Here is a 72,089-nt window from a genome sequence, read left to right as displayed (position 1 = left end):
ACCAGCATCTTCACATGCTGCTTGCCCTGGTGGCGGCTGGCAGTGACTCCTTCTGCCTTCCTGTTTTTTCTTTTCTCCTCTCTGTTAGTCCCGCCTATACTTCCTGCCTAGCCACTGGCCAATCATTGTTTTATTTATTGACCAATCAGAGCAACACATTTGCCATACAGAACATCCCACAGCAATCTGTGTGCAAGCCCTATGCTAGAAAACATAAATGTACTCCACTCTAAACTGTTGCTGTGTCCTTCCATTGTTTTCATGGTTGCACTCAGTCTTTAGATGAAAACATGCTTTATTTACAAGTGTGTACACTGTATACACATAAAAACATACAAAACCCAAAGAGGGAATATCCAAGTGTTAAAATGTGTACAAGCTTTTAGAATAATTTTATTGAAAAGACCTCAAGCCTTTAATTAGTTTGAAGGGAGGACATTTCATTGTAGTTTGAAGTTTTTCTATGTCCTGCTGGGTCCCACAGCCATTCAGACCCAAATAAACATACAGAGGCTTGTATTATTTTCAAATTATGGCCATGGCAGGCTTCTTGCTAGCTAGCTCTTATATCTTAAATTAATCCATTTCTATAAATCTGTACCTTGCCACGTGGTCATGGCTTACTGGTCTGCTGGCATGTTGTTCCTTGGGTGGCAGCTTGCATCTCTCTCCACCTTCTTCCTGTCTCTCCCTTTGAGTTTCCCGCCTGCTTCTAAGCTGCCTTGCCATAGGCCAAACAGCTTTATTTATCAACCAATCAGAGCAACACATATTCACAGAGTACAGAAAGACATCCCTCATCATTTCCCCTTTTCTGTCTAAACAAAAGGAAAGTTTTAATGTTAACCTAGTAAAATTACATACAACAAAACAATTATCAAGCAAGAATTACAGTTATAATATCTAGTCTATTTGTATTTGGTAAAATTAAAGAAAATATTCTATCTATCATATATTTTGTGTCTAAAGTTTCCTATCTAATTTATCTTTTATCATAACCAAGGAAAATTGTAAGTATCTAGTCTTCAACTACATCAAAGAACCCAGAAGGATATAATATTACCAAAGTAAGCAGGAAGAACATTGTAATTAACTTCCAAAAATCTAGAATAACAGAGACAGTGGGCTGCCTGGACAATCTCCCAAAGTTCTGCAAAATCTAGAATAACAGAGACAGTGGGCTGCCTGGATAATCTCCCAAAGTTCTGCAACGTTGGGGCATCCATCTTCAGCCTATAGGTCTAGAATCTCTCAGTCATTTTGCCTGTGTCCTGTAGAATGTCTGGCAGTCTCCTCTGCAAAGCAGGGACCTGAAGGACCGTCTTGCCTTGCAAAGTTCAGTGTTTACCTTCCAAAGGGTCCTACATGTCCAGTTTATACAACATACTGTCAATCAGTTGATGCAAGGGCACTTTTTTGCCCAGTGGCTAACTTTTGTGACAAAGAAAGCAAACTTCATAATGAGTTTACTCAATGCCCATCATTCTTCTTGAAGTAAATTGGTGCTTCCAGGAGCAGACATTCCTCATTATCCAGAAAAGTCTAAGTTTTAAAAACATTTTAAATGCCATATTCTGAAGGTCTTTGAAGTGTTTGAAGATTACCTACCTAATTGAATTTTATCTATGTATACATAGAAAATTTAACTAACATGACTGTAAGTTTGACTATCATAGAATAATTATTAATCTGTATTTCTTAATCATCCATTACAATTTCAAATGAGCTGAACAAACATAATACCTTAAACAAGAGTAGAAATACACATACAGTATAACAAAATTAAATTTAAATTTGTATCAATAAACTAAAATCTATAGCAATTTAAAACAAGTTGCTCTTTAAAAGTAGATTCAATCTACCCTTTCATCCTGTCATATCTACATCATATCCCCCTTTTACTTTTAGAAAGATATTGACTATGACCAATAACAATTTGTAACCAATCTCTAATAAAAACAAATATCCATAATCCATTTTTTTGGGAATGTGAGCGTAGCATTCTAGGCTACTTCCTGCTAATTGAGGGCACTGTATTCTTATGGGGATCCTGAGAAAATTAAGAATTATGGTCAAGTCCTGACTGGAATAGTCTGTGAGGCTGTGTTCTCTGAGCTGTTTTTGGATGTTAGATCATCTGGGCCATGGTGTCATCAGAGACCTTTCAGGGGGTCTTGGCTGATCAAACCATATTAGCTTGGAAGCAATCCATAGGTTCTCATCTTCTGTGGAAACAAAAGCAGAACCTCCTTTCCAAATCGACATAATCTTATATCCAAGTTTTGAAATCAAGATACCTTTAAAATGTACATATTGGTTTAACTGAGTAGCCTTTTCAATCAAATGTCTTTCTGTAGTTAAAAATACCAAAAACAACATAATCCAGACTCTCTGTGTAATCTTCATTTTTATGTGGCTTATTTTTTATATTACTTTTACTTTCTCTTTAAAGACTTCATTTTTTAAAAAAACTTTCTATTTTTTTTTAATATAACTGTCTATATTCCTTTTCCTCTCTCTTCCAAGCCTATGTACATTTTTACACACACTGTATATTGTTTAGGGCTTATCCCATCTGAATCTGCCTTATTGTGAATCTATTGCTTTAAACTGCAGTGGCTAGTACTGAAGCAGCCTTGGCTGCTGACTCTGCCCATCTCAACTTTTCAACACAGCAGAGATAATTCACCTCCAGCTCTGGGAGCCATGCTCTCTGCTGACTCTGGGAGGCAGTGGGTCCATTATGCTTCTATCCAGCAGCATGTAAGCCAGAAACCTTTTGTTTCCTTTTTTTTTTTTTTTTTTTTTTTTTTGTGCTAGCAAAAGCTATATCCACCACTATGCACCATGCTGCACAAGTTTGGAGATGCCTCTGCAGCTGGAATCCACCATGCTGTAGCTCAAACCCACATGGTTCGAACCTGCCACAGCCAGAGGACATGTCATTGTACCTTGGCTGGCCATGAACAACATGAACTAGGAAGGTGCTCTTGGCTACATTTATAATCTCTCCTTAAGCTCTCTCAGATTTTAGGTGGAAACTCTTGACACCACATCTGGACACTATTTGTAGCTGGAAGTTTTGATTAGACAGAAAGGGGGAAGTGCTATGGGATGTCTTTCTGTATGCTGTGAATATGTGTTGCTCTGATTGGTTGATAAATAAAATGCTAATTGGCCAGTAGCCAGGCAGAAAGTATAGGCAGGGTGAGCGGACAAGGAGAATTCTGGGACAGAATTTGCCAGCCAGCCACAGAGGAAGCAAGATGACATGGCAGAACTGAGAAAATGTACAAAGCCACGTGGCTAAACATAGATAAGAATTTTGGTGTAAGAGCTAGTCAGTAATAAGCCTGAGCTAATGGCCAAGCAGTTATAATTAATATAAGCTTCTGAGTGATTATTTTATAAGTGCACCCCAGGACTACAGGGGCCTCGTGGGACCAGAGAAACCATCCGACTATATTTCATTTTAAAACTTATCATACAAAAAAATTCCCAAAGCTCTTTAAAAGGTTCACTGGTTTCCAGAGAACAGATTAAGTATTTTATCTAGAGCAAAGCAATCTTGAAAAGTTCACATTGCAATTACAAGAAAAACACTAACCTTTTCTTCAATGTGATTACTGCTTAACAATTTTCTGAATTATTGTATCTGATCATACAGATGTATATTTTATACATGTATGTATGTAGCTAATACTCTTAATTGGTTTAACCTTTTTTAGGATCTAGCTCAAATCAAATATATATATATATATATATATATATATATATATATATTCATTATATATATTCTAAACCTTCTAAATTGATAATGAGACAAATTGTATTCATGTTAGGCATATTTCACGAAGAAATAACTAATTCTCTCTTCCAACCATAAACATGGAAGGAGTTGAAATGTAAGTAAAGGTGGTGACTGTGGTGAGTCATACTCAGGTGCGTAGGAGCTGAACTCAGCCCTTGGTCACTGTGATGTCTTGATCTGGTCATCTGTTGGGTTACAGACCATTACTCCATCTGGTCTGCAAGCCCCATTCTCTGTTACCTTTGCAGCTGATGCTAAAGCTTTTGTTTGTGTTCTTTTACTTCTGCAGTGCCCCTCTGGAAGGCTTTGGAAACACTTAGCCATATTCCCTAACACTGCTGGCACAAGAATTTCCTCAGCTAGCTCAGGCCCATTTTGTCTAGAACCTCCTAAGGCAATTCCTCCCATGCCCATATTGTGTCATTCAAAATGCAGGGGCTCTTGGGATTTTCTTGCTTCCCTGGGTTGTTCCTGGCCTCACCTCTCTGCTGTAATTAAGTTTTCTATTAATTGTCTCTTCCCAGGGATTAAGCAGGAGACACCAGCTAGAGCACAGGGCACCTCTGGCAATGCAGCAACATCTAGATCTCTTGTGTCTCTGCTTCCAGTCTGGCAAACTTATACACATTCTCCAAAGACAAGGGGCAGTGGCTTTGACTGAGTTTGCTGAACGAGACCCTGAGGCTCCCAGACCAAGTGTGAGCCTTTTCCTTTTTCCAGGTTGTGCTGTGTGCCTTCTTGGAGCTGATTGATGTGGTTTTCCTCTTTGGTTGGTGGGGTGATGAGGAGATGGGGAGAAGAGAAAAGAGCTCATTCTTGGTTTAGCTTTGACAGGAATCCAAGTGAGCGCGATACGCTACTAAAATAATTTCTATAAGGGACACAGTTGTGCTCACCATTCCCACTGCCATAAATTCATTAGTGAGTGGCTACTAATCTGAATACCTTTTTTTTTTTTCATAATTAACATTTATTTATTCAAGAAATGACTCTGCGTGGCATTTTCCTGAGTTTTGGGAAGTGGGTACTTTGTTAGAAGTTTGTCACTCTGATAAAGTGCCTGGAAGGATCAACTTAAAAGAGGAAGCATTTATTTGGGTTCACAGTTTCAGGAGCAACAATCCATGGTTGGTTGGCTATATTGTTTCTAGACCGATGGTGAGGCACAGCATCATAGTAGAAAGACAGGCTGAAGCCAGCATCATAGTAGAAAGACAGGCTGAAGCGAAGCTTCTCACTTCATGAGAGCCAGAAAAAGGTACCAGGAAGGGGTCAAACCAGACACACACTTCCCAGGACGCACTCAGAACCGAAATGACTTTCTTCCTTCAACCAGGTCCCGCCTTCCTCAGTTCTACTACCTGTCGATAGAGCACTCAATTTTTGAATCAATCAATGGATTAGCCATTGATCAGCTCAGAGCCATCAGGGTCTAAACATGTCTGGAAATGCCCTCATGGACATAGCCAGAGGTGTGCTTTAATGATCTGCTAGATTTCTCAAACTTAACCAAGTTGACAATCAAAATTAACTGTCACAAGCATTTCTGCTTTTTGTAAAATAGGAGCTATATACATTTTTATATCATTTATAGGCAGATACAATAACTTTTGAGTGTTCAAAACTTTCATATTTGCCAATTGTTTCAGCCTTTAAAACATGTTTTCAAAGTAAGTTTATAATGAACCTTTATTTTGCAAATGAAGACATAGGGTTTAGAGTCCAGTTTCTCAAGTAACTGATTAAATAGCAAAATTGTAATAAAACACAGAAATTCAAACTCCAGTTGCTGTTCACTTATGAAATTTGAATTGAAATAATAGTTGAGACAGTAAGTCATAATATTAGATGCCAGATAAAATCAAATAAAAATTTCAGAAACTATTCATTAAAATAAAACTCTTTGTCATATTTTAGGTACACGCAGTGAGGAAAATGTAGTGTTTATCAGTGAATACATGTGTAGTGGGTGGCTGTTGCAGCTTTGACCTGGAAGTACTACCCCCATTGAGGCTTCGGTAACTGTCACGCCTACAAGGCAAGACCAAGACAGGAGCCCTTAAGACCTGAAATTCGGATGTGCCGGCTCTCTTGGTTCCTGGATCCTGGACGCTGGAGGTAGATTGATCAGAGTTTTCCAAAGAAATTTTAAAGAAGAAAAATTGACTGCATGGGTTGGAGAGATGGCTAGGTAGCTAACAACACTTGTTGCTCTTGCAGAATCCTAATTTAGAGCCCAGCACCCACATGGTAGCTCACAATCATCCATTATTCCAGTTCCAGGGGATCTAATGCCTCTTCTGATCTCTTCAGGCACCAGGCATGCTCATGGTGCTCATATATACATGACAGAAAACATTCATACACATAAAATAAGTAGATCTTTTTAAATAATCTCCAGACTGATAGGTAATAATAATCTCCATTGTCTGTTCTATAGAATGTGTAGAATCATAAAATAATGTCTCTACTATAAAATAAAAATTCTGGAATTATTTAACATAGAAACAGCATAAAATTAAAATTACAATTATAGATACAAGCTAATACATAATGTGTATTTTTAAAAGTCATCTATAAATATAACAATTTTAATTGCTGTTTAATTAAGCATCCTAGCTTTCATTTGTTGCTGATAACTTTAAATCAAAACTACATAGTTTGAATAAATATTCAAGTATCATTATTCTAAATTTCTTTACAGGACCACTAAATATTTATTATACTTTGAAATAGTCATTCTGAGGGAAAGATAGCTAAGGAATCTTTTACTTAGCTGTAGAGAGAATGGATATACTTAAGCAAAGGGTATCTACTATGTTCTGAATGGTCATGATTTAGAAGTAGAGGTTAAAGGCATTGTTTTATACTTATCATCATATATAGATGGATATATATATATGTAAATATTTAAAACTATGTGCTTATACACAGGGTAATCCAAGCATGTGTATTTCTTTGCTCTGTCAGCTGTAAAGACCTAGAAACCCAACATGTCACTGGCAACCCAGACCTCTGATTTTTCCATTGTTCTGAAGGAGGAAACAGGAATGGATGATCGGGGTGATTATTACATAAAACGTGTAAAGTACAAATCATGATGAATCCTAACGATCTTGTGGAGGTATAAAAAGTTACTGAAACACCAAAGAATGGCTTTGATCTGAGTCACATAAATATTAAATGCACACTACCAAAATCATGTCCATATTCTATCTATCTATCTATCTATCTATCTATCTATCTATCTATCTATCTATCTATCTATTTCATGTGTTTGGTGGGAGGCATGGCACTTGCCATGGTGGGCATGTGGAGGGTAAAATACAATTTGCAGGAGCTGGTTCCTTCCTTTAACCGTGTGGTTCCAGGGAGTGATCTCAGGTCGTTTGGCTTGGTAACAAAATGGCAAATGCTGTTACCCACTGAGCCATATCACTGGATCCAGCAAGTTTTTTTCAAAATACAATCTTGCCTTTAGAATGCCTTTAGATTTATTGAAAAATCTGTTCCATCAGACAGCTTCCCTGTACACATATCCAGCTTCTACTATTATAACATCTTGAAATAATGTGCTGTATTTGTGATAATTAAGGAATCAATGCTGATATTATGCCTTACAGCTCCTTCCTTAGCAGATTTCCTTAACATTTACTTAATTTGTCTTTCTGTTGCAGAATCCTATCCAGGATACCACATTACTTTGATATGTTTTGTTTTATCACCTTGATGGTCTTCTACAGTGCCTTTTTTTTGTAGGATGATCTTGGTTAGGATTTGTCTGATGTTTTCCTCACAAGGCCTGGGGTAGCTCTGTGTTACTGTAGTCCAGTGTCAGCAGAACAGGCCACTTTGAAGCCTGTCTGCTCTTGTTGTTTCCCTGCTCCCCAGGAACAGTAAATGTTCACTCATTTTGCTGACAACTCCATTTGCTCCAGATGTCCCCAGGTTTTCAGTCATCATGTATGGCATATGTTATAATAACTCAGTCATAATATAAAACAATTGCTGCAAGTGTTTCCAGTATTTTCTCTTTGGATTTTAATAGACTGTGTAAAAGAAAGAAAATAACAAACTCAGCTGCACTTATGGTGATTAAAAACAACTGACCACTACAGACTTTCCTTTTAAGCTTAATGACTTGACTTGCTCATTAACCATCAAAATATTTGATATCCATCTCAGAGAGTTTGGTATTATCATTGTCTGTGCTGTGAACTAATGAGCATTGCAGGAATTTCTCTATTAGTATGGAAAAGGAATGCTTTTATTTTGGCTAATTTTGATCTTAGGAAATTTGTTCATTACATTGTTACTTTTTTTGGCAGAGCTTCTATGAGCCATTTTCAGTATTTTAACTTATATGCATCAGAATATAATACCGGTCTGAATGCTAAAGCTATTATTATTTGTAACTCTTGCTTTAATTTTTCCATTGTGTCACTGACAATTTAAAGAGCTAATATCTGTAGAAACTGGTACATCAGATATCTACTTATAAACACATTCAAGAAAACAAAAGAGTCTGGTGAAAAATGGTGAATTCCATTCCAAATTTAGTGGCACAAGTAAACATGACAATCTGACCCCTCTATTGATCTGAGCTTTCTGATCTCTCCTCAAGGTCATTGAGTTCATTGCAATCTGGAGGCTGATTTGCTGATTCAAGTCACAATTCACAAATGCACTGAAAGAGGAATATCCATCTTCCAGTTTGAGAGATCTGCCTTGTGCATCATATAAGAAGACCCTCAGAAATAGAGTCAATAAACAACCCCCTGAGCATCTGTCTACTGGAACCATTTCAGCAATGTTTTTGCACAATAGAATGAAAAGTTACCTTGAAGAGAATTTAAGGTTGAGTTTGGATCACAATTAGTTTAATTTCCATTTCAAAAGTTCATAACAGGGCTTGGTTTCAGACAATTATGTTTTTTTCTTCTCCTGGACATCAACTCTAAGTGCTTTAGAACACACTTTTGAAGAGAAGGAAGGGGTCAGATTTAATTCTGTGCAACTTTCTCCAAAATAGTCATTATTGTGTTCTGTTCTCAGAGGTTCATAGTTTCAACCACAGAAATGTCCCTCATTTGCAGTCACTAAGCCTCTAAAACTCAATAGCTTTCTCACTAACATTTCAGCCCCAACTAGAGTCATGGAGGTGCTCTGTTTCTGAAATAACCTTATCAATTTTTGTATTGTTGCTTTAATTCTAACAGCTCCCTAGCAGAGGGGGTGAGAAGGCGCGACATCAATGGCACAAACACCGGGAGTCCGTTGAAGGCAAATAGCAAACTCATTTATTCAATAATGGGGAAGGCCTTATATACCCTCCTCCCAGGACCCAGTCTGTGTGGTCCTCCCTCATTGGCTAGGCATGATCAGGAACTCTGTCAGTGACTAGAAACTCTGACAGCACCTGCTGTTAGGCCTTCAGGCAGACTCCACATGATCGAAACTCTGACAGTGACCAGGAACTCTGACAGCTCTTGTTGCTAGGCCCTCAGACAGACTCTAGGTCAGCTCATAAGAAGTACATTTGTTATGTGCATGCCTTGGCAACTGGTCTGAGCCAGTTTCCTTGACCCTATGGACCTGTCCTACTACATTATATGACATGCCCCACACCGCCAAAGGAACTGATGATGGAAGTCCATTCTTCTTAAAATTTTCCAGTCTACAATCTCTTAAGCATCAAAAATGTGTTTTACTTTTTGTTTGTTTGCCTTTTGCTGTTATTCTAATTAAGATGGGGAAGGCTTTTCTGTGTATTCTGTCTTGGTAAACTGGATCTTGAAAGAAATTTATTTATTTTATTTATTAATTTTTTTTGTGTGTAGACACAGCTGCATATGCATGCATTCATGTAGAAGCCAGAGGTCAATCTTGGGTGTCATTATTCAGGTTCCTTGGGAGCCCTCCAATTTGTGTTTTCAGACAGGGTCTCTCATTGTCCTGGTGCTCACTGGTTAAGGTAGATTGGCTGTCCATTGGACCTCATGGATCTACCTGTTATGTCTTCCCAGCATTGGGAAGTGTCACCACTCTAGGCTTTTGAAATCAAACGCTGTCTTCATGCTTAGATGAGAAACATTTTACCACTTTACCTCACCTAGAATCTTGTTAGTAATTTGCTTTCTCACAGTCTCTTCCCAACCTTTATGACATCTCCCTCTATTCATACTGCACTAGAGGTAGATTTTTCTATCCTTCCTGCCAGCTCCCAAATCACAATACAGAGACATATTATTAATTGTAAAAGCTGCGTCTATAGCTTAGTATTGTTTTTAACTAGCTCTCATAACTTAAATTAACCCATTTTTATCAATGTACATTTTTGTCTCATGGCTTTATTACCTTTACTCTGTCCATGCTGCTTTCCTCCTTCCTCTGTGTCTGGCTGGTGACCCTCTATGTCTCTGCCCTTCTTCTTCCCAGCATCCTCTCTACCCTGAAAATCTTGCCTAGCTATTGGCCATTCAGTGTTTTACTAAACCAATCCAACTGACAAATCTTCACAGTGTATAAGAAGATTATTCCACAACACTGCACAAAATGAATTTAAGGAGACCAGTCAGCATTCCATCCTCTTGTTTTTCCATTCTCCTGAAGAATATTTGTGATAGCCCCTTTTCTCTGGAAAGGAAGATGACTCCCAATGAGGAAGAATACTGTAATACTTGAACAATTATACACAGTAAGATCTCCCACTCTCATAGGGGACCTATGGCTACTTACTCAAATAATTTCACATTAAGGAAAATGAAATACCCAAATCTTCTTATAGATGTATAACAGAAAAATCATTTTAGTATGTCAAGAATTCATAATACAATAGATGATTGATTGACTAGAATAAAAATCAGGAATAAAGCAAATCCATGCCACTGTAGTTCATCTGGGCTTATAGACTAACCCTGTCCTTATCTCCCCAGTTCTAGACTACACAATAGGGAAAGCCATATGGAGAAAGTGGAACACATATTATTTTTTGTTGCTGTTTTATTAACCTATATAGTAAGATCAATAGCAGTGAAATAATCACAATTAGTAGCCTTAGAATTCTGCTAGCTCATGCTTAGGTGGACACCAATATTAAAAATAATGCCACATCCCAAATGACATGGCACAAATTTATGCCACCTGTAAAGTCTTGGGTATATGTTGCAGAGGTAATGATCTCCACCATATCTCTGGTTTTGTGTGATACATGAAAAGATCAGTGGGATCATGGTGGATGTTTGTTAGTGAGAAGTCAGGGTAATAAAAAGCTGGCAAGTGCATTGGAAGCTTTGCTCCCATGTTATATGCACGTTAGAAAGCAGAAGAAAAGTCCTAAAGATGCTCATCAGACTGCCTGTAGATGCTCATCAGACTGCCTGTAATTGTGTAATAATTTACTCCAGGATTAAAAATATTCCACCCTACAGTTCCTACAGCAAAGTCCCAGAAGGTAAACAACTCAAAACAGATACAGAAATTCCCTAAAACTGACTAGATTCACTAGGCCCCTCCCCATCAGAGTAGGCAATAAAAGTTGAGAGTCCCTCTCAGAGGAGCAAAGCAAAGCTATAAAAAAGATTATCAGACAAGCCAAACTGCAAGGGAGTCTCTAAGATCAGCTGAGCTGCCTGGAAGAGGTTTAGACCAATTAAGGCATCTGGTAAGGACACTCTCCAACTGGGCGAGCTGCGTGCAGGCTGTGCAGTGTGCTCCAGGTTTCCTAGCTCTTCTGAGCTGTTACCCATGCCAGAGTGAGCCTTGGTATTGTAGTTGTCTTTGAGTCTTTTTGTAAGGTTTTTTGTTGTTTCTGTTTTTGTTTTTTGTTTTGGTTTTTTGGGAGGATGCAAGGATATCTTGGCAGTTGGGAGCCAAGGAATATCACAAAGTCATACCATGAAACAAACTTCACACAAGATATTTATTGGAGAGAAGAGCAGAATGGCAGCCACCTCTGAACAGGAAGAGAGATAGTAGAGGGTTGGGAAGAAGGGCGGCTTTTGTAGGGTCTTTGGATCATGTTCAGTGAGCTATTGGAAAAAGCACAGTATGGTGGGAGGTATTGCTTGGTCATTGATGTTGAGTCATGGGGATGGGGTTTTCCAAGTCTGAGGGCTAGGGGTCAGGCCAGGGGCAAGGTGTTTTTCCATTGGCCTGTTACCCTACACATTTCTCCTGCAGTAAGTAACCACCCCTCACCCATATTACTGTAAGTAACCCCAATAAAACTCATTGGTTCACAAAGTTGGATTTGGATGGTATCTGTACTTTGGTCTGCTGTGGGCTCCTTATCTGGGGTGAGAAGACCTGTGTGTTGCTTCTCCCCAGGAAAAGTTTTGTCACACAACATCATTGGCACCCAAACAGGGACACGACAAAACCAAAGATGAGTTGGAGAGTAGTGAGTTCATAGTCCTTGCTTTGGGTAGCAAGGCATGCAACTGTGGCTGAAAAGTCTGAAGGGAAAGCATCTGTGGTGAACACTCTGGTTTTTTCCTGTATGGTATGTGTTTTATGTGCCTTTGTGCTATGACAGCAGTTGCATGTTTATTGCTAAAGATAGTGAGGCATGCAACTAAGGATGAGCCATCAAGATTAGGAGGGTCTGTGGGAGGAATCCCAGTGAGGCAGTCTTCGTCTATGTGGTAGGGAGTAGCATGTCTGCTTGATGGGTGGAATGCATGATGTGAATAAGGAGCTTAAAAAAAAAAAACAGTTAAAGGTTTAGAGGAAATTTTGCAGGATCAAACTTGTCAGCAAGCAGCAGCAGAGGTGGCCTGGCCTCTGTTGTGTGTACTTAGAAATGCATCTGAGGCTGAGATGACAGCCAGGCAGGAACTTGTTTGTGTAAAGGGGCAACTGGAACAAGAAAGGGAAATTTGCTGGCATCCTCCATGTTAGCCTCGGATTTGACACATTAGATAAATGAGAGGATTGAAGAGAGGCGGTAAAAGCAGTAGAGATAGCCCTAAGTCGGACCTGTATTAGAAAAAGAGGAAAATTCTGTGATCCCAAGTACAGATGAGGAACTTGACAATGGTCCAGTACAAAACACTAGGGTGATCAGGAAATACTCAGCACCAAAACTTCTGAAATCAGGGAAGACTTTTAAGCAATAAATGGAAGAGCCTGTCACAGGCAGGCTTGTGAGGCAGTGGAATATGGGAACAGATGGGATCAGTCTGCTATGGATACAGGAAAACTGGGTAATGCCTAATGCAAAATAAACAAACAAACAAACAAACATAAAAATAACAAACTACCTAAAGGCAAAGGCTGCATAACCTGAAATAATATGAGGGAAGTCAGTTCCTGATGGACTACCTTATTAGAGCCATTAGGGACACTCATTTATTTCCATCTGAAGTCCCTAAAAATGCCTGTGAATGGAAGATCACAGAAAATTAAAGACACTATTAAGGAAACTAGGAATAAAAGAAGCAGTGCTTGAACCACAGTCCACTGGGCCAAATAAAACTATGTTCACAGAGGATTTTTAAGCCCTCTACATATATGTGACAATTATATAGCTGGTCTACTTGTGGGACTCCCAGCAGTGGGAGTGGGGCCTGTCCCTGACACAAAAGGCAGGCTTTTTGGGAACCTAATCCTCATACTGGGTTGCTTTACCAAGCCTTAATATGAGGGGAGGAGCTTGGTTCTACCTCAACTGATATGCCATGCCTTGTGGACACCCACGGGAGGCCTGCCTCTTTCTGAACAGAAACAGAGGAGTGGACTGGGGAAGGGGCAGAGGAGAGGTAGTGGGAGGGAGTGGGAGGGAAGGAGGGAGGGAAAATTGTGGTCAGGATGTAAAATAAATGAATAAAATTAGTTGAAAAAACACGATTGAACAGGGATCTGGAGACGGCTATGGAAGGGACTTCACTGGCTTTGCTGAGCCCTTTGGTGGGTCAAGGCCTCTATAAAGCAGGGAAGGCTTTGATGGATCTCAGTAACTGAGACAGCTTGCAAATAGTATCCATAAATTGAGAGAACAACCTAGAGGGGATTTAAAAAATAAATAAATAAAACATAAAGAGATCCGTCTGGGTTACTTAAAGAAAAATGTGGTAAGACTTGAGTTGAGCTGAAAAAGATCAAAGTCAAACTATGTGCTAAGGAGCTCCGGGAAGGCTTAAAGCCTGAGGGGCAGTTTACTAAAGACATCCATGATAAAACAACACAGGTTAAGACAATCATGCCTGTCCCAGTTGAGGTAATTATCTCTCCAGACTAAGGAGGGTACATTTCCCTCCAGCAGAAGGTTATGCTAGGAAATGGTTTGCCTATCCAGGGAATGGTGAACGGAGAGGCAACAGCTATGGTTACAGCCATGGTCCCAACTCAGGGTCACTCTGACTCAGGGAGCCAGCAGGGACAGCAGGGAAGAGAGCAGGGCTAGGCTAACCTTTGGCCCTGAATAGCTCTGAGCAGATTAAGTCAGGCCCACTGAGTTTATCAGGGGTGGAGAAATGTAGGGAGGCTCCATGAAAGAGCTCCAAGATATAAAAATGTAATGGCTCAGAAAAAGCGACTGAGGGTTACAGGGAGTTAATTGAGTTAGCCTCTCCTATCCATGCTTTGTAGCCAACCTTGACCTGTGAGAGACCAATTAATACAAATAAATGGAACCTTTTTAAGCTGTTTTGGACTTTGCTTGTGTCCAACTTCAGTATCTTTTTAGTTGTGAATCACTGGAGTCACCTAACGCTTGCTGAGAATAGATAGATGTTCAGAGTACCTCACCAAGATTAGCTTTGTAACCCCACTGCTTGCTATGGGATCATGATTGGGATGGTGCTTTGTCCTGCTCATCCTCTAAGAAAGGCTTTTTATATAGATAAGATGATGCTAACCTCGGAGTGTTTTACAAATTTAAAAGGCTGGCCGGGCATTGGTGGCACACAACTTTAATCCCAGTACTTGAGAGGCAGAGCCAGGCAGATCTCTGTGAGTTCAAGGCCAGCCTGGTCTACAGAGCAAGATCCAGCACAGGCACCAAAAACAACACAGAGAAACTCTGTCTCAAAAAATAACAACAACAAAATTTAAAAAGCTATTGGGGGGAAAAACAGGTGCAATGGTACTTGCCCCTACCTTATAACCCTACTGGGGTGGGTTAATTAAAAAATATTCCCAAAGGTACCCTCCATGGGTGAAAAAGGATACTCCTAAAGGCAGTAAGGTTATTAAATAAAAACCTCATGCTAGTGGTGGGCTGCATCCCTGTGAGCTGTTGGTCAGGAAAGCCCCTGAGGACCTGCAAACCATAAAGGCTGCTGATACTGCTGTTGGTTGCATGCACAACCAGAAAATAAGGCTCTATCGCTAAAGACATTACATGCACATGCTGTAACTACATGGCATGCAGACATTAAGTTGCCACTGAACTGGAAACCCCCACCATGCTGGCTGGCTTTCAGAATGCCAGAAGGGGCTATGGAGACTACTGGTGGGCAACTGCCACCAACACTCTTGCTTGACTATGGACCCTATATGTTAAAGTATCAACATGCCAGGCAGGATGTGCCTGTTTGCACAATAGTCACTCAGTTATCTTATCATGGGCAAAACCAACAACCTTCTGCATGGACTTAAGGCCCACTCTATAAGAAGTAGTTCACATCTGGTACTGTGAGCCAGGGCAAAAACCGGTGGATGAAAAGCTCATAGGTCCCAATGGAAAAGCACCTTCTATCGTTTTACTAGATGGATGTGATGTGCCTGTCAAAGGCTTCCTAAACGTAATGTGTTTACCCTCATAGGTCACCCACCTTTTTTGTGAGCCTCAACTCATAACCATTGGTAATGCTCTGGAGAACAAGTGACTGATTGTAACTATACTGTGATGCTATACTCACCCCCTCCAAGGCTCGGGAATCATTACAAAAGAGGGGGCAACTATATATATATATGTATGCTGGAAAAAGAAGTGGAATGGTGTGTAACAGTTTCTCCCTCAAGAATGAAACATATCCAGCAGGGAAGTTCCTTAAACATGATGGTAAACAACTCAAATAGCTTTAGGAAGTCCCTAAAACAGATCCAATTCACCAGGCCCCTCCCTGCCAGAGTAAACAATCTAAGCTAGAAAAAAAAAAAAAAAAAAGAGAGAGAGAGAGTTCGTGGGGTGGAGGCCTAGGCAGTGTAGATCCTTGACAGGTTCCGCCTGGCGCCTCCCATCCAGCGCTGCCACTATGCCCAAGAGGAAGGTTAGCACGGATCAGGCGGCGGAGCCCAAGCGATGCTCTGGCCAAGCCCGCCCTGCCAAGGTGGTCACGAAGCTGAAGAAGGCCAAGGGAAAGGATAAACCGTCAGACAAAAAAAGTGCAAACTAAAGGGAAGAGGGGAGCAAAGGGCAAACAGGCGGAGGTGGCTGACCAGCAAAACACAGATGTCCCTGCAGAAAATGGAGAGGCTGAAAACCAGAGTCCAGCCTCTGAAGCAGAAGAGAAAGAAGCCAAGTCCGACTAACCATCCATCGTATCTGTGAGTGTCCCTGCCTCCCTTCTTGTACAATCCAGAGGAATATTTTTATCAACTATTTTGTAAATGCAAGTTTTTTAGTAGTTCTAGAAACATTTTTAAAAGGTGGGAGGAAGTCCCGCCTCATCCCATTTTTTAAGTGTAAATGATTTTTTTTTTAAGAGGTTAAATCACTTGCTGGTTGTTTATTCTTTGGTACAACCAGAAAACAGCAGGGTACTGAATCAGGAGAGGCTGTGACTGTCTCGGGGGTCACCATAACATTCCGTAGAGGGGGCTAGTTTTATATCCTGCAACACAAAGCATACTAAATGGTAATTTGGAGTCTTGGTCGTGCATTTGTGTCTGGAATGTTTTCATTTATTTCTGGTCTCCTGTTTCTAGTAGAACTGTATCCTAAAAAACCACTCCTCAGTCCTTGCCCTGTCAGAACTGTTTCTGGTCATGGCAGTCCATTTTCCTAACAATTGTGATAATGTGCTGTGAAAGATTTGAATTTGAATATGTACTGTATGTGGCATAAAATTGTGAGTCAGTGGAATTAAGGATTGTGAGCATTTGATTGTTATGTGAGGTCTTAGGGAAAACTTGCCAAGCTTAGGATGGAACATCACTGGAATAAGTTCAAAGAGAAACAGCACATGGCTCTTTTGGGTACATAAACACAATGTCTGACTCTTAGAGTTTGGGTCCATGTTTTAAGAATTGAAATGTCTGTGGACTCAACCAATAAAGTCTCAGCTGTGAAAGAGTAAAATAAATAAATAAAATAAATAAAAAAAAAGAGAGAGACTCAGACAAGTCGACATGTCAATAAGACTCTGAGACCAGACCAGCTGCCTGGAAGAAGCAGAAACCAGCTGCCAGGAAGGGGTTTAGATAAAAGTCACTTGGAAAAGACGCTCTCCAACCTGTTGAGTGGCCTTCAGGCTGTGCAGTGGGCTCCATATTCTCAGCTTTGTGAGCTGTCACCCATGCTGGGGGGCTTTGGTGATGCAGCTGCCTTTGAGTCATTTAGTCTATAAATCATCCCTCACCCATACTCCTGTAACCCCAGTAAAACTCATTGATTCACCAAGTTGGGTTTGGTGGTATCGGTACTTCGGTCTGTTATGGGTTCCCTGTCTGGGGTGAGCAGACATCTGTGTTGTGTGTGTGTGTGTGTGTGTGTGTGTGTGTGTGTGTTTTGGGTCTCCTCAGGAAAAGCTTTGTCACACAACACTGCTGGATCAGTAAAGCTTTCAGAGGTTCAGTAGATCAGTTTTAGGAATTCCCAGGGCATCTACTCCAAAATAAAGGGCAAGTTGCTATCTCTTGTGCTTCCCAAAAGTCATACGATGGCAAAATACACACTAGGCATCCTGGGAATGCTATTATAGTCGTGAATATTAACTATACATATCATATCAATAGATTTTACTGTGATGTTTCCATAGATGTGTGTATCATACTTTGATCATATCCACAGTGCCAAAGGCTTTCTCTAACCCTCTTCTCTCATCCCTTTTTGCTTTGTCCACAGACATTTTCTAGGAGTCCCTCTACTGTGTTTAGGTCATCCCCCTCCCCCTGCTAACACACATGGAAAACAATAGGCAGGCATTGTATTTCTTCATCTGATTTACTTGCTTGACATGGTGACCTCTAGTTCCATCCTATTACGTGAATATGACATGATTTCATTCCCCTAGGACTTTGAAAAGAAATGTATTCCATACCATGAGTATTGTTTTGGTTCATTTTTCAAGTAATGCCAAAGCTCTCTGGCTTTGCGGGGGATCTAGATCAAAAGTATGAGCTATCTAGAGTGTTTTTGTGGTCTCCACTACACCTTTGTACCCGAAGTTTTGTTTTCATAATATATGTGGGAGATATTTCCAAAATTAGTGCACAGAAAGCCACTAAACTTTTATAGCACTTTAAATGTATTTATTATAATTTATTGAAATAGCCCTCTTAGAATCTATCAATACTGTTGTATTATGTAAACTCCCAAATTAATGGCCTGTTAAATATTTCTGCCAATAGAAGTCTAGGTGAATTTGTTGCATAAAGTCCCAGAAATGAGATTGCTGGTTGAACGATATGTTTTCTTACAGTGTTGATTATGGTGGTGTCCTGGCTAGTTTTATGTCAACTTGGCACAAGCTACAGTCACCTGAGAGGAGGGAACCTCAATTGAGAAAAAAATGCCTCCATAAGATCTGGCTGTAGGGCACTTGATGGGGGAGTGCTCAGTCCATTGTGGGTGGTGGTGCCATCACTTAGCTGGTGGTCCTGGGTGGACTATAAGAAAGTATAGAACCTGGTGGTTCTATAAGAAAGTAGTCTGAGCAAGCCATGAGAACAAGCCAGTAAGCAGTAACCCTCCATGGCCTCTGCATCAGCTCCTGCCCTGTATGAGTTCCTGTCCTGACTTCCTTCAATGATAAACAGTGATGTGGAAGGCTAAGCCAAACCAACACTTTCCTCCCAGAGTTACTTCAGTCACAGTCTTCCATCACAGCAATAGAAACCCTGACTAGGGCAGGTGGTTTGAAAGAGAAATGTCCTGCACAGGCTCCATAACCTGTATATTTGTTTTCCAGATGGTGGAGATACCTGGGAGGTTTAGGCAATGAAGCCTTGCTGGGGGAATTACATCACTGGGTCTTTCTGCCACTTTGGTTTGCCCTCTGTTCTGTGCCTGCCTTTGAAGATGTGACCTCTCAGTCTCCTGATCCTCCCACCATGCCTGCCTCTTACTGTTGTGCCTTCCTGCCATGATAGACTCTCTTGGACTATAAGCCAAAGTGATTTTTTTTCTTCCTAAAGTTGGCTTGGTCATGGTGATTTATCACAGCAACACCTAAGTAACCAATACAATAGACATATCTAAACTGACTTCCATTTGATTATAAAGTTATGAACCATAGGCAATGCACAAAAAGACAATTTCTCCATTTCCTTGCCGACGGTTGAATTTTTTTCCAATCTGATAAGAGTTGAAGCAAAAAGTATTTCTTGAGTTTCTGTAACTATGAAAAGCACAATGTTTTTTATACATTTAAGGAATTCTTTTCTTTCAATTTTATGTGTTTACATCTTGTGCCCATTTTCTTTTATGTTTTTGACACTTTGTTTAATGGAATGCAAAAGGCCATTTTTTAAAAAGTTACCCAAGATGTGGAGAAATATGTCTGTAGTTCTAGCACCTTGGAGACTGAGACTAAGAAATTTCCAGGAGTTCAAGGTCAGCCTAGGTCACATACTGAGCACCAGTATGTGCTCATATCACCCAGGGCTGGATATTATATACTTTGCTATTCTTATGAAAAATACATATATATACTGTACTAGTAGCATCCTGCTTTAACAGCTTGCATTTGGACACTCTATACTTTTGTTTCTCTCCCACATGATATACTTTCAACGTTACAAGTATACCTACTTAAATTGTGTCCCTATTACTACAGCTTAATGACAGCCATTTTTTAATGCTTGTGTCTTTTAAAGTCTACACTCTAAGTGAAAGTAACTTGCCTATCACCATTTTATAATGTTATCTTATAGAGTTATGTTTCCCCCTGAATTTTGTGCTGTTGTGTCTTCTTGAGGCACTGTTCAGCATCCCATAACTGGAAGAACTTCTCCTAGAAGACAGGTCTAACAGGGATGAAATTCCTTAGATACTGTTTGACTAAGAAAGTATCCCACTTTCGCTGCTGCCTAGGGACACAGTTGCCCAGTAGGGTGCTCTTGTTGGGAACTTTTCTGTCAGCCTTTTCAATACACCATCCCCCTTCCTTTTGGCCTGCAGTTTCTGCTAAAAAGTAAGTCTGCTCACAGTCTTCAATAGTAGTGTCCTGACTTAACTTTACAAGACACACGTATTGAAAATAGCTGTCATTGAGCTGTATTTAAGTAGGTATACACTGGAATATTGAAAGCATATCACAGAGAGAGAAATGGAAGTGTAGGGTGTCTGAACGCAAACAGTTAAAGCAGGGTGCTATAACTTTAGACAGTTCCCTTGTAAGTCACTTTACCCCTGATGCCTCCAGAATTCTTTGTCTAACCTTTGACAATTTAATGAACACATGATCCAGCGCATCTCTTTTATGTCCTTGGGGCTTCCTGGCTCTGGCTGCTGATTTCTTTCTGTTTATGGCTGGCTTTCAGACATCATTTACTTAACTGAACTTTCTATCTCCTTTTCCTTCTTCTTTTTTTTTTTTTTTGGTTTTTCGAGACAGGGTTTCTCTGTGTAGCTTTGCGCCTTTCCTGGAACTCGCTTTGGAGACCAGGCTGGCCTCGAACTCACAGAGATCCGCCTGGCTCTGCCTCCCGAGTGCTGGGATTAAAGGCGTGCGCCACCACAGCCCGGCTCCTTTTCCTTCTTCTTACAGAGCTCCCATAGCACAGATGGTTGGCTTTGCGGGAGCTTCACTCATTGGTCTTTGGATGATGGTTCAATCACCCGACTTTGAGTTCCCAAAACCTTTCTTCTGGTTGATTTAGTTTGCTGCTGAAACTACTGAGTGTTAAACACATTTAACTGTTACTTTGTTCTCTGGCATTCCAATTGGACCTTCCCCCTCCAAAAACAAACAAACAAAAAACCAAAAAAACAACAACAAAAACCCCCAAAACAAAAAACAAACTATAGACCCTACTTGCTGTCAAAAACAGGTAAATTACAAGGTAGTACCCCAGACTGCAGCTAGCAAACATAAAAAGCTAAATGGGTGGCCCATGTCTACCCAAGAAGACGCTGTAGGCCTGCTTTCTCCTTGAGGTAAGCCAGAAAGTTTGAGAAGCAGGTAAAAATATGGTTCAGAGTAAAGAAGCAAGACACACTAGAAGACTAAACACAACTGAGAATTCTAGAACTCTTGTCACAAAGTAATATTTTCAAGACACTGAGCACTGGATTCCATAAATCCGGTAAAGCCCAGAAACACACATTTTAAAAATTGCAAAAAATGGCTTGTTCCACCCTCTAGTTTGGAGAAACATCTGATATTTGTTGAAGGCAGGGCCTGAAGATGATGAAGATTTCAGTCGTTCTTGAAATTACAAGAAGGAAGCGCTATTGCTCTTCACCAGGTCAGATGTGCTACCGAAGTCATTCAAGACTTCAGCCATTTCACCACATGGCTAAAGTGTGACATGGTGTCGTTAGCAGCTGCACAGTTGGGCCTGACCTCTAAAAGGGTTAGAGTCCCACAGTTTACAGAGGGAGGTGGCGGTTACTCTAAACCAAGAAGCCAGTGTTCTGAGTAAGGAAAGCTTTGCCAGTTCATAACATAAACTCCACAGACAGTTTTAAGACTACATTTTAATGCTGCTCTTTAATCTGCCAGTGATGATATTTGCCAGGGCTGCTTAGCGTGGAGGCTGGAGTCATGGCACTGAAACTCCTCACTGGTGAAATAGTCACACTTGTGACAGGCTTTCAAAGAAGCAGCGTGTGTGTGTGTATGTGTGTGTGTGTGTGTGTGTGTGTGTGTGTGTGTGCGCACACACGCGCATGCTGGCATGTGTCTGTGAACGTGTGGGTGGGTGTGCGCAGGCACGTATGTAGCACATGTCAATTTGTGGATATTCAAGGGTGTTTATGTATACACAAGTCAGTGGAGGCCTACAGACAACCTTGGGTGTTGCAGCTTAGGAGATGTTATGTGTTATAGCTCTGAGGGGAAAGGTTTCCCCACTGGAGGGTTACAGCTCTCAGGGGAAGCGGGTGGAGGTTTCCCCAGTGAAAGTGTTACAGCTCTGAAGGGAAAGGTACTTTGGTAAGGTATCTTTGGGAGTCAAGGAATACCACAAAGTCACAATGCACAATAAACCTCACAGAAGAGATTTATTGAGAAAGACACAAGAGGGTGGTTGCCTCTGGTCAGGTAAGAACCATCAGGGAACTGAGCAGGGGAGCAGAATACAGGCTTAGACAGGGTTGCTTGGGGGAGGAGTTTTCCAAGGTGGAGATTTCCAGGGTTGGGATTGGTAAGATTTCAAGCCGAGCTCAGAGATTGGTGGAATTTCGTGCTCAGAATTGGTGGGTTTTGGTAAGTTTCCAAAAGTGGAAGTGAGCTCAGACCTCTTGCCCTACATTCCGCTCTGGATTTTTTTTTTTTTTTTTTTTTTTTTTTTTTTGATACATTGTTTTCTCTGTGTAGCCCTAGGCTGTCCTGAACTCATTCTGTAGACCAGGCTGGCCTTGAACTCAAAGAAATCGGCCTGCTTCTTCCTCCTGAGTGCTGTTACTGAAGGTGTTCGATACCACCCCAGGCTCCACGCTTGGTGTTTGAAGTAGGGTCTCTCATTGTTCCTGAGGCTCTAGGCTGGCTACCCAGGTAACTATGGGAGTCTGACTGTGCTCCACCTCTCCAGCGCTGAGATTGCAAACACTGTCACCACCCCTGGCAGTCCTTGCCACTTCCCTAAGGATGATAACTTCACCTTACAGAGGGACGTTTTATGGTTCTAGGTTAAAGGCAACACTGGCTTGGAATGCCCCCAGCTTGCGGCCAGCACACTGTTCCCCACACTGTCCATGGCACCCCGTGTTTCAGGTAACTCCTTACATTCCTGTTCAGACTGCTGCTCTGTCTCTGATCTTGGTGGCAATTCCAGGGCTCTGCTCTAGCCCAGCTCTTCTGTGTATCACTTTCGTGGTTCCTATGGCTCTTTGAAAATGTATCGTTAATCTTCTTCCATTTCTACAGCTGCCCAACAATTATAAGGACGTGGGCTCACCTGTTTCCCTGTTCTGTCCTTTTACATTTCCACATTTGTTTGCCTCTTTAGTGTGTGTTTAGGAGAAAGGAGATATGAGTACATGTATTGTCAGGTTCCTTTTGTTGGAGTTTACACTTAAAATCAACACAACAAAGACCCAAATCAATGTGCTGGAGAGATGGCCCTGTGGATGAGAGCACAGCCTATTCTTCCAAAGGCTGGGATTCTAGCACCCACATGGCATCTCACAACTCTGGGAAATCTGATGTCCTCTTCTAGGCTCTGTGGGCAGCAGGCACAAACATGGTACACAGATATACATGCAGGCACAACACCCACACACAATAAAATAAAAAAAAATGAAACACCCAAATCACATATTATTAAAGGTGGTTTTATTGAGTAACAAGTTAGAGCACATAAAAAATAAACTGAGTAAAAGTTTTACTGTCCATTGAAAATTAGAATCTTCACATATTAGAAAGTATTTTAAGTGATTAACTGCTAACTACTTATTCATTATTTAAAATCTTCAGTATTAAGGCAAATATTTAGTTATGTATTGAGTCTTCTAATTAAAAAATCAGCTGAAGTTTATATGAGATGAAGCCAATTGAAGCCTTTTTAAACTCAAGGAACTTTTGCCTGTGAAGGGAATGTGGTACAAGCTGAACACTACTTTCCCGTCTCTGCTTCAGAGTAAATCACCATATTTCCTGCAGTCCAAGAGTCGTGTGGTAACACTATGTATGGCCTATTTGGTTTTACTTCCCAAATGTACCCAGAAACACTGTACTTTGAATTGTGACCACATGCTATCCTGTAGGCTGCATTCTGGGGATCCTGGGCAGCGGCTGTGAGCAGCATCCCCCCCATCAGTCACATGACCATGGGATGAACATCTCATATCTCCTGGCTCACTGTGCTGGGATGTATGGACCTTGAGAGTTTAGGTATATCAAATTCATTCTTTGTGTATAATATTTTCAACTCATGATCGATTTATGAAAGGAACTCTCCCTGGTGGTCAAGCAAGGAGCTCATGTGTCTTCCTCCATCTTTCCCAGGAAGGCATTGAAGTCCCATAACAATGGCCTTAAAGTTTAAGCTCCTCTAACATTATCTGATTATAAATTTCTTTGGTCAATGGAACATAAGATTTTTTCAAGGTATCCATGAAGTAAAGTGGGTCAGAAATCTTCAGTGGATGAAATCCTTCTTCCACCAGTTGTATCTTCTGCAGCTTGAAAGTCCCTGTTGTTTCCATTTTATCCTAGGAAACAGTTACAGATGTGAGTGGAACAAGTTAATAGGATTCATGGTAGCTACAATTATGAGTACAATGTTTAACAAGGTAAGCCATATCTCCTTATCATGTGTTATATCCAATTAACTTCTTTATAGTTAGTATTAATGTAACATTAGCAATAGAAAACTCTCATTCATCTGTAAACTTTATTGAAATATTAGCTTATTGAATACAAATTATTAATATAATCAATAAACTAAGCATGTTTGAAATATATATCCTACCTCATATCAAGACCAAAGCAATATTATGAATATACAATGTTGTAATAAGAATTATAGAGTTCTAAAAGACAAAATTTATGATACAAGTTTTCTCAGGAGGTTCTGGTAAATTGTGTCTCTGGAGTGGAAGGAAAGGAAAAAGTTAGTTTTAGTTTAGCCATATTGAGTCCTATCACATTTAAAAATGTTTATTATAAGCAAAACTACTCTGTTAGGAATGTGATTTAAATTTTTCACAAAGCACTTGTTTTATTCATATGGTCAGAAGTAAGTTTTAGTTCTGTATTTTCTCAGATTACTTATTGCTATAATTAATTAGCTACATATATTTTTTGAGACAGGGTCTCACGATGTAGTCATTCCTAGCCTTAAGCTCACTGTGGAGATCTGAGCATGACGCTTTAAATGATAGGCTTTTTGTTAGGTGTAGCAAATGAAATAATAGTCATAACTGTAATAGCCAATGTTCTATATGGAAAATGAATGATATTAAAAGATTTTTCTAAATGCTTGTGATACTGACCTAGTCTACTATAATAATGCAGTGCTAAAATATGGCTTCTGCTTCTGTGAGTAAATTATAAATTATACTAGAATTAAAAGCTTAAAATGTTACTTTCTAAATCTATGTTCTATTCTGTGAAAATATATTTCTCATGGGATAACAGAAGGGAGGATGGGGAGATTGGGAGTGGACATGAAAGAACAAGGTAGCTGGGTAGAACTAACTATTGGCTGCTTCCCTCCCTTGGAAGCTTTCACAGCACTCTCTAGTACCATAACAGCTAATCCTCAGAGAGGAGCCTTTCAGGTCAGATCCAGATCAGATCCTCTGGCTCCTTTGTCTGCTATATACAGTGCCTTAAGTCATAAGGACTTACCTACAATCTCTGAGAGGCAACAGCATTTTCCTACAATGTTTTAGAACTTTGGGTTCCCTGACCAACAAGTAGTAAGGGGGTCTATAAACTAAAACAAGGACCAGCATGGCACAATAACCCTAAGAGTGCCATAAGGGCACCCATATCTTAGTGGTAACCAAGGGCTCTCTAACTGGACTGAAGACATGCTCAATAAGAAGAAAACCATGCCTTCTACTAGAAATGTATCCAGCACCCTAGAGAGTCCAACTTGCTAGTGAGGTCATGAATCTTGGAGGACATCCTACATCTGCCACATTACTAATCCAGGATAATTCCTAACTGCATTCTAAATATTTAGTTATACCCACAGATAAGCACTCCTCTTACCCCTCAACAAAGAAATTACTTTTTGCAAGAGATGAAGACCATTACAGAAAACCACGACTTGATTGTGTGGTACTGAGCTTCAGCTGATTCATCTACAACACAACTCCTGCACCCGAGGCTTGGAACATTTTCAAAAGAGGGGACAGAAAGGTTGTAAAAGCCAGGGAAACAGAATGTCTGCTGTGAGATCACATCTCCTAGAAATGTCAGGGAAGTTACACTTACGGCTGCCTAAACAAGACCTGAACATGGATGATACCAACAGACATACTAACACAGGAGGGTCCTATCTCAAAGGGTCCTAAACCTAGACTAAGATCTATAGGCAACTAAGGAACTCTGAGAGAGGGAGAAATTGTCTTCCCCAAGTTAACTGGTTAACCAACACCAAGTGGTCAGCTCTGAAATAATGTATATATAAGTGACATTATATGGACTGAGCAGGTTGTGTTTATATGTCTAGGAATATATATAAACAAAAAAAGGAGGCTATACAGAAGCTATACAAAAGATGGTGTATAGGAAACATATGCACATGACATGTCAGTACACAAGTAACATGTGCAAATTGATAGTAAACTTGGATTGTGTTATCCTGGTTGCGTCAGATGTGCCTGTGTGAAGGTGGGTAAAAGATATGTAGGATGTCTGTATGGGTTAATACTTAAACCTAAATGCTAATCATCGATAAAAGTTTCAACTAACATATAAGTTACTTCTTTTTCATATTTATTTGCCTTTATAATTTCAGAGAATTTTTCTGAAAATTATCTGAAACAGTATACATAAAATATGCAAATGAAATAAAGAAATTTGGACGATGTGCACCTTGGAAAAGAAGTGGCTTGGCTATGAGCATTGATTTACAAATGTCTTAAAAATGAATGTGATATTATGTTTGTTCCACTCATTACTTAATAGTAATACAGCAAATATATTCTGAAAAAGTCTGTGTGTTATGATGTTAAAATGAAAAACTACTAAGTTTGGGAAACTGTATTTGAGCCACAGTATTAAATAACCAAGCAATTGAGTAACTGAGCTGGTAAAGTTACCCAGTAGTTGAGTGATTTATTTTCAAACCATTCTTTACTAGCAATCCAAAACAAAAAAGAGCCTTTATCCCAAAATAAATGTGCTCAGGTTTTCCTACAAAACAAGAGGGAGTGGACTGAACCTAAGGACTGTCCAAAGGGGTGGGGGAAACATGCTTAAAGACACATTGCTCCAGGCTCAGTGTACACCCTGCAAACACTCTGAGGTTGACCCGGTGAAACCTAATTTTAGGCAAATAACTCCAACTGTCTTCAGAAGATATGTGCAAGTAATGGGTTTGGCTTGCCACCCTCACTGAGCGCATCACTTTGTTCCGAGGTCCTAGCTGAAGAGGAAAAGAGCAACTCCACAGGCAGGACAGAGACAAACCCAGGACCTCATCATGCTTCCTTGACATGCAGCTTTAAGTATAGCATGAAATAGCCTCAACTCCACAACTTTCTGCTTTTTATTCTTAAAATTTACTAATATCAATAACATTCACACATGATCTAAAGGAGACAACAGTATTTTGCTGCTGATCCACCTCTTGGTTCTGGCTCTGACATTTGACAATAAATTTTGAAGCTGTAAAATTACCTGAATTCTTAAAAACCGTGGGCAGGCATAAGGTGGTAGAGATGTTACAACTTGGTCGTACATTTTGTCTAAGTCTAAAGACTTGCTTGGTTTTAGAATAATAGAAATCATCCCTGCTTTCCCTTCATAACCTGGGGAAAAGGTTGAAATAAAATCAATGTATTACTAGGTGAATTTTCAAAATCAGTTCTATCACATTCTCAATAATACAGAGACACTCAGTCTCCTGCAGAGATAACAATATAGCAGTAGCATTAAATTGAGTCTGTGTCTTTCCCTGACATATGATGTAATTACTAGAAGTAATTCAACAACAGGGAAGACCACACTTGATTGTCTGTACTAAAGAAATGAAACTGGTGGGATGGAAACACAATAAATTATGTATAATTTGCATCCCATCAACATAAATATTAAGAAAGACAGTATTTAGAGGTAACTAGAGCCCAGCAAAAAATGTACATTTTAATCACTAATGAAAAAAAGAAATAAGGGGAATATTTGAAGCTAAGAAAACTCAGAAAACTGAGTCTTTTGACTCAGGCCACACTGCTTGCTGCTGTCATGACATCTGCAGACCTCAGATGACTGAGGCATTATTTCTCCAGTCCTCAGGGACAAATTCTGAATCTGTCCCCTCCTTCCTCTGCTGCAAAGCAGACACTTCTCTCCCTGGTCTCCCTTCCACTCACAGCATTAACAGAAAACACTGCCATCTGTATAAAAGGACACACCTCAATCACAAGTGGTATTATTTAACATTTAAACTAGAACATGTTCCTGTTTAGTGAAATGCACCAACACATGTTGTAACAAGAAAACTGAGAGCTGGGCAGCAGTGGTGCACGCCTTTAATCCCAGCACTCAGGAGGTAGTGGCAGGTGGATCTCTGTGAGTTCGAGGCCAGCCTGGTATACAGAGCAAGATCCAGGACAGGCACCAAAACTACACAGAGAAACCCTGTCTCCTTGAAACAACAAACAAACAAACAAAAAAAAAAGATAAAGAAAAGTGAGATGATTGGAAAGGTCAGCTTCAACTATTTTCAAGCAGTGTCCATAAAATTTCTTATTCAAGGGCATTGCTTGCCAAGGCAAGATAAAAACATTTTAAAATGTTAATTTTAATATGCAGACTTTCACATATCAATTAAGAAAGTAATAAAACCTAAAGAGGACATGCACATTCTCTTCTACAATTCTCAAAATCATCAAATCATCAACATCCACATACCTGGCACAGGCACCCCATACACATTTGCTTCCTGTATGAAGTCCAACCTCCCGATCACATCGGCTACCTCTGTGGTTGCAACATTTTCTCCTTTCCACCTAAAAGACAGACAGATCTGAGGGAGAACACAAGCATCTGAAGAGCCAGCTCCTGCTTGCTGTTTTAGTGACTTGCATTTGGCTCTGTGAAGCACCTAGTGGCCAAAAATAACTAGTTTCCAAGCAAAAGCCATTTTGTTCAGAGTTCAGTAAAATCAGCAGCTGTGGTTAGGTTAAAATAACTTAGAGTTTTATTGGTATAAATTGTTCACTTTTCAGTATTTTTTAAATGAGCCATAAAAATAGATGATAAGGAGGATATATCAGTACAAAATCACTACTTTGTGCAATAATAATAACTAAGTTTAAAACTTTATCTTTGGTAGTGGGAATTGAAAGAAATACTATACTTACCTCAATATCTTAACCCACTTTAATCTGTAGCCATTGAATCCTTCACTTCTGTTATTTTAATGAAGACAATACTATAAGATGAGAATTTGACATTCTACTGACTTACTTCCCATTTATCCATTCATTCAAGCCTTTGCTAGATACTTACTCTATGCTCTTGACTAGTCTATAGTCATTGAATAACAAAGTAAAATACATTTTTAGGTAGGCTAAGACGAGCTTGAGAAATCAGAAAATAAAATGTAAAAATGGGGAGGGGGCAGTCTCAGTTTGAAAATCTTTTCCTTATGTCCAGAATCCTCTCAGGACCAGTGAGACAGACAGCTCAGGGAGTGGAGGCACTTGTGGGGATTCATTCCACCAATAACCCTGGGGTATCTGGCCTGACAGAGGTGTGTTTTTATTTCTGGGCACTTGACTGCTTAAAACTGAAGAGGAGGCACATGCTCTCTCTCTCTTGGGGTGGTAAGAAACTGGATGGCTGGTTCATTGACACCCCCCCACCACCACACACAGCAGAATGGAAGATGGCAACAGCTGGCATATTTCTCCCCATTTTATATCTTAATAAATCATTGATACCCTTTAACAGACTCTAGTGGATTTGCTTAACAGGCACTTGCCACCAAGCCAGAGTTCAATCCCTGGAACAGACATTGTGGGAGGAGAGAACCAACTCCCCCAAGTCACATGCATGTGTGGCATGTATTCTCCCCGCAACACTAAATAGAGAAATATGAGATAATAAATGAATGAATGAATGACCCGACTTTTCTGTTTAATCACAGCTTCACACAGTACTTTGTTTTTACCCTAACACTACCTTCACATGTCACTTCTGCTTTTATATCCTACTGATTTGGTATAGACTGATCAATTTTTAAAAATAATTATGGAGTTTGACATCAGGACTCAACTCAGTTCATTCTAGAAACAGATGTTGAGTGAATCATTGAGTGGGGAATCATTGTGGTGATGAAAGGACCCTGTGTGCTCTGAAATAACAGAAGCAGGGTCTCAGCACTTTTCACAGAAGAGGGATTCACAGGCACAGAACCAGTTGGGCATCCAGTGCCATGCCTACCTGAAAGTGTCTCCAATACGGTCCCAAAAATAAAGGAAGTTCTCATGATCCAGGACCATTAGGTCTCCTGTATTGAAGTAAACATCTCCCTTCTTAAAAACATCAAAAAGCAGCTTGCTTTTCGTGTGCCGGTAAGAGCCAGCATAGCCAAAGAAAGGATTCTTCGTATTCACATGAGAAATGAGAAGCCCTGGTTCTCCTGCAAGAGAAAGGACCATTTCTGCAGTCATCTGATCTAACAATTATCAACACAGACACTGTACATGTATCTAAGCTACATAAGACATGCCTAGCTATTGTAGGTTCTCATTTTTCTTTGTGTTTGTTCCCAACCTACTTAATGGCATTTATTCTTGGTGGCCACATCTAGAATATCCTTTCACAAACAACTTTGCAAAAATCAATGACAAAAGAACTGCATGCAAAGGAACTGTGAATTTAATTTCTTTTATACTCTGGGTTGACAGACTAAGGGTAATATCTCTTGGAATTGCACAGATTTTAACCCAGGAAATTGCACAGATATTTAACCCAGAGCAAATAACTCAATAATTTTAATAAGCTGATAATAGCAGTATGAACTAGTGACCATGCCTACTCCACAATTATGATTGTTTTAATTGGATTAACAATTGTTTGAAACTGGTATTACAATTCTTATTTCATTGAAAAAAGAACTAATGCTGACAAGGAGGAAGTCAGCTGTCAAAAAATCAGAAAAAGAAATAGATGTAGAACTCAAAATGAAGCCTTTGCAATTTTGGATCAAAGAGTCTGTGAAGTAGGCTGACCCAATTAACACAGTAGTAGAGTGGTTTAGGCCTCAAGGATGTTATTCTAGAAACACTTGACAGGGAAAGGGAGGGAGGGCATTAGAAAGATCTCTCATCTCATGACACTTATTAGTGCCACTCACACTTAGACACTCATCTGAAATCACTATTCAGATGTCAAACCTATTTAATCAAAGTTGTGCTTGACAATCCAAAGGACAAGATTACGTTTAAAATAAAGGAAAGCAGCTTTCACAGCAGCAGCCGTCCAGGACATTGTTTACCTCCTTCTGGATTAGCCGCAGAGATGAGATGACATATTCATAGGGATCTTAGCAAGGGCTGTCCTTTACGTCTCTGGATGAAGATGCATACTCTGCTTCCATGGAGCCCCACTGATTCTCTTTACCATTATTTCCATCCCCACTTGCACCACCCCTACTGGTATTGTTACCACAGTCATACTTCACACTTTATTGTAGTATCACTGGTCTTAGAGCATTGCCCATCTGTCCATCCCATTCTTATCAGAAACCTCTAAGAAAGGTCTTGGTTCCGTTTTCATTTTACCAGTGCAGAAAGGGAGGCAGATAAAGTAATTTGCCTAATGTCACACAGCCGTAGAAGTCATACACACATAGAAATTGGAGCATGCATTTTAGGACAAAGTCCACATTCCTCCAAAGCCTCACATAGATTGTGTAGTCTGTCAGGCTACATTTAATATTCCAGATATTTAAAAAAACTCTTATCTTCCTCACAATTTATACTTTTTCCCTTGCTGCTCAGGATGTAGATATTAGGTTTTTTTTCTCTGCAAATTATTGTAAATGCTTACATAGGTCATGGTGTATTCATGTCTTTCCTGATGAGGCACAATTTACATAATGATACAATGTTAGAGTATAAACTAAAATGCAATAGCTCATCATGAGGGTTCTAGAACGGAGTCCGTCAGTCAGCAGTTTTAGAAATGCTGAAATTACATAGGCACAATCCCAAGATTCAAGTTCCAGTTTCAGAACTTATGGTAATTGTAGACACACATGTTACAAAAGACCTCAATTCTCCAAATCTTCCCAAATTGAAAGTTTTTTTTCCTTGGACTGTGTCTGTGGAGTTGAATGAAAAAAACATTTGAAAGTGTTTATTTTATTCTTTTTATTAAGTGTGTGTGTGTGTGTGTGTGTGTGTGTGTGTGTGTGTGTGTGTGTGTGTGTGTACCAGCGCAATTGAGGGCAAGTGCCCTCACAGGCCTGAGGCTCAGATCTCCTGGGGTTGAAATTACAGGCAGGTAATTACTGAAATTACTGCCTGACACAGAAGCTGGGAATTGAACTCAGGTCCTTTGCAAGAACAATACCTCTGATTGTGTCATCCCTGCAGTCACCAAGACACTGATTTGATATGGAGAGGCTTGGGAGATTATTTTTTAAATGAATAATACTTTCTTTTGCAATCTCCCCAGTACCAGTAAGAGAAAAATAACAATAAGAACAACAGTAAAGCAAGTTTACAACTTGTATTATCACATGGAAGTAAAGATCTAGGAAGTCACTTCTGGTATTGCCTAATACTGGAATTTGGGTCCCAATGACACAGGTAGAATCTCTAAACATTTCTAAGGGCGTACCTATACATTCTATTTTCAGTGACGATATGGAGTTAATGGAGAACTTTCTTTTTTTTTGTTGTTTTGTTTTTCGAGACAGGGTTTCTCTGTGTAGCTTTGCACCTTTTCCTGGAACTCACTTGGTAGCCCAGGCTGGCCTTGAACTCACAGAGATCCGCCTGGCTCTGCCTCCCGAGTGCTGGGATTAATGGAGAACTTTCTTTCATCAAAATTTCTAAACTGAAACTTTTAGATAGTCTACCTTGAGAGAGGAATAATTAAGAGAAGAAAGCAAGAAGCCACAATGTACACATTGCACACACCATTTAATTGTCAACCTGAGCCTCATGAAATAAATAATCTCACCTCTGATTTATATAAGAAGGAGATGAGTCTCAGATTGGCTAATGTATCCACAGTTTCTAAGTGTCAAAACTCAAATTTCTCCTTGTAACTAGGTTGGCAAATTAATTTAATATTATTGGTAATATGTGATGTAGATATTTGCTGTGATTACCGTTGGGGGATATTGATCACACTGTGAAATCCAATGTTTGCATTTGTGTTGATTAAATAAAATTAACTTTGGATCAGGAGGCTGAGTTAGCAACTAGTTGACAGAAAGTAATCATAGAGCATCGGAGGGGATCCAGGAGAGATAGAGAGACACAGGAAGTGGTAGGTCAGGGTTTGGAGTGGTGTGGATTTTTTGGTTTGGCGAAGCAGAAGCACAGGTCTTTCAGAGACACCAGCAAGGAGACAGGGTTAGTTAGTTGCTACTCAGCCACGCCGAGCTTACAGGTTTTTACCCCAGCCTTTAAATCTCAAGTCTTATTTATAAATAGCATGATAGAGATTTAATTAAAGCTAACTTTTAGTGGCAGTAACAGGGCCAGTGCCTGTGAGAACAGAATTCCCACCAGGCTGTGGCCTGAGTGGCCCAGCTGCTGCTAGAGATACAGGCCCATAACTGCAGAGTTGCAACTGCTGGCTGAAATAGCATTCAGTTAAGGCACAGCTACTGTGCCATTTTAAAACCACGGATTACTAACTAGAGGTGTACACAAAGATAAATACAAGCCAAAGAGATACCGCTTAACCATATAACAATTTGGCACTTAACCGAATTAGGGCTCAACAGCCAGCAGTTAAGCTAGTCCACCTGATTACCATTCAAGGTAAATCACACTCCGAACAGTCCTCTCCTCCCTGAACTCAGCACCAGTGACATTGGATTCAGGTTCTTTGCGTAAGACGACGCCTTCATCATTCCTCTTACCTTTTCTCACACGGTGACACCAGCCTTGTTCGTTCCTCACGGGTTCGTCTTTCTGGAAGTCATACTTTATCAACTCAAAAGCAAAAATAAGCTGCAAACCCAAACAAAAGCAACAACACATGAACATTTAGCTGTTTGTGCAGCAAGAGGAAGTGCTAGTGGATTCCATGCTCAAGTTAAACAGTGAAATCTAACTGACCAAAAACGGAACAAAGATTTGAAAATCGAAATGGAAGGCACTGGTGAGCTGGTCTTCTTGCTTGTCATTCATTTTCGTTTCCTTTAGGCTCTGTTTTTGCCTCAGTGCTGTTCGGTTTTCCCCACAAGGGAATGGAATCAAGCTGCAGAAGCTACCCAGCACTGATTTCCTCTTTCTTCTAACCATGGGCAGAGGACCTGTCTCTAAGTCTTTGAAAACATCTTCTCCAAACACACGTTTTCAACAGAACTACGATCTGAGCTTTGAATTATCAGGAGTTTTGTTGGTGCTGGTGTTCTCCTCAAAGCCCGCAGAAAAGTGACCAACTGCCTGAAAGCTAGAATAACTTGGCAACTGTTCGGCTTTCCTCTGGGCCTTTCAAGTTAACTCCTCCAGACTAACATGTAGAAGTTTGCCTATCATTGTGGCATGAGAAGATGTGTTTGGTAGAATGTCCCGCTCACTCAAAAGCCAGGCTAACTGGATGTCCATCTCCCTCATCTTCAGTGGGTCCCAGCTGCCCTACCTATGACGGCCACATCACAGTGTCATACTGACACACCCATTCTATCAAGTCTGACCTGATAGTGAACTAAAAATTGTTCAGTCCAATTCCCTCATTTTATCTACAAAAAAGGGAGGTTTTACTGGCCGTTTAAACATGTAACCGTATTAGACAGAATTAGGAAACATATTTAACATGGAGGTGATGAAATGGAGTAAGATAGAACAACAAGAGCACGTAAATGAGGAGGGAGAGAGGGGAGTGAGGATAAAAATGCACAATAAGAACAAGTAAATTAAAAAATACATAGAGTCGCTAAAATAAATATGATATCTAAGTATAAGTAAAGCCATATCTAGTGTTCAGTCTTAGAAAAAACAGCATGTAATCAGATCTACAATTCACCATCCAATAGTTCTTTTTAAATTATATTTAGTTATTTACTGTGAGCGTGTGTGTGTATATGTGCATGGGCACATGTGTGCCATCGTGAGGTGTGTGTGTGTGTGGGGGGTGGGTATGGGTGTGGGTGTGGGTGTGTAGGTCAGAGGACAACTTTTGGGAGTCAGATTTTGCCCTCTGCTGTGTGGTGCCCAGGATAGACACTTGTATCCAATGATCTCGCCCACCACCCCACAATTCATCACTTTAATTCAGTTTAAGTGACAACATCGAAGATCAATTAAGCACTTAGTCTAAGGCGAACACAGTGCTAAGATCTGAGGGCTCTAAAGAGCTCTCTGTAAGTGTTGGAACACTGTGTGCGGGGTTGACTAATGTCATCCCATTTGAAGACTAGGGACAATCCAGGAGGCTGCAAGGAAAATACACTATTCTTCATTACATAAATAGTAACATACATTTATATCACACTGGTATTTGTCACTTTGATAACATGATATTGTTATACTTGCCTAATGGCTGGTGGCAAGATTCCAGACATTCAGTCTAGCCTCTATCACCTTTTTTTGCAACAGGAAAAGAGAGCGCCCTTCCCATCACTCATCCTTTTCTCTCTTATTTTGTATTTTGAACCACTTTCCCCCCAACTTCAGGTATCAGTTTTGGTGTTACTTCTTTTCACTTAACTTGGTAACAGTGTACACCAGTGAGAGTCGCTGCAGAATGAATTGCTATAAGTGAGTCTATTATGAGATGAATAGGAATTGGTGGCAGATCTTTGAAAAGCAGGCTGGATCAAAGTATAAATGTTCAGCTAGAAGCATCTCTCTTCTCCTTCCTGTGTTTAAGAGGCTCCCATGAGATTTCAGCAATGGCTTTGCTATAGTAATGCAAATGAGAATAGTCACCACACTTTAAAATCCCAAGTTAAATCATGTTATGTCTCTGTGTCCAGGGCGCAGCTGTATGAGGTGCTGTTCACAACAGTATTGCTAAGTGTTTTTCTCCAAATGGTTCTATCTACAGTTACATGATTGTACAATGGATCCAGGAGTCCCCACTATGCCTACATGCCTTTTTATATTCAGATGAATAAATGTCTATGTTGTTAAGGAACTAAAAAAAAATCATTTCCTCAATTAATACATGAGAAACCTTTAACCTGGAGAAAAGTGTCCAGGTTATGAAGTCCAATAGCAGCAGAACTGACCCTGGAACTGGGCTCTCTGTCGCTGTGTCTGCAATTTTTGCCTTGAAAATGATGCCTGGCCCCCACCCTCAACTTCTTATTCATTGTCTCTAAGAGCTTGCAATGATGTTCTTGTGAGGAATGTGTTCATTTGCTCATGTTTAGGCCAGCTAGATAATAACAAGGGGATTTTTAAATGGGGTCTCTAAGTCATGCCAACAATGGCGTAGCTGGGCTTTGGGTCACACAGCTGCTGCATCCCTAGAGCAGAAGGAAATGGAGATTAGCCGTCCCGGCTGCAGAACTGTTCTGATTCTAGAAGTGAAGACACATAGCCCTGTCCTTGATACTCTCCTGGGTTCTGCCCGTGAGCTGTTCCCTTGGCTGGATTTAGACTGTCCTTTAGCTGTGATAAGCTGTAACCTTGAGTGTAACAGCTTCCAGCTAGCTGATTCCTTGTTTGCTTCAATCCCAAGGGTGATCTTGGAGGCTCCTGGAATTGCAAGTGACGCCAGAAATGAAGGTAGTCTTATGGTGAATGTGCTCTGACTTTGCATTTGGTGAACTTTGCTCGTGGTGGAGAGATGATTATAGATTACATTGAAGATGCTTAAACAGCTTGTAAAAATGTTAGGAAATAGGCTTTTTAACAATCCCACATTTTATTTTCATAGTATATCCTTGGATTTACTGCTATGGAAGCAATACCACCTATAATTTTCTGTCATCTCCTGTATATATTGGTAAGACATACATTTTATATCTTCAGATTTTGTTTCCATTCCACTTAGAGGCATAATGTGGATCTGTTTAATCTTCTGTATTTAAATGGAATTAATGCTGGCCATCAAACTTTTTAAATTGAAAGTGACTTCTTCTAAGTTTTGTTTTATTTTCAGACTAACCTGATATTTTCATTCAATGTATTATTTTGTTTTCAGAGAAGTACAGCATTGTTATTACATATCTATCTTATTCTTTTTGTTTGTTTGTTTGTTTTTGAAGACAGGGTTTCTCTGTGTAGCTTTGGAACCTTTCCTGGAACTCACTCTGTAGCCCAGGCTGGCCTCGAACTCACAGAGATCCACCTGCCCTTGCCTCCTGAGTGCTGGGTTTAAAGGCATGTGCCACTACTGCTGGGCTATTCTCTATTTATGTGTAAAAGTTTTAGGAATTTCCTAGGTGAAGGATGAAGATATTTATTTAATTTACTTATTTATTTATTTATTTTTTGGTCTGGACTTTGCAAAAATGCAAAATTCTGTTTGCATTTTTGAGAGATTCCTGCACCATGTCCCATCATCAACCAAGCTATGCTTTGTACAACCCATACTTTTTTGGGGGCCTAGTTCTTTATATTCTGTTAATTCATTTCACTAATATATATGCACCTATTTGTTATTCTGCACCATACTTCATTTCCTGGAACATATTATGCTCTTTTCTTCTAGTATAGTTAAGAGAATTATTTTTCTCTGTGAACAGTTCTTTTCTGAAAGAACAATTAAGCACATGCCAAAAACTGTCTATATTTAAGAACTATCTTTTAATTGTGTGCATATTTTTTTTCAAGATTTATTTATTTATTATGTATATAAGGTTCCTCCTGCATGTATGCCTGAAGGCCAGAAGAAGGTACCAGATCTCATTATAGATGGTTGTGAGCCAACATGTGATTGCTGGGAATTGAACTCAAAACCTCAGGAAGAGCAGCCAGTACTCTTAACCTCTGAGCCACCTCACCAGCCCTGTGCACACAACTCTTTAATCTTATTCATCTTCTCACCAGCAATGTTTACAATCTGTTTTGTTTTTACGCTTTTTATGTGATATTCATTTCTATTATATGTTCATTTTTCTTCATTTATTTCTTTGAGACAGCATGTTCAGTTTCTAATTCCTTTGCTGATCTGCATTGTCCTTGAAACCTCCTCTTATCTGAGCTCTCGTTTTGTTTTTGTTTTTTTTTTAAGAGAATCCTGTTGTGATCTTTTCCTGAGTTTATGGGGAAAATGTTTTGTAAGCATTTCTTGGTCACTTTGAAGCAAGTGATGTGATTTGTATTCCATCAGCTGCCCTTTCTCTATACTTACAGATTCCTTTGTTTCAAGGCTTCTGCCCTACAGAGATTTCACAGTTAGCCTTTACAAATTATTTCCCCAGATTAGCATCGGAAAGGTGAGGGCTGCTCATAACTTTGAGTTTGTTTCACACATATATTGTTTCCAGACTTCTATTTTGCTTACATTAGGCACGTTTATCGGATGCCATCTCTTTAAAGAGCACGCCTCGCAGCTGTAAGCATATTGGGGTTACAGGAAGGAAACACTGCTGTGTACCTCTGCCTTCACTCATAACATTATCTCTCTCCTTGGAAGCTGATCCTCTCTAAATAGTAAACTTTCACAGTTTTGTTTGTTTGTTTTTGAGAGAGGGTCTCTCTACAGGAACCAGACTGTGATGGAACTCCCTATGTAGATCAGGCTGGCCTCAAGCTCACAGAGATCTGCCTGCCTCTGCCCCCAAATGCTCGGATTAAAGGTGTGCACCACCATGCCTGGCAAAGTTTCAAGTTTTAAGAGAGATACTTAAAAGTCTCCTTGCCTAATTATGTAATAATCATTGTATTTTTTTATTACTTGCACTATAAGCAGACAGCATGTAGCTGAAATGATAAAAAGGCAGACTAGAATCTAAATAGTATCAGGTACAACTTTTTTAAAAAAAATTCATACTATGAACAACTGAATTAAAATGAATTGAAAATCAGTATTTTTCCAAAAAAAAATGGGGTCAATGTGATGTTTTGTGTTACTGACATTACAGCGGTCTCTTAGGAGGAAACTATAATGCACTCAAGCCAGCAACATAAAACACAAGTCATCTTCAGTATACTCTTGAGGTCTTCATATGAATGCAAAATTTAATTTCCTAAGTGGTCCAGTAATTTCTTTTAATGTTTCCCAAGTGCTTGAAAAGGAAGGGTATTATACATTTAATAGATACAGGCCCCACATATATCACTTAGTTTATGTAGCTTGTTTATTGTATTATTCAAATATCCTACATTATTGCAGTTTTATTTATTTCTCCTTGGAGTGTTTTTTAAACAAATTTCTCTTCACAAGTTTTGAGGTTGTTTTAGCAAAAATTTCACCTTTCTTAAGAATGTTTTTATTTTTATTTATGGGTATGTGTACATGTGTTTGTGAGTGAATGTCCTGGGTGTGCAGAGCCTGAAGGGGCCAGAAGAGGGCATCTGATCCCACGGAGCTGGAGTTAGAGGTAGCTGTGAGCAGCTGTGTGACAGGGTGCTCAGGTTCTCTACCTCCCAACTGTTGTGGTAGCTTTCCAGACCTTGAATTTACTTTTATTTTTATTTTTGATTTTGTTTTTTTTTCGAGACAGGGTTTCTCCATGTAGTTTTGGTTCCTGTCCTGGATCTCGCTCTGTAGCAAGAATTATTATTGCTGTGGAGTAGGAGCTTTTAAAACTTATATGGTATAAACGCTAAGAGATAAGGAGTGGTGGGAGAAAAACACTAAAGGAGAATGAAAAAAGAATTGCTCAGGACTTGGGCGCGCTTTACTCTTACACATTAAACTTGAAAACTGAACAGAAGTAAATGGCTATCCTCATGCGGCCGAGGGAGCTCATGGCAGGGGACTGGAGTCTGCAGAACCCACAGCATCACAGTCCACTCACAGCCACTGTTACCTTTGCAGATGATCTCAGCTTCAAAAACGTGATAAAAATTTTCACAATGTGGAAGTTTAAGCTCCAAACAAGAGTTTGTAGACCTCAACGTATTTCCTCTAGAGAAAGTGCTATATTTACCTTGTAAAAGAAGTTTGTTCTCCCAACAGATCCAATCTTCCCCGTGTGGTTCATGAAACATATGTTTCCTTCAGTGGCACCATAAAATTCGCACATTTTAATATTTCCAAATCTGTCTAAAAACTGTCTCCACACATCACTTCGCATACCATTTCCAACTGCCAAACGCACCTGATGGTCCTTTTCCCCTTCTCTCTGTTAGAAGAAAAGATTTCACTTTTAAATAACTCTAGTTTGCGCCTCTCCCTTTTTTTACTGCTATTTATACGGCAACTGATCTAAAAGTAAATGGGGCATGCGCAATAGCAGAAGCGACGCAAACACAAGGAAACCACAGCGTTCTGCTGGAGAATCACCCTGCACTAATTGTAATACTGTGACACCGTAGCTATGGACACGAGCAGTTAACTCTTGAGTTATCTGATAAATTACTTATGAGTACATATCAACTTTTGGAAGTGCCTCAATAAAATGGCTTGACCTCTCCTTAGAATCTGAACCTTCGGGTGCCAAGTACCATACATCTGTAGTTAGATTTTAATGCCGTTCTGAAATATTATTAAAGCATCGATTTTTAAAGGATGAGGCCTGTGAAAGGACATCTAAGATTGTGTGGGCTGCCATAAAAACTGTTCCAGAGAAAAATGAATATACCTGCAGGACAGTAAAAAAAAAAAACCTGAAAAAATAATAAATTTACAGAAATTTCTAAAAGGGATGGGAGACTATGGAGTTATGTACTCAAGGTCACAAAATTTAAAAATAATAAATATTAGGATGGTGCTTGAACATTTTCTGGTAAAGTAAGTGGGAAGAAACAAAAAGAACGGGAGAGAGGGAAAGGGGAGAGAGAGACAGAGAGACACAGAGAGAACATTATTAAAGAGGCAGTGGAACTATTTTTGGCTATTTTATATTCTAAGAATGTATTGTTTAAAACGTTAAAAATGAAATGTATCTTCAGAAAACCAAAAACTACACATGCACTGGAGCTGGAGAGATGACTCAGTGGTTAAGAGCACATGCTGCTCTCGTAGGGCACCCGAGTTCAGCTGCAGAGGAACTGAGTTCAGGTCCCAGTGCCTATGCCAGGCTCACAACACCCCGTGACTTCAGCTTCAGGGGTTCTGAAGACACCTACACACATGAAGCATACTCACACAGAAACTTGCACATACACATCAATAAGACAATGTTTACAAAGCTATGTAAAACTAAACATGTATCTTTAGTAGAGTGGTACTAGGAACACAAAGGATGCTCCCAACATAAAAAAAAAAAAGTATCATAGAGCAATAAACAAACAGCAGAAAGGAATGAAAGGGTCTAGCAAACGGAGTATGTACATGTATGAGTGAGTGAGTACTTACTCTTGAATGTTGGTAATGCTTCTAGTGTATTCCATGAGCACAGTCAGAGCAGATAACTAGAGCATTCAAGGTATCGACTGAATTAAAGATTGATAAAATCAGTGCATTGTCAATTAAGTGGGAAAATACTATCTTATGACAGCATGTGACAAATTCAGGATGAATGTTGTACTGTCAAAAGTGCTTAAATTTCTCAAGGGACTAAAGGGAAAGTGTTATAAGTTTGTGTATGTGTGTGTGTGTGTGTGTGTGTGCGCGTGTGCACTTTTAAATGTTTCTCAATGATAATTGAGAATCTAAACATCCAAACATATCCACTTCTGAGAGCAACATATGGCAAAATTATTTTCCTGAGTAATATAATGTTATTATTGCACAGGTCCTTGAGATACTGGAAGTTACCAGGGTCGTTATTCACAATTTAGTTTCCTTGATTCAAATCGCTAACACAGAAATATGTGTTTGTAAATGAAAATAGTTTACTTACAATAATGAAAATGTAACATCACAAATCCCTGTAGCAAGTCCAAAAGTTAATCTTATTGGGGTATACACTTACGCACATAATCACTCTCATACATATGTACGTATATGGAAGGAGGGAATGAAACAAGGGGAGCTTTAAAAACCTTATTTGCACAGGCACAGAAACTTTGCTTTATATAAGTGTCTAATAGTATCATGAAATCTAAATCGAGCTCCGACAAGCTACAGCCTTCAAGGAGCACAAGTGGCCCACCTGTGCGTTTCTGATAAAGCACAGTCAGGACTGATTACTGGGAGATCATCTATGGTAGATGTAGATGAGATTTTGAATATAGGTTGTCTATCTAGAAAAGCAATACGAGTTCTTTTGTAATCTTTTCTATGGTATTTTCTCTGACATTTACGTACTTCTTTCGTTTATGATTGTTTGTGGACACTCTAGGCAAAGTCTCAAAAGTCCATGCTTCATTTTATTAAGACGAGCCTGGTGGTTTCAGTAATGAAAGGCTACACAAACATGAGCTTCTGATGCGGTTTTTCTCTTAAGATTTCTCCAAAAGCATACAGAATCCTTTGCAACTTTACTGCCGGGTATTTACACACACACACACACACACACACACACACACACACACACACACACACACAAACACACAGAAAGAATGAGAGGCAGAGATAAATAAATTGTTGGATGGGTAGATAGATGACGGATGGATGGATGGATGGATGGATAGATAGATGGATAGATACATAATAGGTAGATACCTAGATATATAGGTACATAGATAAGCCATTATCTAAACCACAGAAAATACTTGTTTACTCTTCGGCCATTTAAAGTGCCTTATACCAGTTAAACAGATTTCTGACACAGTCAGAACTTCTATCACAGATGTTTCATGGGCTTAGTTCTCAGGCATGTCCATCTGGGTCTTGGTACAAAGAACCCCACTGGTGTGATGATATCCATGAAGGAGGGAGTCACACAAATATTGGAGTTCTGGCTTCTTAAAAACCTCTTTGTTAAGTTGCTGTCTGGTGCAGCAGGAACTGAAAGGAAGTTACCTGCTACCGGATCATCAATTCCTTCCCAGAAACAGTCTCTTTCTTCCAGAACACAGACTCCATCCAACTTTGTGAAACCGTAACACAACCAGGCCAAAGACCCTCTTTTGATGCCTACAGAAACTGAAACTCCATAGTTTCTCTTTAAATGCAGAAAACTCTATGCAACTTTAAGTTTTAAGGAAATGAGAATGTTTGTTGCTACACGTAGAGGCAGAAGGGAGATACTGAAAGCAAAACCAAATGACTACTCCCCACAGCACAGCGTGGCAAGCTGTTTTCTGCAGAAAGCAGGGTTCGTCCTGAAATGATCATCTAGGGCTCAAACAGCAGATGGTAGTTGTTTTGGTTCTTCCATTCTGATTCTAGGTAAGACCTCGTGGTTCTAAAGCCTATTGATAATCACACATGCATGCATATGGCTGCCACACACCTATGCCTCTTTAAGAACAGTCATGTATTCTGACAGTTTGACCTTCCTTGCAAGCACTACAATAATACCCTGAACCAGTATAGTACAGGTGTCAAGTTAGTTAGGTTTACAGAATGGGGGCAAAACTGAGTATCCCATAGACCATGGTTTGCAACCTCGTGTACATATTTGTATTTAAAAAATAACGATAAGAAAGGACAATGAAACCACATGTTCTTTAAATAAATCCAGATTTGCTGATAAAGGTATATAGATGGCTTCTAACAGAAGGAGGAGTTTGGGTGGACAGGAAGTCTCCCTATGATGAACTCCAAACTCATGAACAAAAGCATCTTGTAGATCATGCTATCCAAGTTCACATTCTTTTCTGTGTTCATCTGTCCTGTGCAATCCCACATTCTTAATAAAGTTTTATTTGGGGTTCCCCGTCTAGTCTCATTGGGATTGGAGATAATTAGTGGAAGAAGAAGTAGTGTTAATATTTTAACCAGGAAAGAGATGTCCCAGTCCACCATCCTTGGCAGACATGCTGAGTGAGGGAACTCAGGCCGGGAGGTGTATGTAGTTCAGAGCGACGGCTCCACTGTTTCTCCTCAGGAAGGGTAGCATGCTCCATTACATTTCTGGAAAGCGGTTGATGTGGATTTGATTAAAGAAAAATAATCATGTCTTTGCTGTCAAGAGTATTTAGGAAGTCAGAAAGTTTTTTCCTTCTTTTTTTTTAGGTATTTCAAAAGATAAATGAGACCAGAACAAAGACAGGGACAGAAAAAGCAAATAAGTCACAGCGACACACGCCAGGCTCTGCAAATCTCTGCGCTTACCTATTTCTCATGCAGTGGCAACTGATCAAAAGGTTGTCAGATCCACTGCTTTGGGGGTTGGGATGACGAATACAAATTAAGTTTCCTTTTAATGCTAAAAACATTTACAGGAATATACCTAATATTATCATTGATTCAAAAGAAATATAGAAAAGTACAATTATGGTGTCATTTTGAAAGCCCAGTGCTTTAAAGCATTGCCTACTTTAAGTTTGGAGTTATTTTTCTGTTAGCATCATATGCATCTAATTTTATAATAAAATTTCATAATGAAATTGAGTTAGCCTGAACTTGAAGTGCACGGATCTGTCCTGTCCTGCTACAGAACAAAGCACACGATTAACACTTTACTGGGTAGTCTGCCTCATTTTCTTGAACTTTTATATTAATTTTATCTTGTATACTGTAAGCACCTCTGTGTCATTGACAGATCATGTTCTGAAGGACTATGGAGTGAAAACAAAGAAAGCAAAATTGCCCTCCCCTCCCCTCCCCAGCACATATTCTATCTGAAATCCTTAGCATCTCCAGTACTGGTCTCTCTTACCTGAGGCTGTTTGCACAGATAACGGCAGAGTTCTCCAATGTACTGAAACACAGTCACATTGTACTTCTTGCAATCATTCCAAAATTGGCTTGCAGAGAATTTCTTCTTTAATACACATGTAGCACCTATGAGAAGAGGTGAAAATAGGCACTAACTACCATGAAACACAATGATAATGCTGTCTTAACAGGTCCACTGACTTCCAGGGCTTTCACATCTCATCCTCAGTCATGGGCAGCAAGTTTATTTGGAAATATTACCTCTAAAGTCCAATAACCTTTCAGTGTAGCCATGTGGTAACTGTGAGTTTCGACTGCAAATGTGCTTTTTGCAATTTGTGGAATGGAAGCACCTTCAAAATCAGTAGGAATTATATACATACTGCCATTAGCATTGGACTTACATGTAGAGTACCACAAGCATGGAATTACCTGTAGACTACCACAAACATTGGAAGTTTATGTATACTACCACAAGTGTTGGTGGAAGTATATGTATACTACTACAAGTTCTGGGAGAGCCATCCATCCTTCTTCTCAGAGATGAATGATATTGACTTATTTTATCCTTGCACAAAAACGTGCAGTTTCTTCTGAAGATGTTAAAGCAGATTTATCATACCTTGAAGTCAAGATTTAAGAAGCTATGCTAAAATTCCACCAGCAAAGGTTCATCAATGGATATAGTATCTAGTTTTAATTACATATTTTAACATGGTATCCTATTTTTACTAGGGATATAATTCACGTACCAAATAATTTACAATTTAATGCTTACAAGCCAATGGGTTTTCATAAAGTCACAAGGGTGCCATCACTGTCATCACCTAATTCTAGGACATTTGTTTTTATTACCCCAAACGAACCTTATCACCTTAGCAGTCATTCCAATTTCCAACACCCCTTACCCTTAGCAATCATTTGTGTACATCTACCTCAAAAGTTGTTTGTTATGGACTATTGTGACCTATTGTATGTGACTCATTTACTATAAAATGTGATTTGGGTTTGCTTATCTTGTAACATGTATCAATACTTCATCCTCTTTATGTTTGAATATATCTGTGGATATGTAATATTTTATTTGTAATTCATCATTAATATGTAATTGGCTTGCTTCTGTTTTGTCCATCAACAGGCACACTTATGACCAAGTGTGACTGCATGTTTTCTGTTCCTTTGGACATGTACCCATGAGTAAAATCACTTGGTCACATGACTACCCCATGTTTTATTGGCTCTGAAATCTAATACATGCACCCTCACAGTGGGTGGACTTTTGCTCCCAAATCTGTCCCTGGTTCTTCAAGAAGTAGTGCTAGGGGCAGTTAGTAAACCAGCCTAAGGCATTTGCACAGCTTAGTGCACAAGAGTATTGGTGTGGCAGTGGGGTCCCTGGGGCTCTGGCTGGCAGTGGATTCCACCATGGAGGGTCTGGTACTGGGCTTCAGGAACAGACCTATGTCAAATACCTCTTCCACAAAGGATCTCTCTCTCTCTCTCTCTCTCTCTCTCTCTCTCTCTCTCTCTCTCTCTCTCTCTCTCTCTCTGCCTCTCTGTCTTCTCCTCTCTCTTTTCTCCTTCCTTCTAATAAGTTGCTTAAAGTAACTTAAGGGGCAACATGGAGACGGCTCCTTCCCTTGTAGCTTGTTCAGCATGCCCTTCCTTTTTGTTTTTTTGAAAATCAGGTGCTCTGGTCCAACACCCAGTTTCCTCAGTTTCCACAAAGGTGATCTTTACATGTATGTATGAATGATCAACTTGCTGTGTCTGTGGAAAAGTGACTATGTTCTGTGAATCCAGTTTTGACCGGAATGTGTATCTCCGTACAAATTCTTACAGATAATTTTAATGACTGATACTTATTTCCTTATTTCACAGTCGGTATAAGCTACAATCGTATGTCAAGCATACACAAGCAGTAATGAATGGGCTCTAATTATTTCAGAACTAGTAAATGAAACATCATCTTGCCTGTCTACAAATGGATTCCATAAGCTCTATCTGAATCATAAGCTCTATCACATAGTTCTTGGGTGTTTGGACAAATTGTGGGGAGAAAAGAAACTAGCCTTAACAAGTCCTTCCCTTCACTTATCTGTGAAATACAAACTTGTTCTTCTTGCTGAAAGAGATGGAGTCTATTTTCCCACTGTTTATATCTAGATGCTTGGCTTAGCTTGCTTTGCTCATCAGAATGCTGCTGAAGTAAGCCTTGTGGTTTGGGGCTAAATAGTTATGCAGCTGACACATTTACTCCCTGTGACTGACTGCCTGGGGACCCTGGGGCTAGTCTCCTAGAGAATGAGCAACCACAGGAAAAAGGAGTCTATAAATGCCCAAAATCACATGAGCAAATGCCCAAGATTTTGACTTTTGTAGTTTAGGAATGTGCTATGTTGTGAAAATGTGTCCTTGCTACAGATACTACATTGTAATTGTGAGATATGCGTGCAGTTCCTCAGAACTCTATGAATACTTCTAAGTTCTAATGAATATAAGCTCTGATTAAACATTTTGATGGCTTGTCAAAAAGAAAAAAAAAACGTACCCAACTCAATACAGCCACCAATTCCAAGGAGAGCCCCTGAACTATGGTACAGAGGGAGGGTTAAATAAATAATATCGTCAGCTGTGCAACCAAAAGCCCACAGCCCGAGAGATCCCTTCAACACCTGCAAGTGACTAATCACAGCTGCTTTGGGTAGACCTGAAAGAGAAGAAGAGAAGGAAAAATTAACCCACACAAGTTCTCTGAGGGACTCTGAGTTCTCCAAGGGACTCTCATCCATTTTGAAGATCATGCAAATTGATGGTAGTAAAGTACAGTATAATAACTATGGAAAGGTGGAATGTAGGTGGAGAGCCAAAATTACCATTGGATAGCTTTATATCCTTTAGAAAATGGCTATTTATGTTTACCTTTGTATGTGAGCTAATTTTCTCATGATCATTGGGTAAGCTTTTGAAACACGTTGTTAAGCTTAGCAGGATTCTAGCCTCCACCAACCTATAGCTAAAAATGCTTTAAAGTAATATCTGAAACATATTGAAAAATGTATTCATTGAATAAACTGATTTATAATTTTCCTTGTTCTGTGAATACAGAAGTCCATGAAACCCCTTCAATGGCAGAACATGGATTCCAGAGTAACTTTAATCTGTTACGCAGGGTCATGATCACTGTAATATGTGTGTGTGTGTGTGTGTGTGTGTGTGTGTGTGTGTGTGTGTGTGTATGTGTGTGTGTATATGTTCTACTACATATAGATCTATGAAAGAAAGATTATCCTGATACTAACAACACAAAGAATTGAGACAAAAATATATCAAATTATTCTAGATGATTTGGAGGATACCTGCAATGTGAATTGCTTCTGTAATATAATCTTTATTATATACATAAATATAAATATATACAATATAAAAATAATATAGTCTCTAATCTATGCAAAAGAAGTCAAAATTACACAAAATCAAACTACAGTGTCTGCTAGAAACTAAAGGAAGAAATCTAACATCTGCAAAAATGTGCCCCCAAATGAGAGGAAGCATAATAGAAATCTGAATTATATGTAAAGTAGTTTTCCAGAGAACAATTCCTCCAAATAGGACTCTCACGGTGGACCATTCACTTCGCTATGTTTAAACATGTCTTGTCATATGATCCTTTAAAAATGCAAGGTTCATGAACTATGTTGGAATGATTCCATGCATTTCATGAGCCAGTCTTCTTCCCTGTCTGTCCTTCTTTCCCACATAATTGTTTTCTTATGAAAATATACAGTTGTAAGATATATATATATATATATATATATATATATATATATATATATATATATATAAAATGTTTGCATTTTGCATAGTGCCTTGGTACTGGCTTTGTAGGTATTTTCCTTTTTGTTTTGGAATTTTCTATTGTTTAGAAAATTATAATGTCAGTGTAAGAAATCCAGCCTTTAAAAAAGACCTTTTTTTTAAAAACATTGTATGCTCATGGTTGAACATTAGCACTTTCATGTCTTTTAAGTTATATGACCTATATCATGGAACACAGCTTGTCTTCCTGTTGATAAATATCATCACTTCAGTTAATTAATTAGATTTGGTCATATCCAATTCTTCTCCGAGTTTAAAGGTTCTTTGTTTTTCAAACGATTTCCTGCACAGCTCTCCATTCTGAATCTATCTCATTGTGGCTTGGAGTGTGGCTCCGTGGTAAAGGGTTTGCTCAGTCAGCATTTAATGCTCTTTAGAGCATGCAGCCTTGAATTCAATCCCCAGAGCCACAAAACTAACCAATCTATACCATTAATAAACTTGTTGCCATTGCAAAATACTAAGGGGATGAGGCCACACAGGGGGTTTGCTGGACGCAGGCCTGAGGGACCACAGGAGACACCAAAAGAAGGATCACAGTCCATGGAGACTTCAAATGCCCTCCAGGAAGTCTCAAGTCTGTCTTGTTCTGTACCAGCTCTGAAAATCCTGGCAGATTTTTTGCTCTGTTTTATTAATGAGCTCAGACTTGACCTCATACAAGAAGTTGGGATAATATTTAGCACTATCTTAAAATGATGTTCTTTCTTAAAAAGAATTCTTTGAAACTACTCCCAATTGCTTGGATTTTTGCACCTTGTACTGAGAATCCAAACTTCCCCCTCAAAACTACACATAAAAATGTGAAGTGAGACTAGCTCTAGCCACAGTTATAAAGAATAGCTTTCTGTTCCTCATCTAGAGGAGCAAATACTCTTGCTTTTTTTCTGCTACAGAGAAGTCTTAGGCCTTAGTCACTGCATTATCCATTCCATGGACTGTCCCTGCAACTCACAGCAAACCAGCTCTTAGATTAAATGCTTGTCATGGAGAGGCTGGTCCAGAACCAGCAACACTACATCTAATACTCCTGTCACCTTTCAAGGCACTTTAGTGAATTCCCTGAGCCTGTTAACCTTACCAGTTTAGTTATTTTTCAGTATATAATAAACTCAAGAACTTATCTGAAAAAAAAGGAAGGTGCTTAGTAAATTATTTGATAAAGAAGACAAGAGATAGGAACATATCAAAAAAAATCAAAAGTTGATGAGGTTTGGCTTTGAAAGAAGAAAACAAGCAGAAGAAAAAAATCAAGCCTGATTCCTGCTTTTAATAAGCATAATGTGTTAACATGTTAACACATCGAAGAGCTTAAGATTCAAGGAGCATAGAAACTTTGGAACAGACTTCAATGGTATTTTTTAAACTAATATAGTCATAGAGACCTTGTTCGTATCTTTCTTGGTGAACTTTTTCTTGAGGTTCCCTTAGGTGGGCTCCACAGTTTTTGACACTTTTAAGCTTTTCTGAACCCTGACATTGGAACTCTTCCAATGTAGTCTGAGTTGAAAAGACCATTAATTGTAAGGTCCAGGAAGGAAGTGAGGAGTTGGGATCTGTCTGATGACTGTAAAACTAGGAAAAAGGTGGGAAATGCTAGAGCATGCCAAGAGAAAGCCATTTTCAAGGCATGTACAGTTTGGGAACTAACTGTGAAGTTTGATTATGATATCAGACAAAATGAAGAGGGATTCGTAAAGAAGTGTGTAAACATGGAGCTCTCTATAGGGTAACAACAACTTGGCTCCAGACACAAGCTGAGTCTTGGTTTCCTCCTGAAACTTACAGCAATGTTTGAATATATTGCTGCCCTAGTCAGGCCGAGGTGGCCTTGTTAGAAATTCCTGATTCCACTTCTTCAAGTCCATCTAGTAATGGCAGGACTAGATTGAACACATTAGCAGACTCTATGGACAAAGGAGACAGACAGAAGATAACAGCCACGGAGTTTCATTAAAGAGATAGATGGTAGAGAGGTGGGTCACGGCATCCATCCAATAAAGCTAAACTTAAGGGGAAGCCAAAAGAAAGCTGGTTTGTGTAAGTCCCTCAAACCACTCCAGTGGTCAGGCCCCTCCCCTGAGGACCTCCAATTGCCAGGTTCCACCCGCTGGACTCTGCCCCCAACCTACAGAGCAAAAAGCCTAATCTCTGGACATGAAATCCCACCAATCTCCATCCTGGAAAGCTCCACCCTGAAAAGTTCCACCTGTTTCCCAAGAAGCTCTTTATAAACCCTCCACCCTGTTCAGTTTGCTGCTGTTTCTTCCTTGAGCAGAGGCAGCAACCCTCCTGTTTTTTTTCTCTCCCAATAAATTTTATTGTGTGAGGTTTGTTGTGTGGTGTGACTTAGTGGTACTCCTTGGCTTCCAGCTGCTGGAAAACCTTTCCATCCAAGCTGCAATGCTTACAGTTTGTCTCCTCAGAACCCAGAAAGGCTCATGAATAGGGAGTAGAAGATAAAGGTGTGACCATAAATAGGCTGCTGTGTGGGACGTTCTGTTTGTAAAACAATTCTAGTCATGAGCTACCCTGTCAACTCTGTAGACAGCTGAGGGTTCCGCCACTCCACCCCTCAAAAATAGAGGCTAAAACAAGGAGATAAGAGGAAGTGTGCAAACATTCCTAACTCACTATGCCCCCTTTAATACTTGCTAGTTTTCTTTTGGAGATTCTTTTCTGAGACATCTGAATCAAGGATACTCCACTACAGACACACACACACACACACACACACACACACACACACACACACACACACACACACACACACACACAAAGCCTAGGCCATGAAACCAACTAGTAAATAAATCCCACTCAGGCATGCTGACCTTCTACTCATGAGGTAATTTGCTTTGGGTTTTATTACCTAAACTTTTAAGGATGAACTGGCAGTCAAAAGAAACCTAACGTTTAAGGAAATTCTCTAACATAAAAGAAAGCAATACAAACCACAACATAAAAAAAAGGATGGGAAAAACAGACAAGGTAAAGACATTTGAAAGATTTGAGACTGTTGCTGGCTGTTTTTGCTCTTTTGGGGGGCCTGCCACCCAGCTCCCAAATAAATCACATACGGAGTCTTATACTTAACTATAAATGCCTGGCCTTAGCTTGGCATATTTCTAGTCAACTTCTCTTAACTTATCCATCCTATCTACCTTTTGCCTCTGGGCTTTTCTCATTCTCTTATTTCTGTAAATCTTACTCTTACTCCATGGCTTGCTGTGTAGCTGGGTGTCTGGCCCCTGACGTCCTCCTCCTTCTCTGGCTACTTCTTTTCTCCTCCCAGATTTCTCCTTCTATATATTCTTGCTGCCTGCCAGCCAGGCCTATCCTTTCTCCTGCCTCACTATTGGCCATTCAGTTCTATATTAGACCATCAGGTGTTTTACACAGGCACAGTAACACAGCTTCAGAGAGTAAAACAAATCCAACATGAACAAAAGTAATACACCTTAAAATAATATTCTACAACACGAGACAATAAATTATCAAGAGTACATTAATAAGTTTCTAACAGAAGAACAGCCAAAGAACACAGGATGGGGAAATAAATATCTCAAAAAGTAAATAAAAAACTTAGAGAAGGAAAGTAGAAAAATAGGAAATTAATAACTTGGTTTAAGAGGCTCAATCTTTAAAAATGGAAAGGCTCCCATGATGAATGAATGAACAAGGCACCTGCAGTGATAGGAAGAAACAATCAAAGAGGAAAGGGGTAGTTTTTAATTTCAAAACCACATAGAACTGTAAGACATTAATTTCTAGACTGAAATAGCTATTAACTTCCCAGAAAATGACCGAAGAAGACCAGTCCCCAGTGTATGTCATCAGAATGCTGTGAAGTACTGGAGATTCAAGGGTAAGAAGCACAAAGACTTCTCATCACGGACACAGGAAATCCAAAGTCAAAATCCTGAACAAAAAAGAATTTCAAACATACAATTCTACAAGCAGTCTTCCGTCTGTAAGGATAGAAAAAGAGATGTTTGGGGATACATAAGAATTGGTAAAAGTGTTCCTTTCCATGTGTCCCTTATCAAGATGCTGCGGAGAACAGGGCAGAGAGAGTAAAGAGTGAAATAGCTGAACCTCTGCTGAGTAGGGGACCAAGAAAAGAGAATGTTGAAGGCATTCCCAAGTGAAAGACAAATACAGGGCAACACAGCTGCTGGACAGCACTGAAGGAGAAGGGTGGAACAAGGGTGTCCAAAAATTGACTTGAAGGAATGCATGGGACTCCCTCACTCTCTACAGCTACGTTTCTTGGTTGAGGAAGAGGTGGCATCTCAAATTAGTTCAACATAATTGTTATCTCACGATCCATGTTGTTGGAAACCCAGTAATCTCTTTCAGTTTCTGAGAACTATCACCACAAGACTGTGCTACAGTAACAAGCCCCTCATGTCACTCACCATACCCTCACAACCTACCGGTTTTGACCATGATAGACCTAATGAGCAACACCAGGGCCATGTAAAATCCCCTCTTCATGAGTGTTTTCTTCATTCTAATCCATGCATGACCCCTATAGTGTAATCTAAGGAATAGTGCCCCTGGGCTTCAATAAGCTTTCATCCCCTCTCCCATACAGCGCTTCAGGTAGAGTTCCTGCCTGCCGCTTGACCTCCCACTGGCATCCCTAACTCTCTAGACCTTTATGCCATCCATTCCTTCTCTTTGCTGTCTTTTGTTCTCATCCTTAATCGTGTCTCACCCGCCACACATGAGCAACCCTCCCTCCAACCACCAGTCCCTTGCAGCTGCCCATCTTGGCTTCCCGACAATAAGAGAGGGCCTACAAGACTAAAATTATGAAAAACAAAACAAAACAACAACAACAACAAAAAAAAACCACCAAAAGTTGGAAACTACAACACTAAATACAAAGCAGTTTTGGGTGGCCAGCAAACTCTGCAATCAAGCAACCAAACCAGAAGAACAATTAATTCCAGATTGAGAGGAGTTTGACCTGAAAAAAGAAAACAAACCATTACCTGGGTCCTACACAGCTCGGTTAGAAAGCGTCCACTGTTATGACACTGATCATCCAGCATTTAGTGGGTCTTAGTGTGATAGGAAGAGGAAGTGCCCACAACATAAAGGAGTGTGTGGAGGGGTGGGGTGCAGGTAAACTAAGAATAATCAGTAGACAATGTTTGTACATGGGTGCTAAGGGTATGCTAAGTTACCTGTTTTCTCTAGACAGAGAGAAGCATTTTTTTTTAAAGGACTGCACATACTTTCTGCCTTTGAAGCAGAATTAAACAATAAATCTGGAGCTTTTCTCTCACATATCTAAAACTTTCCCCCAATTCTGTGCTATACAACTGTAACATAATAAATATGAAATGTAAAATCAGTGGTGCTTTCTCTCTCAGCCAGCAGTGTGACAGCACAGAATGCCTCAGCTTTAACCTTGGAGAGGAAATAAGTATCTGTTAGAATCTACTCCAGTCTGTTGTCATTGGAGTAGACATTTAGAGACTGCCTCTAAGTCACCCCTGACTTGTCAAAAGAACACAACCACCAAGACCAACTGGCTGAGCACCTTCTGCTGGATATTAAGAAAACCCCTTCCAAAAGTCATTCTCTTTCAAATCCCAATGTCCAACTAAATTTATGCTGACAAACTGATACATCCTTGCATTTTTGAGTTTAATTTATTCTAACCATATTTTCAAATACAGTTTGTTGTTTTCTAAAGGACTAAAAGAGATAAGATGCACCAAACTATTGGCTGGTAAGTTTTTTTTTTGAAGTTATTGTGTAGTAGGAATTTTGCTTACAATGTGGCACACACATAGGTAATAGCAACATTGAAACTTGGAAACAAAATCCCAACCATCAAACTGATTACAGAGCGTCTTTGGCCTGTCGTTCACAGCTCAGTGCTTCCTCCTAAAAGTCAGAGAATTCCTGTGAATCCTCAAGTCGTTTTATTATTTTCTTCTGGTTATCACCATTTAAACTTTCCTCCCACTAAAGAGAGCTGAGTTCCATGAGCCCGTGTTGTTTCTTTCTCTGGATTCATCAAGTCTTGGAGACTCTCAGTGAGTCATAAGACCCAGTTATTCTGGGAAAGTTAGGAGAGCTGCCACCTGCACCAAAAGTCAAGAATAGAGAGAACTGCTTTGGAGTCCATTACCAGGTTTATAAACACAGAAGGTGAATGAAAAAAAAAAAGAGAACTGAAGAGGAAAGGGACATGATTGCTCCTAGGCATGATGGGGAAGAAAGTGTATTATAGATCAAAGCGAGAGCGTAGGTAGGCACCGGAACATCTGGGAGATCCCAAAGTGGACATGACCAGGCAAAGCTTGGCCATGTCGGAAGGGGGGCGGGAAGAGAAGGGGAGGGAGGGGAACAAGCTGCCGCAGCTAAGAGGGCAAATGTACAAAAGGGTGGGGAACCAAAATGGCTATATTATGTAGGGCAAAGCCTCTGGGGGAAGGGTAGAACAGCCCCTGGGCTGGAGAGTGTAGAGGGCAAGCTATTCCAGTCATACCCCATAGTAGGTGGAAACTGAGAGCTGTTGGGAGAACCTGGCAGCCAGGTCCACTTTTTTTGTTTTTTTTGTTTTTTTTGGTTTTTCGAGACAGGGTTTCTCTGGGTAGCTTTGCGCCTTTCCTGGAACTCACTTGGTAGCCCAGGCTGGCCTCGAACTCACAGAGATCTGCCTGGCTCTGCCTCCTGAGTGCTGGGATTAAAGGCGTGCGCCACCACCACCCCGCTCAGGTCCACTTTGATATGTTAAATAGACACCTTATTTAACCATTTGTCCTAAGTTTGAGACTTTATACATCAGACCTAAGATTTTTATTATTTTTAATATTTGTATGTCTATGTCTGTTCAGTGCCTGCAACACCAGCGTTGGTGACACAAAGGCACACACACACACACAAAGAGAGACAGAGACAGAGACAGAGACAGAGAGAACATACCTGTTGTTCCAGAGGTAAAAATATAGAGGCAGGTAGACTTGAGGCTTGAGGTGACATGATGGCTTGTTGGCACTGGCTCATCAGAGGCCAGGCTCAGCTTTCCTTGGAGTGAAACTACACCTTGTGGAACAGAGTCCTTCATTCCCCAAACAGTGATGTGTCTGGGGAGGCTGGGAAGGATTTCTTCTATGCTTCCAAGTAAATCTGAAAAGCAAGCAAATAGAAACAGGTAAAACACTCAAATCTCAAATTTCATGTTGGGTTTCTTTCATGTGTTAGAACAGAGATAAAATGAAAGCAAAGTCTCCTCTCTTTATGATTGACAAGGGTATTTTATATTTATGTTTGGTTTGGGATATACTTCGTTTTGTGGCACGTCACCCTAAATACCCCTAGTCTGTCCTTGAATTTGCAATTTCCCACCTCAGTTTGCAAAATCCAGGGATTATAAGCATGAGCCACCATTCCAAGCCCTGTGTCTATTTCAACCTGAAACAACAATTCTGTCACCATCTGATTGAACAACACAAAGCAGGTTCACATTGAATGTTGATGATTTTGATAGCTTCCTGCTAAAAGACCGCACTTCCCCGCTTCCTTTGTGGCCAGGCCAAGTCATTCTTGAAGAGAGGGACTATGGGGTGGTAGTAATTTCTGCCCCTGTAAGGGGCCAGATCTTGTATTTGTAGGTATTTTGGCCATCCACACACTTGCCCCCTTGTTATGAACAAACATGGTCTTGGTCTCACCTGAAGTCAGATCAAGCCTCTATTTCTTCCTACCTTCTCTTTACAGCTGTCTTAAATCATCTAATAGATTCTATTACAAAAAATTATTATATTTTCCCATCTTTTAAATAAAACTATTTCTTAGATTCTCTTCAAATTTAAATTTAGGATATTGCAGAAGGCGTGTTCTTCTAAATATAACTTGGTAGTTAATTATTCCAGGAGAACATCTGAGTGCTAAATTGCTCAACCTTAATGAAACACATTTGAGGAAATCCCTTGGCTGCTCTGGAGTGGTTTCAAGACCATGTTGAAGCCAAAGGTTAATGAATTCAGGGAGAGGCCTGTTCACTCAGCACCATGATAAGTAAAGTTGCAAACCCCTGAAGCAGAGGGGAAAGAAAAGAATGTCTTCCAGAAACAGAACAAGGTCCTCTATGCAGGGGAGGATGTGACAGGGACAGCTGCCAGTGGAATGATGAACAGAGTCTCCAGCAGCGGCCTGGAGGCTCAAGGCCAAGGACAGAACCAAAGTCAAACAGAAAAAAAGAACAATAAATATTGAGAGAGCCAGCCTCCACGACTGAAAAACTTTGGAGCATCGTTAGTTCAAGGGTCTGAGTGTTAAGGAATGGAAAAGCAACCAGGATACTATTTTTCAGAAACTCTTTGCTTCCAGAATTAAGAACACAGAAAGGCAATGGCTGAGGTGAGGTGAGACTAAGTTATTTGAGACTTTTATTTGGCCACTAATGTAGGATAAGACGTCATACTCTAAAGAAGGTCATTGATGAAGAAGAAGGGAGATATGGCAGTGGTGAGCCCCTCATGAGGAAGCATTAGATATTAAGGTACTCAGCACCCAACAGTACACAAAAGAAAAAAAAATCAATCCTGTCTGAAAACTCTTTTTCCAGAATTTAGGGAGAACTATGCTTGTTACATTTAACTGTAATTCTGCTTGATTTTAACATTGGTCTTTGACAGTAAAATGAAAGTTTTACATTAATAGTTGGTAGGTTTTTTCTTTATTTCTATGATATTCCATTCTTTCCAAGGTGTGAGGGACTTCTGATTGCTGTGTTTCTTATTTTAACTTGACAACTAGACTAACATCTTTGGTGGTGCTGCATGATGATACCCACTAGCATTTTGCAATCAATGCCAACAAAGCCAAGGATTACTGGCAACCACTAGAGGCTAAGTAAAGGCAAAGAAAGAGTCTTTCTTACATTTAGAAAAATGTAAGTATGTGAGTATGAAGCTGGCAAATCCTTTGCTTTAGACTGTTAGCCTCCAGAACTAGGCAAAAGATACTTCCCTTATTATAAACTCCCAGTGTATGGCATTTTATCACAGCATCTCTAAGAAGCTAATAAACCAAGTTCTCAAAATGATGCCCAGTGTAACTGGTAATCAAAATGAAATTAAGAAATTATATATCTATATATGCATCATAAAAGAAACCAGTGACTTAGACTGGAGAGCTGGGGCTCAGAGGTTAAGAATGTGTACTGCTCCTGCAGAGGACGAGTTCAGTGTTCAGCACCAACATCAGGCAGCTCACAATGGCCTGTAATCCAGCTCCTGTGGTCAGATGTCTTCCTCTGGCATCTTTGGGCACCTGTACTCAAGTGCATATACCCTCATAAAGACACACACAAATATATGTACTTGAAAAATCTTTAAAAACACAGTGATTAGGAATAATACCTTTTAGTATAATAGATCTGGTCAGAATGCTCCAGAATATATGAATTTTGGCCTGTACATGAAAATCAACTATATGCTATTTATTTCTTAAAATTAAACAAACATAATCATAACTATATATTATGAAACAGAATCACAAACTATATATTGTTTTGAATTTGAATTCATAGTACTATGCTAGATATTTTCATGAATGAGGATGTGAACCATGAATGATTATCTGGTTGTCTCAGAAAAGCTGTCTGTCAGTCACTGTTGGCTTCTGTAATTCAGATTAATCATAAAGAAGCAGCAACAGAAACGAGTCAAGTTTCATCCCTGTCTCTCCAGACTTTATCTGAGTCCTGCTATGCCTGCCTAGAGGAGCCTTTCCTCCTACCCTACCTCCATTCTCTGGAGACTCTGCCCTTCAGTGACGACCCAGGGTCCTCTTAGCTCTTTCTAACAAACCGTCTCATCCTTTCCTCCTACCTCATCTCCATTCCTTTGTGTCACCTTCCAACCAACAAATTTATTCTCTGCTAGGGACCCCATGCCCATCACACTTGCCTAGGATTCAGAGTGGGGAGCAACAATCAAAGAGTGGACCACCCCACTAAAGACTAGAACAGATATCTACACCAAAACCAGTGTCTTAGGGTTTCTATTGCTGGGATGAAACACCATGACCAAAAAGCAAGTTGGGGAGGAAAGGGTTTATTCAGCTTATACTTCCATATCACTCTTCATCATTGAAGGAAGTCAGGACAGGAGCTCAAATGGGTCAGGATTCTGGAGGCAGAAGCTGAGACAAAGGCCATGGAGGGATGCTGCTTAGTGGCTTGCTTTCTATGGCTTGCTCAGCCTGCTTTCTTTTAGAACCTAGGACCACCATCCCAGGGATGGCACCACCCACCATGGGCTGGGCCCTCCGCAATTGATCACTAATTGAGAAAATGCCTTACAGCTGGATCTCCGGGAGGCATTTCCTCAACTGAGGCACTTTCCTCTCTGAAGACTGTAGCTTGCGTCAAGTTGACCCACAAAACCAGCCAGGACACATAGTTTTAGAAAAGTGGCAGGATACAAAATTAACACACAAAATTAGTAACTTGACTATATACAAATGGCAGAATGAGAAATAAATCATAGAAATAGTATCTTTCGCAATGGCCTCAATCAAAAAATAAATAAAAATTAATATCCTGGGATAACGCTAATCAAGCAAATAAAAGACTCGAATAAGAAAAAATTTAAGACATTGAAGAAAGAAGTCGAAGAAGACACCAGAAAATGGAATGATCTTCCATGTTTGTGTATCCATAGAATTAATATAATCAAAATGTCATCCTACCAAAAGCAAACTACATATTCAATGTAATCGCTAACAAAATTCCAACATAATTCTTCACAAATATTTAGAAAGCAATTTTCAACTTCATGTGAAAACACAAAAGACCCAAGATAGCTAAAGCAATCCTGAATAATAAAAGAACTCCTGGAGGTATCACCACCCCAGATTTCAAGTTGTACTACAGAGCTATAATAACAATAATAATAATAATAAAGGATGGTATTGGCATAAAAACAGACAAAATGATCAACTGAATTGAATTGAAAACTCAGACATAAGTCTACACATCTATGGATTTTTGACAAAGAAGCCAAAAATACACTGGAGAGAAGACAGTATCTTTCACAAATAGTACCATTCAAACTGGATGATTGCACATAGAAGAATGAAAATTGCTTCATATCTATCACCCTCCAGAAAATTCAACTCTAAATGGATCAAGAATGTCAACATAATTCCAGGTACCCTATGTCTGATAGACAAGAAAGTGAAAAGTGGGCTTGAACTCATTGGCACAGAAAGGACTTTCTGATCAGGAAACTGATGGCACAGGACACCAATATCATAGTCACTAACAATAAATGTGACCTTATAAAGCCAAGAAGCTTCTTTATGGCAAAGGACACTATCATTCCATCAAATTGGCAGCCTACAGAATGGGAAAAGCTCTTTATCAATTATACATATGATAGGAGGTAACTATCTAGTAGATATTTATCTATCTAGTATTAATTTTTAGTATCTGGAATATATAGAGAACCAAAAGAAAGACTTGAACAATCAAGTTTTACCAAGAAAATAAATAAATAATCCAGTTTAAAAACGGGATGTAGAACCAGGCAGAGAGTTCTTAAAAGATAAAGCACAAATGGCTGAGAAACACTTAATGAAATGTTCAACATCTTTAGCTATCAGGGAAATACAAATTAAAACTCCTTTGAAATTTCATGTTACCTCAGTCCGAATGGCCAAGATCATATGCCATACAACAAATGGCAGCTCATACTGGTGAGGATGTTGTATAAGGGGAACACTCATTCATGGTGGGAGTGCAAACTTGTACAGCCACTGTGGAAATCAGTGTTACAGTTCCTCTGGAATCTGTGAATACATCTGCCTCAAACCCAGCTATACCACTCTTTGTTATATGCCCAAAGGACTCTGTATCCTCTTATTAACCACTTGCTTAACCATGTTCATTGCTTACCTAATTGGAAACAGCCTAGATGTCCATCAACTGATGAATGGATAATGAAAATGTGGTACTTTTACACAGTGGGATATTATTCAGCTGTTAGGAAAATCAAAGTTATGAAATTTTCCCTTAAGAGATGGAACTAGGACATAAGCATCCCGAGTGATGTAACCCGGGCCCCAGATGACAAATACTCTGTTTTCTCTTTTAGGTTTATGTTACTTTTAAGCTTTCAAAATGTGCACTTTAATCCAAATCACCACAGAAGTTAGGTACCTGCTACGAGACCAAAGAGGAGGAAAAGATCTCCCAAGGAAGGTAAATAAAGTTCACGTTATGGAGAGACAAGGGGAAGCCAGAGTAGGAAGATTAAATAAGGAAGGGGATGGGAGGACAGGGTAAACAAAGGAATATATGGGCAAGGACAACTGACAGTAAGGGCCATTTGAAAAATTATATGAAAACCTACCACTGTAGAAGCTTCCTAAAATCATGCATATATGAAATAAATCTAAGTGGAGTAACCAAATAATAGGGGAGCCAATGCCCTAACTAGATATCTTATGCCATCATGTGAAACCTCCAGAAGTAGGCATTGGTTATATCTAGTTGAGTCATTGGCAAAGAGTCCCCATAGGAATCCCCAAATACCACAAGTTAATGCCAATGTTATTGCTTGATCTCCACAACCTGGTGGTAAGGCCCTACTGCTAAAGACAACTCTTAGTTACATCATCAAACATGCAGATGTCAAACAGGTGCCTAACTAGAGGCATCAGCCTTAGGGACTAGCATTCATGATGCTGGAAGGTGGAGAAAAGAGAAAGGTACACTAATATCACCCAACTACAACCCCTGTGACCAACAGCAGTGATCTGGCTGCAAGGCATACTGGTTCAATAGTGGCATAAAGTGGAGGATGCAGAAAGCTTATAAAAGCCAGAGGTGATGGTTGACTCCAAGCAAAAAGTGTCTTCCGGGAACAACAGGACTGACTGTTGAACATTTGAACTTACAGATGCTGTGACAGCATGCACAGGACCTTTGCAGGTTCAGGTCAGAAGGAGGGAGACATAGGGTCCCATGCCTAACCAGGAAGCTCTCTCCAGCTGATGTCTGCTGGGAGATGGAAGGCCAGTTTTCTCCAATGGAGTTTCATTGGATATGTCAACCAATACTCCAGGGCAGGCCCCATGACCAGGAGTCATTGGCCAGCACAAACAAGCTCAATAGTGTTCTCGTGGACTCTTTGTTTCATTTTGCTTTTGTTTTGTCTTTTGATAGTTTTGATTTTCATTTTGTGTGTGTGTGCACTTGCACACACACATGTGTATTTCTTGGTTTTGTTTTTGTCTCTTTGTTGCTGTTTGAGAGAGAAAAACAAAGAACATAAAGGTAGGTGAGTAGGCAGGTCAGGAGTATCTGAGGGAGGATAAAAACCATGATCAAAATATATTGTATTTTTCAATAAAATTAATTAATACAAATAACCGAGTCAAATGGCACTAGATAACTCATAAATAGAACCTGTAAGAAACTCAAAGCAAACACATAAATGAGGCATTATGTTGTCAGGGAACTAGGGGTTAGGTCTTAAAGTGTCTTATTAATCTTCATTTCTACCACAAATAAATTAAGCAAACTGTAAGAATCCAAGGAGAATTCTCAGTTCTGATTAGTGTACGCGGTTATGTGGTATTCTGATTCTCAGTTCTGGTTAGTGTTTGCCGTTATTCATGCAGTAAATTGCTGCACGCAGGCTGCTTTGACAAGGTGCGAAAACCCACAGAGATGGCTGATAGGAAAGACAACAGCACAAAGCATCCAGTCTTTCAAAATAACAGTTCTAGATTTTGTTTAAATGACTCTTTCTGGTATACTGAACTTAACAATTCTTTCAACTACTTATCGTAGTTACCGTGATTTCAAATTGGCCATCTGAAATTATAAACCAATGGCTAAACTTCTAAATGAATTGGGATATAAGTACAAAGTTACAGCATGACTGTGACCTGAATCTTTGTTGAAACTACAGAGTCTAGGGAATAGTGAGGGTTTACAAAGAGTGGTAATGTTTACAAAAATGAAAGAAGTGAGCAAAAGTCAAAAGAAACATGATTTCATATCCTTAAAATTTAGCTGATTTAGCTGAGGCAGAATTCTCAAATAAAATCCTTTCAACAGTGGTTAAAAATGATAATGGGTATTATAGTGAAAGTTCTGAACATCAATGTGAGGATAAAGAGGGACAGAAGAATGACTCAATGGTGACAGCATTTCCTGTCCTTCCAGAGGACCAGAATTCAGTTCCCAGTACCCACATGGCATGTCCAGCTCCAAGATATCTGACACCCTCTTTCTGGCCTCTGAAGGCACTCACATACACATGGGATTCACCACCCCCAGCCTGAAATAAAAAGAAAATAAACCTTATAAAAAAGGATAAGGAATCACTACTTATTTATTACTATCACTTTTAAAAACATGAAAAAGACTTCCTTCACTTTGAAAGGAAATTCAGAATATTGATATGAATTAAAATAATTTAATTTATTATAATTTAATTATAGTTTATTATATTTTATTATAGTTTAATTATAGTTATTTGTGAGGGTGTGTTGCCTGCATGTATGTCTTCACACCATGTACACCCTTGGTGCCTATGGAGGCCAAAAGACATCTTTCCAGATCCACTAGAATTAGAGTTATAGACAAGGCTGTGAACCCCATGTGTGTGCTGGAAATCAAACCTGGGTCCTCTGGAAGAGCAGCCAAGGCTGTGAAATAATACTGTTCAAATACATTAATGAAACTCAACTCATTAAGACCCATTCCTCAAAGAAATGCACAAACCATTGATCTCTGCAGAACTGCAGACACCTCAACAGAGTGACCAATACCCTACTCCATCTGCTGCTTACCACACCTGCCAGGCACACCACACGTTCTGGTTAGATTTCTGGTTAAAGGAGTTGGGATCTGTGCTGGGGAGACTACAATAGACGCAGAACTTGGTAGTAAAGTGTGTGAGAACATGAGTTAGCTAGGTTTCCTATGATCTTTAATAAAGTCTCCACTGCAGAAGAAGACTCAATACATTTGGTTTCGTTTGTTTGGTTGATTGGATTTTGTTTTTTTGGAGGAACAAGTTATTTCAAGAAACACACAAAATTTTCCTCACATGTAAAGCAGAGCATTAGGTGAATCCCAACGGTAAAAATGAGTAGGTGATGATCCTGTGTGTGAGCACTCAGCACTCTTAGTATACAATAATTTCTTCTTCTTACATCATCATTGCACCTCTTAGCCACATTCCTGAGACTACAAAATCAATAACAAAAATTTCATGTGTCCCTCTAACATGTCATTTGAATTGTGCTTTGCATCTTGCTTTAATAACTCTTTATCATCCTGCTCTACATTTAACAGACCTAGAGTTTCGAATGTGAGGGGAAAGAATCAATTGATTATAGCTCTCAGGACATTGGTAAGTATTTTACCTTTAAATTTTTATATGACTCAGGGTATAGGTCCACCGTAGCATTCCTGATATTTGTGGAATCCTTAGTTTGATTTCCAGCACCAAAAACATTAATAAATCCAATATGAAAATCAACTCCAAATAGGTAACCTGATTTCTCTGTAGTGCAAAACAATGTTCACAAAGAAGTCAGGGTGAAATTATAGATTTTATCAAGTATTTGTAACCAACTCTCTCCTGCATAGCACAGCTCAATAGCTTTGCTAGAGAGGCATGGCTAGGCTCTGGTTTTTAAGAAAATGATGCTTAAGCAAGCAGTGTGCTAAAGTAACTATTCAGACATAATGATACCAGGGCTGAATATCAGGTGCAGAAACCTAGTCTTGAAAAAATAGTGCTTCAGTTACATTTATTAACACTGTTGATTACAAACCACAGAGCGCTTAGGAAGTGTGTGCTGTTTCTGTGTATTTATGCTCATTATCATTATGTATGATCTATTCTGCTATTTATGTATACTTTTATGAACACTGTTTATTACAAATCATAGAACACTTAGAAAATGTGCACGATTTCCTTCCTTGGAAATGAAATGCAAGGAATCTGAAAACAAATGGAAGTCTAAAAGGTGATAGCTCGCACAAGCTAATGAGCTTGTTTTAATTCAGGTGCATTGAACTTCAAAATCCACACATCCCCCATTAACATCCATTCTACATTCCTATTCATTGTAATTATTTTCAGAATCAGCAGTTTTTACATGACATGTTAAGTAATCTTCCCTTTTTCATTGAGAGGTGGTATGTCTTAGCCATTCTGTTTCATTCAATTCTTTGTCTAGATCTTTTTGTTTTGTTTTGTTTTTAATTACCCTATACTTTTTTGTTTGTTTATTTTTCAAGTCATGTTTGTTTTTCAATTTCTTCTTGTAGCCCTGGCTGTCCTGGAACTCACTCTGTAGACCAGGTTGGCCTCAAACTCACAGAGATCTTCCTGTCTTTTCCTCCAGAACGTTGGGATTAAAGATGTGTGCCACCACTTGTCAGCTATACTATAGTTTTAAATTAATAAAACCAATTATTTTCTTCTGTAGCAAGGTAACTCTCTTGACCCTGCTAAATCTAAGAAAATGTGATACAGCCATTCTAATAAATACAAGAAAAAATTATCAATGTCCTAAAAAATAGGCATGGATCCCATGTAAGGGTATCCCAGGGCACAAGATAGGTAATAAAGTTCACAGGAACCCTTTGTTTTCTGTACCTCCATATATACTGCTTTCAGTAAAATTTAAAAAGGACTTTATTTGTCCTCTCTGTTGAGCATTAAGAAGCAGTTTCTTTTATGGCTAAAGGATATTTGCAGGATTGCAAAGGCTCAGTTGTTAACCTGAACACTTTCTTTGCACATTCTGAGGGCAAATGCTCATAAAAATAGGGCTGGGCTGCACAGGTTAGCATGTCTACTGTGAACAGCAGTAGTTACTTCTGAGGAGAAATCTAAAGTCTTTTAAAATGAATTCATACACAGAGTGCTATCCCATTTAGACTAGAGGAGATTGGGGTAACAGGAGATTGTTTAAAGTTATCTGTTTATAGTGATTTAATATATTGTGCATTGAGAAAGTAAAATATGCACATTATACACATTTTAGTAACAAGAAAACCTGTGGGCACCTGATCAACCCAAGGCACTTCTTATCTGTTAGGAGCAGTGTTTCCTGTTCCCTAATGAAAGCTTTTTTCACCAACAGATTCTGTCAGCTCTGTTGAGAATTTCCGGGCTGTCACCTGTCCTGCCTGAGATTTGTCCTGCCGTTTAATTTTAATTCTTTGACTGACAAAGAACATGAACCTGATCTGGACCCCTAGATCGTAACATAGATAGGAGACTCCTTTGCAAGCACACATGAGTCTTCAGACTTTGTTAGAGGGAATAATATCATACATGTTTTTTCTAAATAGCAAGTATTAAAGTCTGATATCTTGATAGTGGCATCTTGGAATGCTTTCTTATAATATAACCGGAACACACACTTTTTTATAACTATACTGAAGTGTAACCGGCAGTCCTTACACAACGGGATTATGATTAGATCAGAATCCCACAGCAGAAGCCAGGATTTGAATACTAGTTCTTCAATCTACTAAAATGAGTAACTCAAGCTAAGCTACCCAATTTCTTAGAATAACCTCACTGCATCTGCCTCTCAGATAACAGCCGACATCATTGTTACTGATAATAATAATAATGATTGATGGTGGTTTAATTGATATCTTTCCTTTGGCTTCCTCCCAAATGTGGTTACCAGATAAGTAAGCCAAAGGTGGAATTTGTACCTATCACCAAGGACATTATCAAATCTGACCCATAAAACTTGTTTAAAATTGTGTATTACTTCTGGGGCTACAGAAATATTTCAGTTGGTAAAGTGCTTACCTTATGAGCACAGAGTCTGAGTTTGATCCCCAAGCACCCATCTTCAAATAAGTTATTATGATGCACACTTCTGATCCTAGCACCAAGGAGACCGAGAGAAGGCAGAAACCTGGTACTTAGTGGCTGGCCAGGCTAGTCTACTTGATGATTTCCAGGCCAGTGAGAGATACTTTGTCTCAAAAGGAAAATGGATGGTAACTGAAGAACTGCCCTAAAAGTTGTCCTGTGGCTTCCACATGCACAAACATGCATGAGCACTCACAGATGCACACATACTAATTTGCACACACATATACAAACCCCAAAACTGTACATACTTATAACAAGTATAATTTTTCTAAAACATCATTTCAAGCAAATTGTGTGCTATTCTTTTGGGTATAGGATGACCTCATAGACATGGCATGAATTCTGTTCAATCACTAAGCATTGAGCTACCCTGTAGCAGGCGCTTGGCCACGTCACGAAAGCCATATCATTTCCTCCTCAGAAGGGCTATGAAGTAAACAGCATCATCACCATCTTGTAGCTTAATAAACTGACACTCACAGAGATTTTTCCAGCAGCTACTATGTGGCTAACTACACATGAACTAGGTCTGCCTGGCTGCTCTGTATAAATCATTTCTCCACTTCTGTACACTCTCCTTAGGATTGTAAGGACCCCCATTAGGAACAGCTGGTCAGAATCTGTGGATTCTGAAGTTTATAAAAATCTAAACCTTAGGAGTATGTTGTTCACCAGTGCAGTTTAAAATGCCAAGAATACAGTATTTCAGGATAAGAACTTTAAATACACACAATTTACTAAGATCTACACTGGTCTTAACAAAATGACCTATTCATTAATTAAAATATAATTATCACATCTTTAAAATTCATATAATTTGTGTTTTGAGATATGTTAAGATGAATGATTAATGTGACTTAAGCTTAATTTCCCCAGTTAACTATTTCGCTGAAAATCTGCTAAATAGAATTGACTTAAAACTCCAGTAACCCAAAGTAGTAGTGTGTGTGTGTGTGTGTGTGTGTGTGTGTGTGTCTGAATGCGTATGTGTGTGTTTAAATGCATATGTGCATGTGTCCATGAGTGCATGTGTGTGTGTGCATGTACGTGTGTGTGTGTGAATGCATATGTGTGTGCAGGAATGTGTGTGTGTGTGTGTGTGTGTGTGTGTGTGTGTGTGTGTGTGTGTGTGTGAAAGCACATGTATATGGCTTGTGTGGAGGTCAGAGGTCAGCCTTATGTATTCCTCCATTGAGCGACACCTTACCAATTTTTGAGATAGAGTCTCTCATTGGCCTGGAGCTCAACAAGTGACTAGACTAAATGGCCAGTGAGCACTAGGGCTCCACCTACCTCTGCCTCTAGCTCTGAGATTACCACACATAGCTTTTAAAAATTTAGGTTATGAGGATCAAACTTAGGTATTTATGTTTGGATTGTACTTTACTGGACTTAGCTATGCACCCATTCTCAATAGCATTTATGTACTAAAAAGGGAGTAGGGGATGCTGGGATGTTGGCACTGAAACAGAGAAACAAGGAAACACTGCAATTAGTTGCTGGAGAGCAAAGTCAAAGCTAGAACAAGTAAACTGTAACACTAATTGAACATAATTAAGCAACTCCCCACGCTACAGCCAAGTTTGTGTAAGAACTTGAGATGTACCCAGCACTGTGCCCCTTGGGAAGACTCGCTAGTAATTTGCTCTGGGAAACTTCTCAGATTGACCTCAGCATCATGACCACAAAGATCTTTTAGGGACACTGTATCTCTCTTAGTTTGCTCTTCTGAAAGGAGGTAATATTTTCTAGCATAATTTGGAGTTTATATTTGCTACATGATATGCAGTGGCGTAAGCCATGGGACAAGATGTCAGAGTATGTACACAGACAATAAAGGGTGTTTATTTTTCTGCTGCATTCATCGCTGTAGTAATTGATACTGTTTCTCCACACTGTCAGAATTCTACATGACTCATTGATTCTACTTGTCACCATAGGTCACTGAGACTGGAAGAGAGGACTGAGAGAACCACCAGACAGTACCCAAGGGACACATTTTGGCTTTTCCACTCCTACGACCCTAAACTAGCTGAAACCAGGGCTTGACAATAAACATTTCCTGACATGGTTGGACCTGTACAAGATAAGCTGGAAGGACATAACGAAGATGTAGGAGGAGTTACAGTGTTGACAGCCAGCCCTTCTTACTTCCACAGCCTAACTCAATTTTGTCGTGCGGACTTTGTGAGAAAAGCGAACTGGAAACGTCTATGTTTTTAGCTATCAATGAAGCAGAAACTAGATTATGTTCCCTACTCTTCCAGGATTCTGAAATCCTATACAAAGAACCAATATGTATCGTTTAATCTAAAATACGTAAGTTTTTTGTTCTTTTTTTTTTAACCAAGATCTTTACTTTGGACACTCTTATGACTTTTTAGCTACATACAAGAAGCAATTGTCTAAACCCTTTAGGTTGTGCCAAATAAGTGCCAGGCTTCCTGCTTTAGTTTATTGAATTACCCCATTTCCTAACTTCTTCATTAATTACTCATTAAACCCAAGATTTATCTTCATCAGTCATTGTAAATATATATAACCATAGCTGTCTTAGCTCACATCAGGGAAGGAAGAAGGCAAATGAAAGAAAATGATGGAGGTAAGCAAAACAAGGGAGAGGACTATTGTCTGCCAAGAGCCTGTCGCTGGCTCAGAGGGGTAGCTCAGCCTTGCGCTGTCAAATCCTAGCTTGCAGAGCACAAAGGAAGCCCAGGGGTGAAGCTAAGAATGTGTGAATTTCACGTTTAAAATTTCAGTTATCCAAATGTACCCATTCTTGATAAAGTTACTAATTGGTAGCTTTCTTACTCATGAAACACTTTGTCAGGGCTGATAAAATAACTAATCCGACCCTACGTCTCTTGAGTTCTTTCGGGGACTGAAGGTACTAGTTGCCCTTCCCCAAATAGAAAGAAACAGATTTCATAAAAATATTCTTTCCTTGTATTGCTGTTTACTAATCTACCAGGAAGTAAGGGGGTTGAAGAGGTGTGTGGGAGGAGCTAAGCCGCTGGCTGAGGGATGGAAGAGCGATCGCATATGCATACCTTATACACCTTACCACCCGCCTCAGAGTGTTAGACATGAAACATGGCTAGCAGAGGGGGAGCGGGGAGACAGGTTGGCTCGCATTGTGCGTAGCAGACCACAGCTCATACTCTACCTCCGCCCACCACCACGGCCGTGGGCTCGCAGGTGCAGATGCAGTGGAGGAGGGAATTGCAGCGGATGTTGGAGTTGAGGAAGGCCACCACGCAGCCCAGCTTAGCCAGGCCAAACCACACATGAATGAAGTCTGGCTCGTTGCTCATCAGCAAAGCCACGACATCCCCCCTCTTCAGCGAGGAGTGGTTCAGGAAGGCGTGGGCCACTCTGTTGCTCGTCTTGTCTACGTCCTCATAGGTGTAGACGTCCCCCTCATAAATGATGAAGGCTTTCTGTGGTTGCCTCCTGGCGTGGCTCAGGAACTTATCGAGCACGGTGACCAGCTCCCCTCTCAGTTTGTATATCTCCATCTGAATTCCATAGCGCACCACCTTGAGCAGGAACCACAAATCATCCCAGAAGTAGGGGAAGAGAAGTTTCTGCACGAAGTGCAGGAAGAGCAATCCAGCCCCAAATCCTGTGAGCCAAGGCAGAAGCATGAGCGCCCTGGCCACCAGCTGACCCAATGGGTCCTATCAATGTCTTTCTTTTCCAAAGGCTTCACCTCCACCTCGTTTGCCCTGGAGACCCTGTCCTGAAAGCTCAGGGCTGGCCCTTGTAGTTCTGGCTCAGGGTTTCTGTCTGTATCCTATGAAAGAAATAAAAGTTTTTCACCCAGAAGACTGCTGCTGATGAGTCTTGGGACACTGGATGCTGCAGCTGTGGAGCAGAACCCCGAGTCTTCTTTAAAAAAAAAAAAAGCGCTTGCACACACAGCACCCAAGGGGCTGGATATGAGTCCAGCACAGCCTAGTGTTCCCAACCCTCCGCTGCTGCCAGAGCCGGTTGGTTGCAGAAAACTCTGGGCTTCAAGCTGCGAAGGAGGTCTTTGTCACCTCTTGCTCTCTGAAAGAACAATACTATGCCCCGATGTTCCTTTTGACTGCCAGGATCTGGAGGCCGAATTGGAGCTGGGAAGTCAGAGAAAGGCAGTAGTTTCCTGGGGCTCCCTCCAGCACTCACGCAGAGGCTCAGCCACGCCTCCCAGTCCCCAGGCAGACACTGCAGCCAGCCAGCGCCACCCTTGTCCAGTCACTGTCGCCCCGCCCAGGGGAAGGGATCTTCCTTCCCTCCTACACAAGCTCAGTCTGTGGGCCACCGCGTCTGATGGAAGGAGATGCTGGGGGCACAGACGCTAGAGATCTTCTTTCCAGTGTCCTTGGAGCTGGGAGAGTCACCCTCCTACCTCCTGCCTCCCCCAGCCCTGAGCCAGAGTGGCGGTGACTTCCTGGACTCTCTGTCAGGCTCTTGCTGAGCAAATGACCTTCCTCTCCCTTGTGGGAGTGCGGTGACCAGCTCATGCCGTGAACCAGGCCTCAGGCCGTTCCACAGTCCCACGTAGGGTAACAGAGACACTGGAAAGCACTGTGTGGGGTGTCCGGGGGCAGGGGCAGCTACTGGCATCCAGTCAGGGGTGATGAGAGCCCTCCAGAGTGACTGATGAGGTGAAAGAACACCCCCCAGGGAGGGGGTCGTTAGTGGACATAACAAACTATTGATGGGATTAAAGGTAAAGGTTCCAAATACACAAAGCAAAACCAGCTGAAAGGCAGAGGGACAGGAGTGTGCATTTATGAATTAGTTAGGCCCCAAAGGATTATTTCCTGAGAAAAGGTGGAATGCTTGAACCCATTCATGAAAGCTCACGTTTTCTTCTTTTACAATAGGCAAATTTTAAAGTGTGTGGTTAAGTTAGTGTTGGCAACACTACCCTTATAGTGCCAATCTAAAAAAAAAAAATTGACTATCTGGAAGTCATAACCGTATTTTTTAAAAGTATGAAATGATGCCTATTCCTGTATTTTTGGAAAAGGGACTTGCAAGGATGAAGTGGGTAACAAGAATGGGAGACACGAGATCAGCTGGGAGTTGCAGTAATCAGAATGCATTAAAAGCATGTATGAAATTGTCTAAGAACAAATTAAAGAACTTATTTTAAAACAACATTCTTTTTTCAGTTAGGCTGTTTAAAGAATTGTCAAAGTTCAAAGGATTTCACAGGTTATGCTTGGAGTGGAAAGGAAGCAGCTATATTAGCGGTTCTCAACTTTCCTAATGCTGTGACCCTTTAATACAGTCCCTTCATATTAAGATCTATAAGCTCACATTACTAAAGCTTCTACAGACTTATACCAACTTTCTATGTGAAATCTCCCCATGGAAGATGGACCCTGTGAACATCTTGAAGCACTGAAGAGGCTTGTGTATTCCTGTATCAGCATGTGAATTGGTTATTAATGCAAGAAACCCACGGAGTCTATTTAATGAGCAAAGGAATTTATTTGGGGGTTAGCTCACTACCATGGGAGATTTATCATAGGGTCCGGGAAAGTTGACCTATGTCCCATGCTGATTTGCCTGATCCAA

At 39.9% G+C, this 72,089-nt stretch overlaps 1 protein-coding gene and 1 pseudogene across 1 annotated transcript; one reads left to right on the top strand and one right to left on the bottom strand.

The window, feature by feature from the left end:
• The first annotated feature begins 16,011 nt into the window (after positions 1–16,011).
• LOC128112464 (non-histone chromosomal protein HMG-14-like) lies at positions 16,012–16,288 on the top strand (annotated as a pseudogene).
• A 7,113-nt stretch (positions 16,289–23,401) lies between these two features.
• Slc27a6 (solute carrier family 27 member 6) lies at positions 23,402–70,715 on the bottom strand. Its single transcript, XM_052741465.1, has 10 exons — positions 69,682–70,715; positions 55,558–55,761; positions 47,282–47,440; positions 44,732–44,856; positions 40,007–40,201; positions 33,875–33,965; positions 30,211–30,409; positions 28,675–28,772; positions 27,442–27,572; positions 23,402–24,296 (listed from the first exon to the last, which is right to left on the bottom strand). The coding sequence occupies exons 1-10, from the start codon at positions 70,160–70,162 to the stop codon at positions 24,120–24,122; spliced, it is 1,860 nt and encodes a 619-aa protein (XP_052597425.1). The 5' UTR covers positions 70,163–70,715; the 3' UTR covers positions 23,402–24,119.
• Between the last annotated feature and the right edge of the window lie 1,374 nt (positions 70,716–72,089).

This window comes from Peromyscus californicus, unplaced genomic scaffold (genome assembly GCF_007827085.1).
Source record: "Peromyscus californicus insignis strain IS unplaced genomic scaffold, ASM782708v3 Scaffold_17__1_contigs__length_78620276, whole genome shotgun sequence".
Classification (NCBI taxonomy): domain Eukaryota; kingdom Metazoa; phylum Chordata; class Mammalia; order Rodentia; family Cricetidae; genus Peromyscus; species Peromyscus californicus.
Note: the sequence above shows the minus strand (reverse complement) of the source record. Positions and strands in the feature narration are given on the sequence as shown.

Excerpts from the sequence above, each read along its gene's own strand:
- Slc27a6 (XM_052741465.1), bottom strand. The coding sequence starts at position 70,162 with ATGCTTCTGCCTTGGCTCACAGGATTTGGGGCTGGATTGCTCTTCCTG. Across the intron at positions 55,762-69,681 it reads GGCCGTGGTGGTGGGCGGAG|ATTTACTTGGAAGCATAGAA; the intron begins GTAGAGTATGAG and ends CTTGCTTTTCAG. Across the intron at positions 28,773-30,210 it reads CGTATTGGAGACACTTTCAG|GTGGAAAGGAGAAAATGTTG; the intron begins GTAGGCATGGCA and ends TCTGTCTTTTAG.